The 72089-nt window shown below is 35.4% G+C and overlaps 1 protein-coding gene and 1 non-coding gene across 3 annotated transcripts; one reads left to right on the top strand and one right to left on the bottom strand.

Moving 5' to 3' along the window:
- Positions 1-35797: 35797 nt before the first annotated feature.
- Positions 35798-37892, top strand: LOC105791084 (glucan endo-1,3-beta-glucosidase). 2 transcript variants are annotated; one of them, XR_001132763.2, is made up of 4 exons: positions 35798-35945; positions 36033-37088; positions 37179-37436; positions 37558-37892. XR_001132763.2 is itself a non-coding variant. In XM_012618981.2 (3 exons), the coding sequence occupies exons 1-3, from the start codon at positions 35864-35866 to the stop codon at positions 37181-37183; spliced, it is 1143 nt and encodes a 380-aa protein (XP_012474435.1). In that variant the 5' UTR covers positions 35798-35863; the 3' UTR covers positions 37184-37892. The 2 variants fall into 2 exon arrangements, 1 of the variants encoding a protein (XP_012474435.1); XM_012618981.2 differs by having other exon boundaries at positions 37179-37892.
- Positions 37893-45140: 7248 nt separating this feature from the next.
- Positions 45141-45247, bottom strand: LOC128032342 (small nucleolar RNA R71). Its single transcript, XR_008188469.1, has one exon. It is a non-coding gene; the product is annotated as a small nucleolar RNA R71 (small nucleolar RNA).
- Between the last annotated feature and the right edge of the window lie 26842 nt (positions 45248-72089).

Genomic DNA, 72089 nt, shown 5'->3' with positions numbered 1-72089 from the left:
TCAGAGTTTTTGGTTCATCCAAATTGTACAGTTTATTCTTTAAAGTTTACCCTATTTCGCTGTCTGGCTGTCCCGACCACTCTTCACTAAAAATGAATTATCTAATTGTACAGAATTTAGATGATGTTTATGTTTATTTCATTTGAAAATATACTCATCGAGGATTATAATTATATAAAGTTTATCCCATAATTATTTTTTTAAAATTTTTAATGATTTTCCAAAGTCAGAACAGGGGAACCCGAATTCATTCTGATGTTGTCTCACATAATTTATTATATCTCATGATTTAAAATTCTATTGCTTACATCATTTCTTCTATGAGAAACTAGACTCAATAAGATTTAATTTCATGTTTTATTCATCCTCTAATTCGATTTCCAAAATATATGGTGATTTTTCAAAGTTAACCTACTGCTGCTGTCCAAAACTGTTTTAGTGCAAAATATTGATTACTAAATCTATAACACTCTTATTTTCCTTCTCTACACTATTTCTCAACACTTTCTCTTATTTTCTCTTCACTAACATATCAAGAACGTATAACCTTATATAATAAAACCCTACATTAACATCAATCTCATACTTTTTCAATAATATCAAACTCAAAAATATATTGAAATCATGATGTTCTTTCCTTGCTCAATTGACTTCAATCTTTAACTTGATTTTCTCTCTACTCCAGCCTCTATTTCTTGAATCTAACTTGATATTCTAGCTCCCCATAGTCTCCTTGTCAATTTTCTCTCTTGGTGGCTATATAAATTTCTTTGATTTCTAAGTGAAAATTGTGGATTTTGGTGAATGGACCAAATTGTAAAGAAAGTAAAACTTTCTTTCTTTTTCTCTCTTCTCACGTTGGTTGCATGGAAGAAGAAGATGATGGGTTGGTTCCTTTTTATGTTTCTTTCCACACACATATATATATACTAAATAAATTAATAATAAAATAATAAAATATCATTTAAAAATCAAATTAAAATATTAATAAACTAATATTTATTTAATTAATTAATCTAAAATATCACCAACATCATCATTGCCTTCAAGATTTCTCTCTCTTCTAATTGACCATTTTGCCCTTTATGTTCTTTTAAAATTCCATCATTGAGTCATCACTTAATTTGGTAAAATTACAATTTAGTCCCTCATAATTTCTTCATCTATTCAATTTGGTCCCAATTCATCCATCTTCCTTAGTTTCTAGATTATTCCACCCTTAAAATATTTACACTATTGGTCCTTCAGCTTTTTCATATTTACACTTAAATTTTGAGTATTTACTCTTGGGTAACAAAACTTTTCTCACTTTTGCAATTTAATCCTTTCTTGGATTAATATGTCATAATATACTTTCCAATGTTGACATAACTCATTTACCCTTTTTATCACTTTATTTCCTTATTTTACCATATCAGTATTTTCATGCAACCTTCCTATCATAATGCAACCCATGTCATAATTTTAAAATAAAATTTTCCTTGTTGGATTTGTGGTCCCAAAACCACTGTTCCATCTAGCCCCAAAATCGGGCTGTTACAGAAGGCGCTAGGGTGATCTGGTCGTTGGCGGTGGCCTGTGGGACTGGGTTCGAAACCCTAGTAGAGGAAATGAGGGAAGGGTTTCTTCCGTTTTGAAACCAGGGCTGAAATGTTTTTTATTTTACTTTCCTTTTATTTGTTTGGTTTAAATGAAGATGCAATACGACGCCGTTTGGAGGTTTATGACCCGTGCGGTGACCCGACCCAAGGGAAGGATCCGCGCGTTTTTGCTCAACGATCTATTTGCGCAATAGGCCCTTCTGTATTCGGTGTCGTTTCAATTCAGGTTTCTTCTTTTTTAAAATTTATACTGTGCATTTAATTTCGATTGCATTTAAGTCCTCTGTTAAGTGACGTCGTTTTCAGTGTTTGGACTTGAATGTCCGAACCTTTGCGTTTAATTTCTGTTTCGGTCCCTTAGATTTGACTCAATTAATAATTTAGTTCGTTTTTAAATCTAGTTGTAATTTATTTTTTATTTATTTATTGTTAGATATATTTAATTATTATTTTGACATGGTTATTTCTAACATTATTTTGATGTTTAAATTTAATATCGTTTTTAAGCTTATTATTAGTATATTTTTAAAATATAGTACTCTTATTTAAATTATTAATTATATTATTTAAAGTTATTATACATTAGTTTTTATTCACTATACATTCTTTTAAATTTTTAAATATAGTAGTATTTAATTTATCATTTATCAATACATATTTTTGTAGATCGGAGATAGCTTATATATTGTAATGTTTTTTATTTACCTTTTAATACTTTGCATATAAAACATTTATATGGCAATACTTCTTATATAATGTTTTCCTAATATGTATTGGCTACTAAATATTCTTTTTAAAAATAAGCTAATGTTGTGATATTACGTATTATTAATTTTAATGTTTTATGTATTTTCATATGTATTTTAAATATATTTTATTCCCATGTAATTTACCTCTTTTAAATTTTTTACTTATTTACATAATTCCTACCTTTTTATATATTTATATGGTTATGTTTTATACTATTTTGTAAAGTTAGTAAGTGTATATTATTTGTTATAGGTTCGTTTCAAAATGTTGCTTTATAACATTATTCATTCCATGTCATGTTATTGTGAATTCATGTATAATGTGAGTAAAATTATTGTTGTTACTTCATTTGAATTTATTTATCGCTTATTCGGCTACTTCTTAGTTTAAGTTTGAATTATTAGTGATCTTTTACATTACATGTTTCTTTTAAAATTTTTACTTTTATCATTCTATTTCATATTAAAAAAGCCTAGCGTTCATAATTCTCGAAAGAATTGTGCCCTAACTTACTGGGTTCTAATTTTTCTCGATGAATTTAGATAGCCATGTGCTTATTTTATTAAAACCGTACAATTTTATAACGAAGCATCTAGGATTTCAGAATGTTGGATCCTAACTTACTGAATGCGGCATTCTGCTATCCCAAATTTTAAAATAAAGGCAATGTTTAATGTTTAAGAACTTCGAGAAATCAAAACCTAACTTATTGGATTCTGATTTCTCATTTGACTTAAATGACTGAACAACCTTCTCAAAATGCATGATTTTTTAATTTGAAAATTAAAAGACATACCTAATTTTAACGATTGAATTGTTGCACTCTAACTCACTGAGTGTGGTAATTTATTTTTTTCAAAATAAGAACATCTTGCTATTCAATTTGGTTTATTCAAATTTAAATTTCAAAGGATTGTATCTTAAAATATTTTCCAAAATTTCGACCTTAAGACATTAAACAATCAATTCGGTACCAATTTTGGGCGTTACGAGGGTGGTAAGCCTTCCTTGTACGTAATCGACTCCCGAACTTATTTTCTCAAAATTCGTAGACCTAAAATCATTTTCAAGGTGATCCAATGACACCTCATTAAAAGATCGGCGGCGACTCCCATTTTCATTTTCAAGTCGATCCCTATTTTTGTGCTTTTAAAAAATAGCTGTCGACAATTTGGCGACTCCGCTGGGGAGATTTAGAGAGTCAAGCCGCAAAATTGATTGTTTTTTGTCTTATTATTGAAAATTGAAAAGTTGATTTGAAAAATTACGATCCTCTCTTTGCATTTGTTTGTATGATTACAGTAAATTGAGTTTTATACCTTGGCATCATATTGCATAAAGACTGTTTAGTCTTACCCTTTTAAGTGGGAGTGAGAAGCTACTCCTTCGTGAGGTTTTCACCTTCGTGCAGGATAGTGGGTCACTTTCGGAGTACATCCGTACCTATGTCTTCGTGAGATTTTCATCTCCGTGCAGCCAAAGGGAAATGTATTCCCCTGAACCGAACTTGGTCTGTATGAGCCTATAATGGGTGAAGATTGAGGAATTTGCTGGTTCAGGTACCTTGACTTTAGAGCCAAACTACATGTAGAAGACCTTAGGAACCTATCCTAGGTAGAGCCCCTCCAAATCCCTAGCGGTTACCCGACTAGGTACTTTTGTTTTCCTTGTTTGCTTCTATTTTGTACTAACCCCTCTTGTTGTGTTATGATTACATTGCATTTGCATCTTAGGAAAGAGATATTGATCCAAATCCAATAACTAAATTAGAAAGCTTGTCATGGAATACGGATTCCTTGATAAAGTGAAAAACAATATGGTTGCCTGAATATATTCTGAGAAATGCAAGAAGAGCGATGGAAGAGTTCGTGACCTTGCTTCGTGGCCTAAGGATTCAAGGCGATTGTCTAATAGACTTCGACACTCCAACTTTCTTAAAGAAGCTGACGAGCCTTGTGAAGATGGGCAGATGATGGATCGCGACCAAGATCAAGAAAAGGAACTAGCAATGGCATCTATTGGAAATTGGCGAGATTATCTCAAACATGCGGATGAAGAAAAATATCGATGTTATCTCTTGGAATATAAGGGCGAGGCCGTACATGCATCTGCTTTATGTAAGGGAATTTGCCTTCTAGTAAAGTTTTCTAAATGTAATTGAATCAGAATCAACGTCTCTTTAGGCATTAATTTCATGCATTCTCATTACATGACATCACATGCATAAAACTATTGAAAGAGTCTAATTGAGTAAATTTATTTCAGCTAATCTGGAAAACCAACCAACTAAACATCCTTACGGTACTCGTTGCAAAACTAAGGAAATGGATCAAAGATTAGAGAAATTGGAGCAAATGCAAAAGGATATGCAAGAAAAGTTACAAGTACAAATGCAAGAGCGGCTAGATAAAATCCAAGAAGACATGATGGAAAAATTGATCAAAGCTCAAAAAGATACGATGGCTAAATTGACCCATCTACTGACGGGAAGAGTAGATAAGGGAAAGGGCCCTATGAACAATCCTGGGGAAGGTAATGAGGATCCGTTATATCCTCCGGGTTTTACTCCACCAAATGTACAAGCTGAAATATACCCAAGGAGACCGTCTGTCACAATTAGGCCGCAACAATTACAAACTGGTGTCACGATCCCCATGATTTTCCAAGGAGGATAAAGTTTAAGCCCGGGAGATAATTGAATTAATCCTATCATTCCCGATTTTGATGAAGCAGCTGAAGAAGGAAAGACGAACGCGGAATTGCCAAAACAATAGGAAGATAGGTATAAATGGTTGGAGGAAAAATTCAAAGCCTTGGAAAGCGCTGATAGTAATCAGGGAATCAATGCTAAAGATCTAAGCTTAGTCCCAGACTTAGTACTTCCTCCCAAATTCAAAATTCCTGAATTTGAAAAATACAACAGAACTAGCTATCTCGAAGCCCATATCACCATGTTCTGTAGAAGGATGACTGGCTACATTAACAATGATCAGCTGCTAATACACTGCTTCCATGACAGTTTGGTAGCGGCAACGTCCAAATGGTACAATCAATTGAGCTGCACCAAGATTGGTTCATAGAGGGACCTAGCTCAAGCATTCATGAGGCAATACAGTCATGTGACAGATATGGTGCCTGATAGAATCACTTTACAAAACATGGAAAAGTAGCCAAGCGAAAGTTTCAGGCAGTATGCACAAAGATGGAGGGAAGTCGCTATCCAAGTCAAACTGCCGCTCCTAGAAAGAGAAACTACGATGCTCTTTATCAACACATTAAAGGCCCTGTTCATCACGCACATGTTGGGAAGTGCAACAAGAAGCTTTTCAGATATAGTAATGAATGGTGAAATGATTGAGAATGCCATAAGAAATGGGAAAATAGAAGCAGGAGAGTAACAAAAGGTCAGCCTCGAGAAGAAAGGAAAATGAGGTAAACAATGTGAGCACATACAACAAATCGATTACGGTGAACTAGCCAAGGAAAGTGGTTACTAGTCAACAAGGTTCATCAAAACAAGAATCTTGTGTGAAACAAGGCACTGAGAATCTCCAGTTCACGTCAATTCCCATGTCGTATAAGGAGCTGTATCAAAGCTTATTTGATGCACACATTGTTGCCCCTCTCTACTCAAAACCTCCACAGCCTCCGTACCCTAGATGGCACTACGCAAACACACAATGCGATTATCATGCGGGAATGACGGGGCATTCCATAAAAAAATTGCATTGCCTTTAAAAAAGTGATTGAAAGGCTTATTAGTATGGGCTTCGTTAAATTTGATGATTCCTCTAGTGCGGAAAATCCATTACCCAATCATAATTGATAAATGGAGTGAATGCAATGCATAAAGAAGAGTGGGAAATGTTCACGAAAAAGCAACTGAAGAAGGGACCTTGTTAGATATCCGCCCTTATAACCCTGAGAGTGTTCTAAGCAATTGTACTGCGAAAGAACTCCCTATAGCATTTAAAGCTTATTTAGAGTAATATTCAAAGCGTACTCGTTGCTTTTAGCCTAGGAGCAATGAGAACTTCTTTGTGAAATAGGCTCATGTCTGAACGTTATTATTCTAATGAAATACATCTATGCGATCATTTTTGAGTCAATGTTCTTTCATTCTTTTTGAATAATTATCATTGATTACTTCATTCTTTTGGATTTTCTTCCACATTATTCATTTATTCATAATCATATTATGCAAATAATTATTTATGAATTTATACATTCTTTTGTATATTCTTCGGTACTTATTATGGGTCCCCAGATATCAATTACGTGAATGACTCTGCTACGGACCTAGATTTTCCTTTTGAGTGGGGCATGTGTTTAGAGGGATCTCATGACTTTGAAAATGACAAAGATTGTAGCTTATCTTCGGACTTGTTGAGGATGGTTGAACAAGAGGATAGACAGATCCTACCCCACAAAGAATCATTAGAAATTGTGAGCTCGGTGAAGATTAGAATTGACCTGACTGCAAAGATGAATCAAGACCTTGTTGAGTTACCTCTAGAGTTCAAAAATGTCTTTGTATGATCATACCAGGATATGCCCGGGTTAAGCACGGGTAATAAAATCTGCACAACAGTGCGATGTCAGAGATTTGCAGTATGAACGATGCAATTCTTTACCGGGGCAATGCTTTTCTCGCTGACTCAACATAACTTTGTCCATTTGAAGTCGAGTTTCCATCCCTTCAAGATGTTGTTGGATTTTACTTTGATTAAGATCCAAATTTTTCTGTCGTAGTTGCGCCCCAAAAGGCTCTTCGAAGAAATCTGTTACCAAAGAAGGTTTTTCGCATATAAGATGAAAGTGAGAGATCTTATGTGGGAGACTTTATCAAGAAAAATATTGGTTCTGATCAAAAGGGATAACAAGGACTTGCCTAATCCTATGGGTTCAGATCCAATTCAAAAAAAAATCATCAAAATCAAGATCAAAAACTAAAAAGAGAAGAAAAAGAAAAATCAAAATCAAAGTCAAAATGAAAATGGAAAAAGGAAAAAGAAAAGGAGTGGTCAAGGTGAAAACCCGCAAAGGGCGCTTTGTGACCAAATGTGGCTTTGAGTTGAAAACCCGAAAAGGGCGACTCAAATTTTGAGCAAAATGGGGCATGGACATCACCATTATCGAAGACTTCTAATAGACATTGCTTCACTATTGAGATCATTAATTACTTCATCAAATGGATAGAGGTTACTTCATGCGTCAATGTCATCATATGCCGATGGTATTGGAAAATGCATTGAACTTGAATGATAGCACGATAGCGGAGAGCTAGAATCAATTCGAAATCAGACACCATGGTTTGTCACTGTATTACAAGACAATGAATTGCAAAAATGACTGAGACTTACAAGGACTGGCATGAGAAATCACCATTTGCCCCTCTTGCTCGCCGAACATCTCTCAAGATTTCTACCAGAGTAACTTTGTTCTCTTTGGTTTACGGGATTGAGGTAGATTTACCTATTGAAATCCCTTCTCTCCGAGTATTAGAGTTGGAAGGATCCAATCGCGATGTGATCAGTTGGACCTAGGAAAAAGGTGAAAAGCTATTCATCAGGGTCGGATGTACCAGAAACAAATGATACGAGCCCATAATAAATAGGGTCGTATCAGAGAATTCCATGAGAGGGCTGGATGTTGAAAAAGATCCTTCCTCAACAAAAGGATTATAGAGGGAAATGAATGCCAAATTGGGAATGTCCCTATGTTGTAAAGAAGACCTTTTTCAGAGGAGCACAGATCCTGAGTAAGATTGCTAATCCTATAAACTCAGATCCAGTCAAGAAATACTTCGTTTAAAGAAGAAAAAAGGACCAAGGTGAAGACCCGTAGAGGGCACTTTGAGTCAAAAAAAAAGAATGAAAAATGAAAAATGAAAAATGAAAAATAAAAAAATTAAAAATGGAAAGGCCAAGGTGAAAACCCGCAAAGGGCGCCTTGAGACCAAAGGGGATTTGAGTTGAAACCCCGAAAAGGACGGCTCAAATATTAATCAGAATGGGGCATGAAACGATCAGAGCAACTCAAATCTTCGGGCATGTGGTGATCTTGGTATACCTAAATCAACAGGAAAGGGTATGCGACATCTTGGGGCATCGACAAAGCACTGTAGATCTCCTAAACACATGCCAAACTCAGAATGGTCTTCAAAAAGTTTGTACAAAGAAGTTCAAGCTGCGATATCTGAGGCACCCAATTTTTATACTATTTATATTGAATTCGTTGTTCTTGGAATATTTCATTCTTTTCCAAGATACACATTTCCAATCAACTTCTTTGTCATCCTTCTTTACTATTTTTGATAATTTGTTCTTTCGAGCTATGCTCAGAACCAACTTTATTCTTATCCATTATTATGACCCTTTTTGCAAGCATGTTGCATTGGAATAATGATTAATGGACTAATAAAACTTTCACAAAGGAAGTTTTGCATATTACTCTGAAAAGTTTCTAAATAATACAGGAACCTGAAATAGGACTATTGTTTAGAACGCACCAAGTTTAAGGTTGGAAATTTGAGAAGGAATAGTCTAAATTTGGACTTTCTCTTTGGATTTTATTGTCAAATGCATTGATTGAACAAAATGACAAGATGTCAGATTAATGACAAAGCTTAAATAAACAAGCAAGCAATGATCACCAGACAATAGGAAGAGGTTACCTCGGAGAAGAGAGCCTTCATTTGCGCATGAGTCTTTGGTACGACACCCTAGGAATGGTGTAAGGGACTAGAAAGATTTAGATCTTGTATCCTTGAATTGTGATGGGAAAGGATTGAGGAAAAGCCACATCTTTCTACCCTTGGATTACAGCGGGGGAATGATGGTACAAATTTTGCACCCTAATAGATTAAACTTGGAGGTTCACAGTGGGGGGTAACCTGGCTAAATGTTTCTTCAGGAAAGCCATGTCAAGCGAGAAGGCGTTGTAGCACGTTAGTCACAAAGCCTTAATAAACTTCGAGTAATGACAACTTAAACAGGATCATTCTCGGAAAAATAAAATTCTGCATTCAGGCAAACACCATTCACACATGTCTAGTTAGGAGCATTTGATTCATTTTGATCATGCCATCCTAATCATTAGGCATAATTAGGTTCATTATACAAGTCATGATCCCCAGAGAACAGATCAGTGAAGATAGCAGATCTTGCCTTCCTGCATCGACAACAAAGCAGATCGAAGACACAAGCCTTGCCTCTCTCGGTTGTAGTAGAACAGGTTGAAGATAGAGGATCTTGCCTTCCTGTATCGACAGGAAAGCAGATCGAAGACACGAGCCTTACCTCCCTCAGTTGTAGTGGAGCAGGTTGAAGATAGTAGATCTTGCCTTCCTGCATCGACAGCAAACCAGATCGAAGACACAAGCCTTGCCTCCATCGGTTGTAGTAGAGCAGGTTGAAGATAGCAGATCTTGCTTTCCTGCATCGAAAGTAAAGCAGATCAAAGACACAAGCCTTGCCTCTCTCGGTTGTAGTAGAGCAGGTTGAAGATAGCGGATCTTGCCTTCCTGCATCGATAGCAAAGCAGATCGAAGACACAAGCCTTGCCTCCCTCGGTTGTAGTGGAGCAGGTTGAAGATAACGGATCTTGCCTTCCTGCATCGACAGCGGAGCAGATCGAAGACACCAGCCTTGCCTCGCTCAGTTGCAGTGGAGTAGGTTAAAGATAGCAGATCTTGCCTTCCTGCGATGACAGCGAAGCAGATCAAAGATACCAGCCTTGCCTTCCTCGGTTGCAGTGGAGCAGGTTGAAGATAGCAGATCTTGCCTTCCTGCGTCGACGACGAAGCAGATCGAAGACACAAGCCTTGCCTCCCTCGGTTGTAGTGGAGCAGGTTGAAGATAGCAAATCTTGTCTCCCTAAGCAGTAGCGGAGCAGATTAAAGACGGCGAATCTTATCTTCAAGAGTAAGGAAGCAGATTTAAGCCACAAGTCCTATCTCCCTGGTCGGCAGTGGAATAGGTTGGGATTTCAGTCCTATCTCCCTGGTCAGCAGTGGAGTAAGTCAAAAATTACAGATCTTGTCTCCCTAAGCAGTAGCGGAGCAAATCGAAGACATCGAATCTTACTTCCCAAGTGGTGCAGTGGAACAAATTAAAGCCACAACAGTGAGTCTTACTTCCCCAAAAAATTTGAGCAAAATGTAGTGTTAAATTTGAAATCTAATGAAAAATTGAGTGGTATTATATTAATTAATTGTAATGATTTTATTCTGTAGCAAACGTCCTCTCGGAGTCCTCGAGTAAAAAGGGGAAAGTCAAGGTTAACTTCAAGTAGCTCAAAATAGACGGTTTGTATTTCTATAATCCAAATTAAGTAGTAGATTGTTCATATTTAATTGTTTGCATATGGTAAGCATTGAGGTGAGTACTTTTGTACTTTGGGATTGAATTGAATTCATAGTTTATTGAAATGGATTGATTTTGTATATTATGAAATATGTTGATTATATGAATATTGAATTGACTATATGTGATAATATGTATGTATAAAATTGAGGCATTGGTTGTATTGAAAGGTGAAATGAAACCCTATTAACTATTTTAGGCAAAATTAGATATAGATGGCATGGCATAGGATATGAAGAGTTCAGGGTTTCTTCGACCTCGAGTCAATGAGGCACTGGGTGCCAATTTGCTTCGGTTCAACCGATGAGACACTGAGTGTCAATTTATATAGTGCTGGGCGTACCAATTTATATAGGTGCCAAACTGGTGTGTTGGTTGGATCTGTGTATCCATCCGAGTCTGAGTTGTGTTAATAGGGGAAATTAAATAATAAATTTATATGTTTGATATTGAAATGGAAAAGATGAAATATGAATATGGGATGCGAAATGAAATATGAATTAATGAAATGAGATGTGAATATTGAAATGAATTCAAGTATGGATCAAAAAATAATTCATGCCATTGCATGAGTTGAAATATTCAAATGCCACTGTCATGTAATAAACATGTGGAATCTAGTATATGTGAATAAGGAATGAGCAAAAATATATTATAGATTTGAAACATATGTACATAGCATTACTTGTTGCATTATTACATTTTAATTACTTATATCAAGTTTATATTGTTTGGATTATAACAATACCACTGAGTTTTACTCAGCGTGCGGTTTTATTTTTTGTGCACAGGCTAGATACTTTTCAACTTATGACTGACTTAGCATCCAATGAAAAATCCCGATATCAAGTGTGGTGATATTTTATTTTGTAATGGTATGTACCTAGGGAGTCCTTTGTTGGTGTTGTTTATAATGTGTTGATATTTTGGTTTGCTAGTGAAATGATGGTTAATGTATATATGATTGAGGCTATGCTGGTATGTTAGCCTAGTCTATAGTTTTGGTATGTGTTTAGCTTAAAATTTGGTAACCTAAGTAGCTAAATATTAGTTTAATATTTTGGTTTGCTAGTGCAATCCTACCTAATTGTAAATATGTTTGTGGTTGAGGCTATGTTGGTATGTTAGCCTAGTCTATAGTTTTGGTATGTGTTTAGCTTAAAATTTGGTAGGTAGATAAATATTAGTTCAATTATGGTAAAATTTGGCATGAAGGAAAGCTTTGAATGGTTGATTGCTTTGCTAGTGTGTTTGATGATATAAAATGTGGTACCAATGAGGGCACATCAGTTAGGCACTTAAGATGGTTGTTTTGACATGTTTTAAGCATGTTTAATTGTGTTTTGAAAATGTTAAATGAGTGGTAATTGAGTTGCTTAGTGCCCAAGTAAGTAGGAAATGGTACATTTGAGTTTTAAGGTACATTTAGGTACACACGACCTGAGATACAGTCTGCCACACGACCATGTGTCACACACTGGAAACACACACAGGTGTGTACCTTGAACGTGTAGAATAAAAACATAAGTGTAGTTTCTACATGGGTTGACACACAACCTGCGACATGGCATTGTGACCCAAGTAAGTGAGTTACACGGGAAGAGACATGGGCTAGGACACGACCGTGTGTTTCAAGTCAGTGAGTTACACGGGCAGAGACATAGTCTGGGACATGGTCGTGTGTGCTAACTTCAAAAGTCACATGGTCTGGGGCATTCCACACGGCTGGTGTCCCCTGCTTCTAGGCATTTTGAGATTTCACCCTAAACTTCTAGAATTATATCAAATTAGTTCCTACCTATTTTTAGACTATTTTTAAGGTTCCGTAAACTCATTTTAAGGACTGTAAGAGTAACTTTTACTCTGAATTGGGAGGATATAACATGATTCATTATTAAATTGTAAAAGACTTGATTATGGAAATATCTAATTAGCATACATTGATCCTGTATCATGTGATGTTAATATTTAGCTTGCACCATTGCTTGCGATGAAATTAAATGTTCTGATTGGTTAGTAATGCCCGTGACCCTAATTTGTTGATGGAGAGGTGTTAGGGGTGTTACATTTAGTTGTATTAGAGCTACAGGTTTAGCCAATTCTCGGACTAAATCGATCTCAGAATTGAGTCTAGAGGTAATGCCAAAGTTGAGTCGAGTTGAGTTGGGATTTGGATGTTGATTATAATTGTTTCTGTTTTATAATTGAAAGATGGCAAACAAATTTGATAATGAAGTTGAACAAAAGTTTTACTCTAGTGATGAGTATACTGATGATTATGAGGAAACATAATTGGTAACTCTAAATATTAACCCCATTGGTGCTCAATGACCTAATGTTGAATGAGGTTAATGATGGAGCAGTGATTCAAACCTCCTTAAAGCTATCACTAATGCACTTTAGCATGTTGCGGGAACTACATCTGCTAAGTGCCTGTACCTACTGTTCAATGGGCTCCGATAAAAGAATTACAAAAATATGGTGCGACTGAATTTTTGGGGTTGAAAGGGTTTGATCCCTCAACAGCTGAAGTTTGGACCAAATCTACTAAACCGTTTTACAACAACTTGAATGCAACCTGCGCAAAAGCATAATTTGTGTTTTTTCTCTATTGCAAGGAGAAGCGTATACCTGGTGGCAGTTAGTGACATGCCATGTACTGACCGAACGAGGCAATTGGGAGTTCTTTAAAAAAATTCTAAAAGAAATATGTCGGAGAGTTGTATCTCAAAGATAGAAGGAAAGAGTTTTTACTATTAAAGCATATTGAGATGTTAATGGCTGATTATGAACGGGAGTTCTTACTACTCAGTAAGTACGCTGCTGAATTTGTGCCATCCAAAACAGAAAGTTGTAAGTGATTTTTGCGTGGGCTGCGTGATAAACTTCGAGTACAGTTGGTATCATACCGAATCACAGAATTTGCCTATCTAATCAAACGGGCAAAGATGGTGGAGCAAGCTCTGGGTCTTGATAAAAAGGCTGAAGTTACTCGCACTACTAGAAAGCGATTTGGAGCTACTAGCTTGCATCCACAACCAAAGCAAACTAAATAATTTCATGGTAGTTGGAAGTCGACTTTCAAGGTTGACCAATCTGATAGAAATCATGATCGGAAATCGACTGTGTCTACAGGTAGTGTGTGAGGTCCGTCCAGAGATATTAACATTCCAAACTGTGAACACTGTAGGAAGAAGCATAGAGGTGAATGTTGGAAGTTAACACGAGCTTGTTTTCGCTATGGATCAATGGAGAATTTTCCTCGAGAGTGTCCTAGAAATGAGAATCTTACTCATGTTTCTTTTTAGAGGACTGTACTGCATCTAGGGGTCGTGGAACAAGTCGGGGTGGTTCTATTGGCAGAGGTAGTGCTAGGAAAGGGAGCGATGTTGTTACTTATCAGCCAGAGGCCAAAGTGCCAGCCCGAGCTTATGTTGTGCAGACACTTGAAGATGGTGATGCTAATGACGTTCTGGTAGGTATCTTTTTATTGCATTAAGAACCTATTTATGCTTTGATAGACCCAGGATCTTCACACTCGTATGTTAATGCTAAGTTTGTTAAATCGGGGAGTTTAAAATCCAAGTCGTCTAGAGTATCAATAATTATGTTAAGTCTGTTGGGGCAATATGTGTTAGTTGATCAGGTGTGTAGGCGATGTCCGTTAGAGATATAGAATATAACTTTCCCTATTGATTTGTTGATAATGCCATTTGGCAATTTTAATTTAATTTTGGTAATGGATTGACTTACTGAACAGGGAGTGATTCTAGACTGGCGTAAAAAGAAGTTTGTGGTTCAAAGTGAATATGATAATATGATTGAAGTGAATGGTGTTTGAACGAGTGGTTCAACTCGTATCATTTCAGCAAATCGAGTTAATAAAATCCTCAATCAAGGCTGTGAAGATTTTCTAGCCTATGTTATCAAATCGAATTCAGGTGATAGTCAGAGCAGTAAGATTCAAACTATTTGTGAATTCTCTGATGTGTTTCTCAAGGAATTATCAGGATTACCACCAGACCTAAAGGTTGAATTCGCAATTGAAGTGTTTCTTGGTACGACTCCAGTGTTAATGTCTTATTATCGTATAGCACTAACAGAGCTAAAAGAATTGAAGGTGCAATTGCAAAATTTATTAGATTGCGGCTTTATACGCCCTAGTATATTGCCTTAGGGATCCCCAGTGTTATTCATCAAAAAGAAAGATGGCTCGATGGGACTCTATATAGACTATCGGCAATTGAATAAGTTGACGATTAAGAATCGATACCCCCTACCTCGTATCGATAACTTATTCGATCAACTAAAAGGTGCTTTTGTCTTTTCTAAGATCGATTTGAGATCGGGTTACTATCAACTAAAATTGAAAAATAGTGACGTACCTAATACGGTGTTTTGTACGCGTTATGGCCATTATGAATTCTTGGTGATGCCTTCTGGGTTGACTAATGCTCCTGCGGCATTCATGGATCTCATGAACCGTATCTTCCAACCGTATTCTATTCGAAATCTGAATCCGAGCATGAGCAACACCTCAGAATTGTTTTACAAGTGTTACAAGAGAAACAGTTATATGGAAACCATAGCAAGTGCAAATTGTGGTTATCAGAAGTTGTGTTTTTAGGGCATGTTATCTCGACAGATGGAGTTTGGGTTGATTTGAAAAATATTGAGGCCATTGTTTAGTGGAAAGCACCGAGGAATGTGTTAAAGGTTCGCAGTTTTATTGGGTTAGCTGGTTATTACCAAAGATTCGTAAATAAATTTTCGAAGATAGCTTTTCCAATGATAAAGCTATTGCATAAGAACGTTCAGTTCATTTGGAGCAATGAATGCCAAGAAAGTTTTGAGAAATTAAAATAGAAGCTGAATGAAGTGTCAGTTCTAGCCTTACAAGAATCAGGAAAGGAATTTTTGGTTTTTAGTGATGCCTCTTTGAGCGGTCTAGGCTGTGTTTTGATGCAAGATGAGAAAGTGATAGCGTATGCGTCTCGTCAACTAAAAATGCATGAGCATAATTATCCGATGCATGATTTAGAGCTAGCTAACAATAAGTAAATGTATGCATGAAAACAGTTAAACATGTGAAACATAGTATAAAATTAGGGATGTTATGAATATGCTATATGACTGTTTGTTGCGGCATAATGACTTGTTTGCGTAGAGGTTCTTCTGAGCATTCACTAAGCTTGTTAAGCTCACCCACTCCATTTTAACCTTTACAGGGTAGTAGCGTTTCCGGTGTGAGCGGTGTGGCCTTCGAGGAAGTGATCCAAGCCATTCTTTTAGTTGCTATAGTAGGTGTAATTGGTTTACTTATTATATGGTACTTTAAGGCAATGTGGTAGACTTTATATTGGTTTGTTAAGTCATTTTTGGTCTATTTGCTTGTTGTTTATGTTTGGAAGCATTTGGACTTGAACGCAGTATTTGGGCTACTATTTTAGACATTTTGAAGCTTATTTGATTAGGTGAATGAAGCATGATGTTAGGGATTAAGTTGAATGGTTTTAATGCTTGCATATGCTGAATTTTTAAAACCTGGAGCAGACGTATCGATATTAAGGCTTTAAAAATGATAGCTCTGTATTTTTTGAAAGTGTAGAAAGACAGAATAGAGAATTGGTATCGATACCTTTGTCTGAGTATCAATAATCGGGGTAAGCTTATCGATACCTTGCGAAAGATATCGATAATTTTTTATGTTTCAAAATTTGACGAGAAATAGAATGCAAGTTTGGTCTAGATTTTCCATGTGATATCAGTACTACTTAAGGAAAATATCAAACCTCTAAGACAGTATCGAGACCTACGTACAAGTTTTGGGAATTTTGCAACTTGCCCATTTGTAGGTTTGATTGATATTTTTTGTAACAGCTCAGTTTTAGTGAAATTGAAACAGTGGTTTCGGGACCACAAATCTGAGTTCGTAAGAAAAATGATTTTAAAATTATTTTATGGTCTACTATGTGATAGGAATATCGTATAAAAATTTCGTTAAGAAAATTTTACCGATTACATGTTTAATTGATAAAAGGACCAAATTGCATGAAATGCAAATGTTGAGTTCTAGTAGCTATAAGTATCAAATAGCTATGAAATTCAAAATTTGAGGTGTTTATATGTATGACAAATGGACGATTAAGAGGAGTTAGTAGATAAGTATGATGATTCATCCTTGGAAAATTAAATAAAGAAAAAGACTAAATTGGAAATATAATATTTTAATTAAATAAGAAATATCATCATTTTATATCATCTTTCCCAAATTAAAGTCATGGAAACCCTAGTTATGGATGTTGAACTCAAGTAAGCTATTTTGGCTTAATTAGGTATGTTTTCTTGTCTCGTTTTTAATAATTTTCATATTTCCAAGATCTTAATAGCTTAATCTAGCTATCTCGGGGATTAATTTGTAAAGTTATCAAAGTGTGACGATTTTTCCATGGATGAATATAGTTGAATTATGAAATTTTATGGTAGAAAATGAAAGGTTGTTGATAGATAAACAACTTTTGTAAAGTGAATTTTGATGAAATTGTGATTTAGGGACTAAATTGTAAAGATGTAAAATTCATGGAAAAATTCTAAATTTTATGAAATACACAGGTTGTTAATGTTACATGTAAAAATTGGCTAGGCTTGGAATAAGGATTAAATTGGATGAAATTCATTTTCTGATCCTAGGGATGAAATTATAATTAAATAAAAGTATAGGGTCAAAATAGAAATTTTACCTAAGATGTGAATTGGATTGAATTGAATATGAATTGTATTAAATTGAGCTAAATTTAATCGTATAGATCTGGATAGACCAAATACGGAATTAGATCGAGGAAAAGAAAAAATATCGGATTAGTAGATTACAATTCACGAACACTTGTCAAGGTAAGTTCGTGTAACTAAATTGTATATTTGTATGTTTTGAATTGAAAATTGTTGTGCGTGTGATTTGTATAAATTGCCATGTATATTATTGATCACACATAGCCAATAAGTACTATGTCCCGTTTGAACCTAAGAAATTCGATGGATACAAATGACATTGTCATTAAGGGTTCCTGATTGGTTGTGGTCCTGCATATGTTGCGGACACACCACAGCTCGAAAGAGCGTCCCATTATTAGCTCTCATGAGCATCCTGATATATGGCCCTCTCAAGCTTCCCGTTATATGGTTCTTGCGAGCTTCCCGTTAATAGATCTTCAGAGCATCCGATTGGTCGTGATCTTGTATATGTTGCGGACACACCACAACTCTTATGAACGTCTCGTTATATGGCTCTTTGGAGCTTCCCGATTAAAGGCTCTTTGTGAGCTTCCTGATTAATGGCTCTCCAGAGCTTTCTGATATGGCTCGCTTGAACTTCCCGATATCTGGCTTTCCGGATCTTCTTGATTATGGCTCTTATGAGCTTCCCGTTATATAGCCCGGATAAACTTCCCGTTACATGGCTCACATGAGTTTCCCGTTACATGGATCGAGAGAGAGCTTCCCGTTTAAGTGCTTGTATCAGCATTCCCGCATATTAATTGACAGATTACAGATTTGTACACTTCGTGTGTTCTACCCATGTATCCATCGATATTTTAAATGATTCAACGAGTAAAGTTCTGACATGAGTTTACATGGGATTGGTATAAGAACATAAGATGTAAAGTTTATGAACATGAAAATTTAATATATGTTGAGCTCTTACATGTTTCTCAAAATTCTTGTGAAATACATGACTAACATGTTAATGAGGGTATGTGTATAGTCTATTGGCCAAGTTACTTTGGATGTATTTTGTATACTTACCTTAAATGTAAATGAATGGTGAGTTAATTTCCCGTTATACGAACTTACTAAGCAATAAATGCTTACAATGTTTTATTTCTTCTATTTTATAGTATTGGAAGCTCGTAAAGGTGGGAAGTTGGTCGAAGCTACATCACAATATCCATCGGCCCAATTTGGTATAAATAGTAAATTACTTTTGGTTATAATGGCATGTATAGGTTAACTAGCCAATGTTAATATGAAAATGATTGTGGTTGTAACTAGCCATTGGAATGGCTTGTGATGAACACATTTTGATATGTATGTAAATGACTTTACCATGTTTACTGTGTGCTACTATGGTTGAATGATGGATAATTTATAAACATGTTGATGGTTGGTTTGAAATTGGTAAATTAGGTACAAATGAGTTTATATATGTAAATGGTCAAGTTGGTAAGTAAAGATTCTTGAATGGATGTGGTAAGATGTTAGGTATAAAGCTTGATTTTGGTTGGATTTGAATGTCTTGTATTGGCTTGAGAACATATTTAAGTGTTTATGTAGGTGGAAGGCAAATTTGGGTGATAAATATGGCTTGGAAATGGCCTTATTTCGTCCACACGAGCATGTGTCTCAGCCGTGTGTGACACACGGCCTAGCACATGGGCGTGTGTTTCGGTCGTGTGTCCCCTGCATCTTTAAAATTCAAAACAGAATGCTCAAGATTTTTCACACGGCCCTGCACACGGGCGTGTGCCTTGGCCTTGTGACCCTGCATCTATACATGGCCTAGCACACGGGCATGCGACTTGGCCGTGTGACCTAAGTGAAAGAGTTACATGGGTGTGGACACGGGATGGGACACGACCGTGTGCCCTATTTCGAATGCCCACACGGCCTGGCCACACGGGCGTGTGTCCCTTGTACTTAGGAAAAATTTTGAAATTTCACGAAAAATTTTCTGAGTACCCGGTTTAGTCCCGACTTGTTTCTAATGTATATTTTGGGCCTCGAGGGCTAATTTAATGGACAATATGATTCATTATCAATGATTTCTAATATGAATGTTAAATATTATGAAATATTTGTATTTGATCTGTAAATTCTGGTAATACTCCATAACCTTGTTCCGACGTCGGATACAGGTTAGGGATGTTACATTTTTAATACTCTTAGTATATGAATGGCATGCTTTAACGAAAATAAGTGGTTATACGACAATAATTCATACGTGTGATTAAATAAAGATGACGACTGGTTACTTGTGAAACTGTTTGCTAAATAAATGATGTGTGATGGTGGTGTAGCGTCCTTGTATTCGGGCTCGTTGACCAGGCTGAGTATAGTGTGTTACACATAGCATTTCCATTTCAACTTACTAAGCATTCTTAATGCTTACTTTAGTTGTTTTCTTCCTTTGTAGATCATTGCCTTAAGGAATATACTGTGCCAAATCAATGCGAAGCACACACACTATCAAAAGATGGTAGAATTATGTTCTTTGTGTCCAAATTTTGTGGCATGTATATAGGGGCACCTTAGGGTGCAAATGGTCATTTTGAGATAGTTGGTATATGAAAATTGTGGCATTGTGAATCTTGAGTAATATGATTTCCTTATGACTTGGTAATTGTATGGCATTGATCATGTTTCATGCTTGTATGAGTGCTCACATAAACTTGTAACACCCCATACCCTACTCGATTGTCGAGTTCGAGTTACAATGTGCCACATTCATTGTCGAAGCAAATTCGATCAAGTTAATGTTCAGTTTATAACATAACCATCCTAATATAAGTTAAACATGTATATAAAATGATTTGCATTAATTTTCGAGTCTTATGCGAGCTTACAAAAGCTTTAATGCTAACTCGAGGTCGAATTAAGACTAAACTGTAATGTTTCCAAAATTTTAGGTTAACGTTGCGACGTTAGGGGGTTCTTCGTTGTTCTTTCCAATTACATTGATCCCATAGAATTTTAGGTAACCATTATAATTGATGGATCCCATGGAATTAGGTCTAATTGGAGTATCCAATTACAGTTTCCAATTCTTAGAGAGAAGTTGGAAATTGGAGTAATTACACACGTAATTTATCCTAAAACTAATTTAAATTTTTATACAAATTATGAAAAAATTATAACATGAACATGTATAAGTTTTAGGATGGTTATGAAATAAAATTCTTATATTATAACTCCTAAAATATTGTATTATAAAAATAATTTATGTAATTAAGTAAAATTATACAAAAAATTATATTATTTAAATTCTAAAATTATGGCTAAAAACTTTAGTATACAAAATTAAATTACATATTATAGAAGTATTAAAATATAATTATTTAAAATTTATGGCCAAGAAGTATGAATATAACTTATTTATGTGTCAACATTATACATTATAAAAATAACATAGGTATTCATAAAAAATGTTATAGTTTTTTTATCATAACTTATTTATAAAAATAAATTTCTAAGGTTATGGAAAAAATTATATTATTTATAAGAAGTGTTATGAAAATTACTAGATAATTTAAAATTTTCTATAAAGGTTATATATTACAAAATTTATATTATTTTTAATTTAATTTACGTATTATAAAAGGAATATAACCTAGCATAAGTCTTTCTGCAATTAAGTTTATATAATTTTTATAATTAACGTTACAATCTATTTGGACAGTAAACTCAAATATTATAAGGTTTATGCTAATTATGAAAATACAAAATGTTTTCTTATACCATATCATGAGGTATGATACCATTTAAGAGAATGATACCAAACATAAGCACTATAGGCAACTTGCGAACTCTTAATTTGAGACATTCAAGATTTCGAAATGTGGTTGAGAAGACAATTGCTATTCTAAAAAAATATTTTGCATATTAACATCATCTTAGTATAGCATAAAAAGATAAGGTTGGATCATACTAACATGTTGCGTATTTCATAACATGAATCATAGGTGGAATTGAGATGATCCATTCTTCGAAAAGTATATTGAAGAAGGAGATATTGATATTCATAATGATGTAGATTCAAATTCAGGTAATGAACTTATTCAATAAGCGTAGATGATGATAATGAGAGTATGTTAAATATTAAAGAGGAATAACTCAATAAATATGCACTAGAATAATTAGATAAAATTGCATATGATGTGTATTTTTCTTGTTATTTTTATTAATAATTTTATTATCAACTACGATTTTAGACTAACATAATACATATGATTATTTGATTTTAATTTTTGTTAATTGTTTAGAAATTATTTTTATCATACTAGTCATTTTATAATAATTAATATTTTTTAAAATATAAATTATATAAATGTGTAATTACTACCCTTGTAATTATATTTTCATTCAATTACTCTATGTCATCCAAACATATCCATTATAGAAATAATTTGTGTATTTTATAGAATTATAAAAAATAGTATTTAAATTCTAAAAAATTTTTAAAGTTATGGTTAAAAAGTTTATTATAAAAATAATTTTCATGTTATAAAAGTACTATAACATATTTATTTATAAAATTTATGGTCAAAAAGTATGAACTAATTTATATATGTGCCTATGATATATATTATAAAGACAATATGCTTATTCATAAAAATATATTATAGTTTTTTATCATAATTTATTTAGAAAAACAACATTCTAAAATTATGATAAAATTATATTATTTATAAGAGGTGTTATTAAAGTTATTAGTCAATTTATAAAACCCTATTTATATATGTTATATATTATAAATTTTATATTATTTTTACTTAATTTTATTATAAAAAGGGATAAAACATAAGTTTTTCTCCAAATTAAGTTTATATAAGTTTTTATAATTAAGGCTATGAATTATTTAGACTGTGAATCCAAATATTATAAGGTCAATGGTAATTTATGCGAACCTGTGCCCGGAGTTGATTACAAGTTGCGTATGTTCTCAATCGTAAATTAAGAAGTTGCGTAATTGAAGGCTAATTTTGAAATGGTTTCAAGATGGTTGGTTTTCAAAGGGGATGTTGGATTGATAATTTGGCTAAGTTGAGTTTAAATTAAGGTTGAAGAATGAACCAATATTATAGATGAATATTGACCCGGTTCTTATGTCAACACTTAATAAGGGATTGTTTAGAAGATGTCAAACCGTGACCCACAATCTAATTTAGATAGGAACCAAGTGGTATAGAGGTCGAACGCCACACTTGTTGGAAGTGTTAAGTTCAGAATGAATCGGGTTGACGCCACTAGACTTAGCTAGATAAGTCAATCGAGTCACAAAAGAACAAAGGGAGTTGAATAACTCACAATGAGCTAAATATTCATAAAATATTCAAAGTTCAGTAACCTTCAAAACAAATGACAATGAGCTATTTATAAGCTATTTTGTTCCAGCCGAATGGACACTAAGTAAATACAAATTAAGTTAGCTGCAATTCAAGTTAATTTCAGCTGAATGAACCTTGAAGGAATTTAATGTAACAATGTGGCATTTGAGGTCCCCGAAAAGCCTTGGAGCTGACTTTAATTAGTTGAGCTGAAGTAGAAATATTCTTGATGCACCGAATAGATAAATCAACTAAGGGATGTATCTAAGCATAGGAGACGCCAATAGACATGGCCTTTGCATTCCTCGAATGATCAGTTAAATGAACTTGGAGGTGGGCTGAATCAAGCAAGCATCTGATCAGCTAAGATGTATAAATATGAATTAATCCTCTTTGGGCAGCCGAACAAGCATCTTTGAATTAATGCTGGTTTTGGCGCACGAACAACCACCAGGTGTGAACAGTCGGCAATGGGTGGACACTTTGGTGTGAACTGGAGTAAGCAGCTGATTAGTCAAGTGAAGAAACATTTGATCCATTGAATCCCATGAAAAGGTGCTTGGAAGGAAGCAATTAGCAGCTCCAAGTGCATGTACGTCCACGTACACGTTCCTCCTTAAATACCGTCAAATGAACCTATTGATGAGCAGTCAATTCATCCAACCTACAAGACAAAATTAAGGCTTGGTTTAATGCAAACATAAACTTAATTTTAGACACATTTTAATTTGTCTAAAGAATAGACAAAATAAAAGTGTCTGAACTAAGACCAATGAAACACATAATAAAGCTGTACGAAATAAGACACTATTAATGAAGTTAAGACACATTTAAAATGTTCAGATTATGACACATTTAAAACTCAAATTATTGAAGTTTAAACCATGACAAAATTATGAACCTTAGACTAATTTAATTAACTAACTATAATAACTAAAACTAATTAATTCTTTATTCCAGCATTTGAACTCTTAAGCTAAAGGAAAGTAGAATTGAGCTGAAATTGAGCTTGGAGTAAGTTGCATGGCATGCTCGAATTGCAAGTCCATGATTTTTCAATAAATCCAACAATGGTTTCACCCCAAACTCGATCGATAAGACCTGTAACAGCCTCTTTGAACCTCTTAGCTCGAGCACGAGTGATCGGTACCATTGGTAGCTCCATGGGTTCTTCGGTAGCCTTAGTCGAGTCTTGAGCCATGATTGTATCATCCTTTCCCCCTTCGAAGTGACTTGTCCCCAAATCGTCACCTATATCATAAGGAGACAGGTCAAATACATTAAAACCAACAGTTATGTCGTACTGACCTACAAGGTCGAGTGTATATGAATTATCGTTGATTCTTTCCAAGACTTGAAAAGGACCATTGCCCCTTGGAAGCAGCTTAGACCTTCATTGGGCTGGAAACCTTTTTTTTTCTTATATGCCCCCACACCCAATCTCCAGGCTCAAATATGACTCATTTTCTTCCCCTATTGGCTTTGTGTGCATATTGTTTGGTTCTCTCTTCGATGTTCTTCCTCACTTTTTGGTGTAGTTGCTTCACGTAGTCAGCCTTTCGTTTAGCATCTGCATGCACAAGTTGTTCGTTAGGCAAAGGAATCAAGTCAAGAGGTGTCAAAGGGTTAAAACCATAAATAATTTCAAAAGGAGAATGTTTAGTTGCCGAATGGATAGTTCGGTTATAGGTAAATTCAATGTGCGGCAAGCACTCTTCCCATGTTTTGAGATTCTTGCGTATGATGGCTCTTAACAAGGTTGACAAAACTCGATTAACCACTTCTGTTTGTCTATCCATTTGTGGATGGCACGCCGTAGAAAATAGAAGTTTTGTACCAAGCTTCCCCCATAGTGTTCTCCAAAAATGGCTAAGGAACTTCGCATCTCGATCAGACACTATAGTCCTCAGAACGTCATGTAATCGTACGACTTCTTTGAAAAACAAATTGATAACATGTAAAGCGTCATCAGTTTTATTACAAGAAATAAAATATGCCATTTTAGAAAATCGATCAACCACTAAAAATATCGAATCCTTTCCATTTCTAGTCTTAGAAAGACCTAAAATGAAGTTTATTGAAATGTCAACCCAAGGCTTCTCAGGAATGGGCAAGGGTGTGTACAATCCATGTGGTTTGATCCTCGATTTGGCTTTTTGATGTGAGCATACCCAGGGCAACCCAACGTTCACTTTTCCATCCTCTCAATCCTCCTAAAGGCCTGAATATTCAATCTCAAGCTAAGCAAATGCAAGAGGACGTGGCAGCGTTAACAAGTCAGTTTTGGCGTGAATTCCATCCCAAAGATGAAGGACCAGCTCAAGCCCAAACTTTGAGCAATCTGTGCACCTTAGTGCAAGCTGAATTTAACTTAGTTCAGCTCACTCGAGCTCAAGTCAGCTCATTTGAGCTCAATTCAGCTCAATCTTAACCCAATGAGCTTATTTTTAGCTTTCTTTAGCTTGCATTTATTTTGCTGAAATAAACCATTTAATTTGTCTTTAGTTAAATTAGTTGTTTATTTTAAGTTAATTAATTTGTAAAAATCTGGACAAATAATTAATTAAGTGTTTTAATTATATCTAAATTAAATACTTAATTAATTGTGTTGTTTTAAATATGTCTGAAATTGTTAATATGTATGGTCGAATTTAATGTGCAAATTAATGAGTTCATATGCTACTAATTTAATGTGTCTGAAATGCATTTAACTTGCTGATTTTATTTGCTGCAGGTTCATGAATGGCTTGGTGCAATGTATGGGAGTGTGCATGCACAATTGAGGTTCAATGGAAGGCATTTCAGGAAGCACAAGTACTTGGGACGTTCATGCAAGAGGGGGCTGCTGAATGTTCATGCATTTGCACATTCATGGAAAAAATTTAATGAAGAACATATCTTGGGATGTTTTAGGCATGTTCCATGTATTTTCAAGATGATCATTCAAGTTTTTAAGGCACTTTAAAGCTCCATTCAACCAAAGGAGATGTAAGAACATTAAAGGGCTGCACATTCATGGAATTAAGGCTATTCTTGAAGGCTAAGTATGCATGAATGCATCAAGTGAAGCAACATGAAGGTTCGGCCAATTCATGCACCATCTTCAAGCATGAACTGAAATTTTAATGATTTAGTGTGAACATTTTTATTAATTGTGTGAACACATAGATGCCGAATTTGAGTAGTCATCTTTGTGTCTATAAATAGTTTATCTTTTCTTTGAAAAAGGATCTTTGAACTTTTGACAAATTATTAATAAAACTTTTCTTCTTGTAAGGTTTCTTCCTCTCTTATTTCTTTTGAGTCTCGAAGTGACTTATCTAGCTTGCTAGTGGTGTCAACCCGAACTCATTGAACTTATCACCAATTTGGTGTGGCGTTCATTTATCTTTTTATTCCTTTGGTTCTTACTTCTATATAGGTACCGGGTCAAGGTCCATCTTCGACTCTTCATTTAATCCACCCCTTAAGCAATATAAGTCCCAGGGCAATACTTCATATAGTATTGAATCGTTCTTGACGCTTGAGTTCGTATTTCCATTCCATTTTATCTATCAACTTATAAAGTATTTCTTTATTAAACCGAACCTATCAACCATCAAACCAAGCCCATCTTTTGAACCCATTTTGTTTACTACTGCTTATAAATCAACCTAACTCCATCAATCTACAAAATTGAATGACACTTCTCGTCGACGATTGGGCAATCAAGTGAATCGACTCAATCAACCGAGCCGGATCGCATCACTTTCATACAAGTGATGCATCGATTGCACATTCTCTCCACGTCTCGTTTCATTCTTGGCCAAAAGAAATGTTCGTGCAACGTGGCCAACATCTTTGTGACTCCAAAATGTCCCATGAGGCCTCCGCTATGTGCCTTGTTCACCAACACATCCCAAATAGAACCTTGTAGAATGCAAAGTTTACCTTCTCGAAAAAGGTAGTCATCATGTCTATAAAATTTCTCAAAGGCTACATGTTCATAGACTTTTTACAATTCAGCAAAGTCAGAATCATTTACATAGAGTTCTTTCAAATATGAAAAACCAAGTAATTTTGAATCCAAATGGTTAAGAAGGGCATACCTCCTCGACAACGCATCTGCTACAACATTTTCTTTACCTTTCTTATACTTGATTACGTACGGAAATGATTCGAGGAATTTAATCCAATTGGCATGCCTTTTGTTTAACTTCTTTTGGTCCTTGAGGTGTTTCAACACTTCATGGTCGATATGAATGACAAATTCTTTGGGCCACAAGTAATGCTGCCACATCACTAATGCCCAAATCAATGCGTACATTTCCTTATTGTAGGTGGGATAGTTGAGTGTTGCATCGTTTAACTTTTCACTAAAATAAGCTATTGGACACCCATCATGAGTCAACATAGCCCCGATACCTATATCTGAAGCATCACACTCAGTCTCAAACGTTTTATTGAAATCAGGTAAGGAAAGTAAAGGAGCATTAGTCAAACAATCTTTAATTAAGTTAAAAGATTTCTCCTGTTCCTCACTCCAATAGAAAGTAGAGTGTTTCTTGATAATATCAGTTAATGGAGCAGCCAGCGTGCTAAAGTTGGGAACAAACTGTCTATAAAAACTCGCCAAGCCATGGAAGCTTCGTACTTGGTTGATGCTCGTAGGTCGTGGCCCCTTTCGAATCGCCTTTGCTTTGTCTTGATCAACTTCGAGTCCTTCCGATCTGACCACAAATCCTACGAAAATAACTTGACTAGTACAAAATGTACATTTCTTAAAGTTTCCATACAATGTTTCCTTATGTAAGACTTCCAGAACAGATCTCAACTGAAGCAAGTGTTCTTCTAATGACTTGCTATAGACTAGGATGTCATCAAAATATACAACACAAAATTTACTAATATAAGCACGCAAGACATGGTTCATCAATCACATAAAAGTGCTGGGTGCATTATTTAAGTCGAAAGGCATAACCAACCACTCATACAAACTATGCTTTGTCTTAAATGCCGTTTTCCACTCATCTCCTTCTCGCATTCGGATTTGGTGATATTCGCTCTTAAGATCTATTTTGGACAAGAGTTGGGCACCACTTAATTCATCGAGCAAGTCATCAAGGTGCAGAATTGGAAGCCTATACTTGATGGTAATTTTGTTGACTGCTCGACAATCCATACACATGCGCCAAGTTCCATCCTTTTTGGGCACCAAAAGTACAGGTACGGCGCAAGGACTTAAACTCTCTCGTATGTACCCCTTTTCCATCAATTCAACTACTTGTCTTTGTAGTTACTTAGTCTCTTCGGGGTTACTACGATATGCTGGACGATTTGGAATTGTAGCTCCGGAAATGAAATCAATTTGGTACTTGATCCCATTATGGGCGGTAACCCACTAGGGATGTCCTCTGGAAATACATCTTCAAAATCCTACAGCAAAGACACAATCGAAGATGGAAGATTGGCATCTAATTCTTTAGTGTTAAGAAAATTTTCCTTGTACATAAGCACTATCATCAGCTATTTTAGCAACAAGGTCTTTCGAATCTCTCGCTCTTTTGCATACAAGCTCAATTTTTCAATCTCTTTTTCATCTTTTCTTTCTTTTTCTGCCTTCATTTTTATTTCACATTCTCTATTCTTTTCTCTCGATTTTACCTCTTGTTTTCCCACTTTTCTTTTCCTTTTCTTTTTCTATCTTTTCTTTTTGCTCTTTTGCTCTCACTTGTTCAACGGAGTCTTTCAATTTCAACTGGTCCTCGTACACTTTCTTAGGAGTCAATGGCGCCAATGTCACATTCTTTCCTAAGAGCTTGAAAGTGTACCAGTTGTTATAATCATCATGAATCGCTCTTCGATCGAACTGCCAAGGCCTTCCTAAAAGTAGATGGCTAGCATGCATCGGCACCACACCGCATACGACTTCATCGCTCTACTTGCCGATTGAAAAGGTAACAACGGCTTGTTTGGTGACTTTCAACTCGCCTCCATCAATCAACCCTTGTAACTTGTATGGATGAGGATGTTTGGTCGTTGGTAGCCCAAGTTTCTCTACTAGCATGCTGCTAGCAACATTTGTACAGCTTCCTCCGTCGATAATCACACTACACACTTTACTTTGAACATGGCATCGTGTGTGGAAAATATTCTCGCATTACTATTTATTTCCCGCATTTTGAATACTCAAGCTCCGCTTAACAACGAGAATTTCTCCTTCAACAGCATACTCGAGATCATCTTCGGTGAGTGATTCGAAATCATCTTCTTTGCCATTTTCAGACTCGATCTCACCATTGGGTCTCACAACCATTGTTCTTCGATTTGGGCACTGACTCGCGATATGGCCTCTTCTAAGGCACTTGAAGCATTTGATATCTCGGGTGGGATTGCGCATGGCTTCATTTGTGCCTTTACTCGTCTCTCTACTCGGCTTGTTGGCCTTTGTTGCTACAGAAGGCTCATTTGCTTGATTAAAAGTATCTTTTTTGCTAGTTCCTTGGCCCTATTTTGTTGTGGTAGTGGAGTTGGGATAGGCTCGAACAACCCATTTTCTTTTGAGTTGTTTCTCCACTTTAATGGCCATGTGCACCATATCTTCAACTTCAACGTAGTGTTGTAGTTCTATTACGTTGGTAATATCTCTATTCAATCTGACTAGATATCTGGCCATGGTGGCCTCCCGATCCTCCTCAATGTCGGCTCGGATCATGGCAATCTCCATTTCCTTGTAATAATCTTCAACGCTATGACTACCTTGTGTAAGGTGTTGTAGCTTTAGGAATAGCTCATGGCGGTAGTATACAGGGATAAATCTTTTCCTCATGACGGCTTTCATCTCGACCTATATGGAAACGAGTCATTCACTGTTTCTCCTATGGCTAACAGTTAATTGGTTCCACATATGACGGTATAATCAGAAAACTCGATGGCCGCAAGTTTGACTTTCTTACTCTATGAGTAGTTATGGCACTCGAAGACAAGCTCTATATTTTTCCCACTCTAGATACGCTTCTAGATCAGTCTTCCCTTGGAATGGAGGAATAACCATTTTAATATTCTTGAGGTCATCATCGACTCGTTCACGTTCTCTAAGCCTTCGGTTTCTATAGCCTCACGTTCTTTCGCTTTGGTTGGAGGCTTGGTCGCTCTCCATATAGCTAGCCTCGTAGAGATCATTATCATGTTGCCACCATCGACCTCTTTCTCTTATAGGGTTTGGAGGCTTGTTTTCTCTCTGAGTTCTTTCCTCCATTTGATCCATGTGCTCTTGGATTGAAACAAATTGGGGTTGGAATAGTCAAGATATTTCTCTTATGATGGCTTGTACTTGTAGATCAGGAACTCCTCTTCCGGCTACGTTCCGTATAGGCCACATGCCACCACTCCTGGCAGCATTGGATGCGCCACCACCCGCCGTATTATGTTTAGGACTTCTTGACATTATGTATTAGAAAACCTCACCACAAACCTCACTTAATTCTCTCGTAAGAAAAATAAAATTTGACACTCGGCACTTGTGTTTGCACTCAAATATAGGCTTTTTTTGTCACTATAATGTGCTCACACTCTCTTACCTTTTTCCACTCGAATTTGCCTCCCTAAGTTCGTAGGTAGTGCCTTTGCCTTAACTGTAAATCTTGGTGGAGTCGACTTCGAAGATGGATGTGAAGGTGGGAGAGATGTTGGGTAGTAAGGTGGGCTAAAAAGAAACAAATTAGAAGTGTGGCTGAATAGGTTTTAGGTAATAAAATTTGTTCTCGGGAAAATAACACTTTCGAGCTAACTTTCTATTCTCTCTTTTTTTACACCAATCAGGTCTCTTTTTTTTTGTATTTTCAGACTTTGTAATTGCAATCACTCTCCTTTTCTTTAATCGATTTTTTATTTCTTTTTTTTCATATTTCGATCTCGGGAGCTTCAAAAATGTAATACTTACTTAATTTGGCTAGCTCTGATACGAAATGATGCGAACCCGTGCTCGGAGTTGATTACGAGTTGCGTATGTTCCCGATCGTAAATTAAGAAGTATCGTAATTGAAGGCTAATTTTGAAATGGTTTCAAGCTGGTCGGTTTTCAAAGGGGATGTTGAATGGATAATTTGGCTAAGTTAAGTTTAAATTATGTTTGAAGAATGAACCAATATTATAGATGAATATTGACCCGATTCTTATGTCAACACTTAATAAGGGATTGTTTAGAAGATGTCAAACCGTGACCCACTATCTAATTTAGATAGGAACTAAATGGTATAGAGGTTGAACGCCACACTTGCTGGAAGTGATAAGTTCGGAATGAATCGGGTTGACGCCACTAGACTTAGCTAGATAAGTCAATCGAGTCACAAAAGAACAAAGGGAGTTGAATAACTCGCAATGAGCTTAATAGTCAGAAAAGATTCAAAGTTCAGTAACCTTCAAAACAAATGACAATGAGCTATTTATAAGCTATTTTGTTCCAGCCGAATGGACACTAAGTAAATACAAATTAAGTTAGCTGGAATTCAAGTTAATTTCAGCTGAATGAACCTTGAAGGAATTTAATGTAACAATGTGGCATTTAAGGTCCCCGAAAAGCCTTGGAGCTGACTTTAATTAGTTGAGCTGAAGTAGAAATATTCTTGATGCACCGAATAGATGAATCAGCTAAGGGATGTATCTAAGCATAGGAGACGCCAATAGACATGGCCTTTACATTCCCCGAATGATCAGTTAAATGAACTTGGAGGTGGGCTGAATCAAGCAAGCATCTGATCAGCTAAGATGTATAAATATGAATTAATCCTCCTTGGGCAGCCGAGCAAGCATATTTGAATTAATGCTAGTTCTGATGCACGAACAACCACTAGATGTGAATAGTCGACAATGGGTGGATACTTAGGTGTGAACTGGTGTAAGCAGCTGATTAGTCAAGTGAAGAAACATTTGATCCATTGAATCCCATGAAAATGTGCTTGGAAGGAAGCAATCAGTAGCTCCTAGTGCATGCACGTCCAGGTACATGATACGAACTAAGACTTAGCCGAAGAAAGAACCCAGACTAAAGAGTCAGACCCGTTTCTTATGTTGGCAAGGATTGCAAAGAAATGGGAAAGAGGGGGGGTAGTGGTGTTAAGGAACGTGACCCGTTACCTATGGAAGGTAAGAACCAACGTTATCAAGATGGAAGTGGACTTGGAAGACGCCACAAGCTAGCTTGATAAGTCTCACAAAGCCAGAATAAGAACAAAGGAAGAACTTTAATTCTCACAAAATATAAATTGTTCATTAACCTTAAACAATCCAAATGGCCGAAAATATATAGGCCAAGATGAGTACATGAATGGTCAAACGTCTTAAAGATGATACATGGATAGCTTGGACATTAATGGCTTCTAGAAGGACCTTTGATGAACCCAAGAAGACAACTTGAAGCTTGATGTTCATCCATGCACCTTGGAGTAGCTTAATGGCCAAAAGACTTGATTTTAATGCCTTGGACGGATGGATGCTTTGTATGGCCGAATGGTCACAATTCCAAAGGTCAAATTCGGCCATGAAAGACTTTGTATCATGAATGGTCACCTAGAAACTCGAATGGGCTCATAGGATTCATGGAATGTAATTATGGAAGAACATGCACCACCTTGAATGTTCCTTGAGTACTTTGTATGATTCGGCCCTTGTGCTGTCCACTTGAATGGTCATCTTGGAAATGCATGAATGGGTGATTATGATGGTGGCCGAAAGGTCACATACTCCCCCCTTGCAACCGTCCACTTTAAAGCTTTCCTAGGACACATTAAAACCCAAATTAGTTCACAATCTAGGATAAATTAAACACACGAAATCTATGTAATAGTGAAGGCATATTAACACCTTATTAAATATATAATGAAAACACATTTAAAACATACTATAAAATATGTAATAACCTAAACATGCTTATGACTTAATTTAAAATATAGAAACACTAAATACTTTAATTAATTAGGCCCAAAACAATCAACCAAAAAAAACGAATTTAAATAGGCCCAAAATACCAAAACGGATTTAAGTTTTAATTATCACTAAGAATAAATTATATGGGCTTAAAACTTCTTCTCCTTGGGCCTTTGCTTCACATTCGGCCCAAGCTTGTGAAAGAAGTATTGCCAAGGCCTGCTTGAGTTTTTGGGCTCTAGAACGGGTTATTGGACCCGTAGGAAGAGGGAAGATGGCTTGGACATCATCTTGGGCTTGCGAGCTCTCAAAGGCCTCCCTTGGGCTTGGGTTCGTATCAATACATGTGCCTCCTTAAATGCCATCCAATGAACCTATTGATGAGCAACCGATTCATCTAACCTACAAGACAAAATTAAGGCTCAGTTTAATGCAAACATAAACTTAATTTTAGACACACTTTAATTTTTCTAAACAATAGACACAATTTTAGTGTTTGAACTAAGACCAATAAACACATAATAAAGCTGTACGAAATAAGACAAAATTAATGAACTTAAGACAGATTTAAAATGTTCAGATTATGACACATTTAAAACTCAAATTATTGATGTTTAAACCATGACATAATTATGAACCTTAGACTAATTTAATTAACTAACTATAATAACTAAAACCAATTAAATATTTATTCCAACATTTGAACTCTTAAGCTAAAGGAAAGTGGAATTGAGCTAAAATTGAGCTTGGAGTAAGTTGCATGGCATGCTCGAATTGCAAGTCCATGATTGTTCGATAAATCCAGCAACGGTTTCACCCCAATCTCGATCGATAAGACCCTCAACAACCTCATTGAACCTCTTAGCTCGAGCACGAGTGACCGGTCTCTTTGGTAGCTCCGTGGGTTCTTCAGCAGCCTTAGTCGAGTCTTGAGCCATCATCGTATCAGTAATTATGTAAATACGAAAAATTTTCTTGCACCATATCATAAGGTATGGTACCATTTAAAAGAGCGGTGTTAGACACAAGCACCACAGATAGCTAGTGAACTCTTTAGTTTGAGACATTTTAGATTTTGAAATGTGGTTGAGAAGACATTTGTTGTTCAATATTGTTTGAACTAGACCAAATCAGTCGGGGTACTAGTTCAGAGAGTGGCTTTGAACCGGTTATAGCAAGAATTGGTATGAACAGACTAAAAATTGATTGAACCAATTTTTTTTTAGTTCTTTGAAGTTTAATAATTTTTAATCAGATCAACGAACTGGTGGCCTGACTGGTTTGACCACTGCTCCAGTTTAAACAACATTGTTCTTGTTCTAAATATTATTTGTCATATTAACATCACATTAGTATAGCATAAACAAACAAAGTTGAATCACATTAGCATGTTGCATATTTCATAACTTCAACTATAGGTGAAATTGAGATGACATATGCTTCGAGAAGTATATAGAAGAATGAGATCTTAATAATTTTAATGATACAGAGTCAAATTTAGATGATGATAAACTCAGTCAATGACCAACTAATGATTATAATGAGCATATGTTAAATATTAAAAAGAATAACCCAACAAACGCACACTAGAATACTTTGATTTTAATTTTTATTACATGTTTAGAAATTATTTTTATCATACTAATAAATTATTTATAGTAATTAGTAAATTTTAAAATATAAATTATGTAACTATATAATTACAACATGTATTACCAAACATAACATAGATAATTACGATGTAATTCAAAAACATCTTGAAAATTACAATTATTTCTAATTATAAGAGAGTTAGAATTTGATTACTATGCTGTCCAATAAGACCCTGAATATAGGATCAGATTCAATTGGTGCTGTATCTTGGTGTTCGAACATTGACTCAAGGCCTTGGGAACTTTGGGAGGTTTTCGCTAAATTTGATCACTTGTGTTCAGATGTCCCCGAATTAGAAATTAACATCTTTAGAGAGGCAAACAGCATGGCTGATGCCCTTGCCAAAACTAGAGTTGATAGAGAAATTCTCTTCCAAGCTTGGCTATCTTAGTTTGATGCGGAAAGAATGTAGGTTGGGGTATATTTTGTGATACTTAGATATATTTGAGTTCGATTACTCTTTTGACGCAGGCGTGAAGGGAGCTTATCATTCAGCATTTTCTCTGGCGTTGACTAGGTTGAAAATATTTTTTGTAATTGTTTTGCTATTAAAGGCAGTGCACTGTCTTGTTCTGATAGCTTAAGTATCTGTTGGGTGTACTGCTGGTTGTTCTAATGAATAAATATATTTTTGTTGAGAAAACAAAAATCTCAGGGTTATCTATTAGGAGCTAAAAAATATGTTTTTTTATGCTTTTGTTAGATAAATCTGAAACAAGTTCCTTCTAATTTAAGCTAAAAAGAGACTCAAGGCTGACCCTTCAATAATACCTTCTCCAGGATGCAAGTAAACTTTTTTTTTACTTGATAATTGTTGCAAGAAAACATTATACCCTGCGTATATGAACTAAAGTTTGATTAGTTGTCTCAATCGCACTTTCACTTCAGAAGAAGAACACGACTTAATAACAGGGAACAGAGTTGCTTGCAAAGGACATGGGAGAAAGTGGTGAAAAAGATTCAGAGGAAAATATATAATCCTTAGACCTAAAGTTTAAGTATTTAACTAAAAAAGGTTAAAAAGGTTAAGTGGGTAGATTTCAGATGAATATGAAATCATAGAAAATTTCAAGTTTAGCATTGTAGAATAAAACAATTTTTAAGAGAAGATACAAGTTTGAATATTAGAGACGATATTGTTGAGAAGAACAATTATGAATGTTATCAAGTATAAAACATACTTATAGAATAGGAATGAAAAACATAAAAATAAAAAGCTACATATACTTTGTGCTTCATATCTAACCATAAATCATTTTCCAATAGATGAAAGGTAATAATTGAATATCAAATATGTCAAAGGCATGATAGATGTGGAATAACATCACTTCAACAGTCGCAAGCAACAAAGAATTCTTGCTAATATGCGTCATGCCTCAGCATCCAAGTCTCCCTCATTCACAAAGAAAAGAATCTCCATATCCACTTCTTGAGGCACAGTTGCCCCTAATGCATCATCATTCAGCATCTTCTCTAGCCCACAAAAGCCATGTCTAAAGAACTCATCTCTATGCTTTCCTCCAGATTGGTCGCGGTAATTTCGTTTTTTCTGGCACTAACACTCGTGAAAGGTATGAAAATTGAGACTATTCCACGCGCAAAAATTTTGCATCAACGTACATGTATAAACTAATTTGGTATAGTTATCTTTTATCTAGGATTTGAAGGAACAATCGGGGTCAACTATGGCACCGTCGCAAACAACCTGCCCCCACCAGCTCAGGTGGCACATTTCCTTTTAGAGTCCACTGTTATCAACCGCGTAAGGCTTTTTGATGCAAATCCTGAAATTCTAAGAGCTTTTGCCCACACCGGGGTTGCTGTCACAATAAGTGTTCCAAATGACCAAATTCCTGACCTTACAAAGCTAAATTTCGCTCAACAATGGGTAGAAGACTATATCCAACCTCACACACCAGCCACCAATATAGTCCGTATTTTAGTAGGCAACGAGGTAATATCTACAGCAAACAAGTTGTTAATAGTAAGTCTTGTTACAGCCATGGAAACCCTCCAAACAGCCCTTGTTGCAGCTTCATTAGACCGGCGAATCCAAGTTTCGACGCCTCACTCTCTAGGCATTTTATCGAATTCAAGCCCACCATCCACAGGAAAATTTCGACAAGGGTATGACACACATGTAATCAAGCCATTGCTTAGCTTCCTAAGAGATTCCAATTCACCGTTTATGGTAAACCCCTATCCATTTTTTGACTGCTCACCAGATACCCTTGATTATGCCCTGTTCCAGCCAAATGCTGGAGTGTTCGATGAAAACACACAGCTTTTTTACACAAATATGTTGGATGCTCAGTTGGATGCGGTCTTTTCAGCTATGAAACTCCTTGGATTTGATGATCTTGAGATTGTCATAGCTGAAACAGGTTGGCCATCCATGGGGGATGCAACCCAATTTGGTGTTGATGCAAAGAGTGCAGCTGAATATAATGGCAATCTCATGCGGCATGTAACATCCGGTGTGGGAACACCCCTAATGCCAAACCGAACTTTTGAGACCTACATTTTTGCGCTTTTCAATGAAGATCTTAAGCCAGGGCCAACATGTGAGAGGTACTTCGGGCTCTTCCGACCAGATATGACACCAGTCTATGATATTGGGATCCTAAGGCCAACAGTAGCTGCTGCCGCCAATATACAGCATGCTACATGTTTGTTAATCATTACAGTCGGCCTTCTAATAATTAAAAATCATGGTGAAAATTTAATCCTATGAATTGCTACATGATAACTATTTATAATACAGATTAATGGAATTTTTTTATTCTTGTGGTTTGATTTGGCAGGCTAGAGATCATACATTGCTAATACGTAACAACCCAATCCCAGTACCTATGCCCAGACCAATTGCATCAGATGCCAAAGTATAAGGGAAAACAATGGTGGTGTGTTCCCAAGACTAGTGCCTATGAAAGTGGTTTGCAAAGGAATATGAAGTGTACTGCATGTACCATGCATTAACATGAATGCATTCTATAAACCAGCCAGAAGTGATTAAGCTCGTGATTTTGAGCGAACTGGAGTCATCACAATCATTTTTCCAAGTACATGAGATCAAAATACCCTTTCTTAGTTCCCTGTTCTAATCAATTCACCCTTATTTCTTTCTGATCATCTTCATCAGAATTTCCTTTAATCTATCTTTCGTTCTTTTCTTTGTTGCAGGCTGTGAAACGTGCCATTAATACTGACTCTTGATTTGAAAAAACAACCAGGACCTGCAACTAAAAATGATTTCTTATTCGGTTTTGTTTTTATATATTCTTTACAGGCAAAGAAGCATAAGAACTGGGGGGAACCAAGGATGTAATATGATGTCTAGGCCTAGACAGCATGGTTACATTGGCGATGCTATTCATGGCATATTACATTTCAAGATATATAAACTACTTTTCTTGCTGACTTAAAAGATAATATATAAACAATATCATGGGATATGTATGTCATGTGATTCTTTCGTGCATGAATATGTTTTTTCATTTCAATCATTTGTTTCTTTCTTTTCCATCGCATAGAATATGTTCTTGCTTGTGCTTTATTCAAGAATAGAAAGGTTAACCAATTGAGTAGAACGGGGAGAACATAAAGAGTTTGTTGTTTCAAATTTGGAATCCACAAAAAAAGTGGGTTGAAAGTTGAAACTTGACACAGGGAGACATGTATTCTTCATAAATATACTTTTTGCTTTAAAATTTTGTGGCGATTAGTTAGTGTTAACAGGATTAATAAGTTAATTTCTTTTGTCTAAAAAAAATTTCATTCAAACTAAAATGGTCAACATTCAGTACATCGGATAAGTAGACCAATGAAAGAAAACCAACACATTCATTGAAACTATATAATAGTGTTGCTACCTAGAGTTGATGTTTAATGAATAACTCAATTTTTAAATAAAGTGCTTGACTATAGTGGTCACTTTAGCGTGGCATTGTAAAAATCGTGTAAACAAAAACGCAAAGAGCACCAAGGTTTATTTATGCAGTTTGATTTCCCTACATTGTTGAGTGTACCTCAGCGAGTAATTCCACAAATTTTAATCCACAATAACAAATGAATCACATTTTATCACTCCTCAAGTATAAAGATCTCACATTTGTACCTAAATACTAGAACACGTACCTCCAAATCCTTTCCTTGAGAACTTGAACAGTAAATACTTGATGTTTACAGATCAATTTTCACTCTCATACAAAACAATTCCTCAATGAATGAAAAATGCTCCCAATATGCTCTCATACATAACCTAGACAAGCCTTATAGCATATATCAATTACGGTTTGCTAACATAAAGTTTAAATGTATACAAAGAAACTCCTTAAATATAGTAATTACATTACATTTAATCAAAGCATAATCTGATGAAGATATGGCCTTCCATACTCAGCATTGCAACCCCGACCAAATCTACACAAAACAAGGGTTATCTTGATTTATTTGAATTCAATCCAATCTTCACTAACCATGGATTGGTCTCCATAAATAGAGTCTAGTATCTTCAAAAATTGGCACAATAACTAGTACAAAGATTTTTGTAACACCCCTAATCCAGCGGGTCGATAGGTGAACGGTGGTGTTACTAAAAGACTGAAATCATCACACTAATTAAGGCATTTAAAACATAATAGCAATTAGTTTTAAAAGCCCCTTGGCTGATTATGATTTTATGGCACATACCAAAGTAATAATAAGACCATGCCAAATCATACACAATATAAAAGTTTGAATATTTGGCGAAGTGTCATTAATGATCAGTCTTTACAAATATTGTATGTATACAAACCGAATTTACTTTATACAATGTTTAAGAAAAAAGGTTGGGAACAACAAGCTACCCCAATATACTCATGTTATAAAATTAAACAAACAAATGGCTCACAAATGAGTCCGCAATTTGGCTGGGTCCCTGTAATAAACTACAATGCCCTAAAAATACCTAAAAAGGGGATAAAGGAAGCTACGTAAGTTCAAAAAGAACTTAGTGAGTTTCGAAAATAAATAATAACCTTTCAACCATGGTTTCTAGAAATCATAAGAATTTCTAGACATCTCAGGCATAGAAAGTCACATTAAACCATATAAACCTGCTTTAATACATTTTCTTACCCAAGTCCGCCCACATGGTATGTCGGAGGATGTTAAAATGAATATCCATCCTTGGGAGGAATAAACAACTCGGATGCAGATGCAAGTCAAAAAGCAAGTATGACTCCTTGGAGGATACTAACCACATCTAAATACAATTCACAATCTAACACATTATTATGACTAAGTTATGTAATGGCAGATACTATCTGCATCTAAGTACAATTTCCAAATAAGTATAGTTCATTGTTGGATATTGTTACATCCAAGTACAATTTAGTGCAGTATTCTTATAGACATTTATACACTCTTCCTTGTGCTAGCTTTGAATCCTTTCAATGCTCTAAGAAGCTAATATTCCATTTCTACAATATTGCTATGTAGAGCCAGTGTTCCATCTGAACCTCCGCAAATCCTCCTTCTTAATTTGAACACATACGTGTTTCGCTGCAAGGCTGGGGTCTTTCGCCAATCTTGGTTTACATTCACATGCCCTATTGGAGGAAAAATGTATAACATATTATATTCTCCATTTGCTTCTCCATCACAACAACACTTTAACAAATCTCCATTACCCCCTTACTACCTTTCCAGATATTGAACTTGGGCACCAAGGAAGGAGTATCCATTTCAATTAATTATGCAGATTTATTTAAGTTTTTTATTTTCAGTTTTTTATCACAAGAATACTCATGCAAATTCTAAAGATATAACTAACCTTACCTAAAAATATAGCATTAACTTTAAGCTAGTTCGTTATTTATCAAAAACAAAAGTGAAAGGAACTCACCAGAAATTTCTAGGAAAGTTTTATCTACTTAACAAGTTCTTTTCCCTTCTTACTGGGGACCTCTATCACATCCTTAGCTAAATGCAATAAAACATCTCAATTAAATACAAATACAACCGAGACTATTACGAAAAATTAATAATCGACAACATGCAACAATTAATTAGATGAAAATTTCCTTCCTTCCAAAACTTCCAGTAAAAACTTATATATATACGATTTTAACTACTATTTTATTTCCTAATATTTGAACTAGAGGAGGACTTAAGAAGTTACCAGCACTTGACTCGAAAGGCAGTTTCTAAATAGGATAAAATTGCGAGTTCTTCCTTTAAGCAAAGAAGAACACTTCTAATTTTCATCAGAGATAACAAAGAAAAACTTAATTAGGAATATTAAAGTCTTTTCTCTTTTATACCTCTATTTTTAATATAAACTCAACTCTTCCCACTCTAAGCAGAATTCGTAATTAAATTACATGCACATGCGATTCCACCAATCAAGCACAACCATCGAGACTCTCTAAGTGTCATGCATAGTGACATGTTCTTTTCCTAAGGTTTGGCACGTAACTAGTATGTGTCCCACTTACCGCGGGTTAGTAATCAAACAATTAAGTTCGCAACAATTGAACCCGCCATTAACGTGTTTGCAAACGGAAGAGCTCACCAAAATGCAAGAGTTCGCCACACATGGTATGAGAGTCCGCAAGATGGCAGAGCACAACAAAATATTTCTTTAGAGGATTGACATTTAATTTCAATTTTTTTTGCGAGCACCTGACCGCCTCCGAACGTACCAATGTCCAGAGTGTGAATACTACTACAAAATATATGGAATCTGAGGCGGTGTCCGCATGTATACGGGTCAGGTTGTAATATACATTGTTTACAAGGAAACACTTCGTAAGTATTTTGTGGATCGTACCCAAGGGAGGCTAGTACTAAATTAATTCTAACCTAAACGCCAATAAATCTAATTAGTACTTTAAATAAACTATATTACGAATAAACATAAATAAAGGGTTTTTGGTTTTTATAAGTAAAGAAGTAAAAATAACATAAATAAAAGGAGTCTTCGAAAAACTAGATTATAAACTGGATCAAATGTAGACACGGGTGGTTAGCTTGTTTTGGTAGTCATAATCAACTGTCACTTCAGGTTTCTCATCAATCAACTATTCGCTATCCTAGCAGGATATTTTGATCTTCCACTCAAGTGAAGAATCAGCAAGGACTACTTATCTTCTGACCTCACAGTCTAGACTGGCTTGGGGTGAAGGTGTTTACGAATAGAACACACCAATTTTGGGTTAATTCCCACATTAATGACTTTTTTTTGCTTCATTTGAACTGATCTGTTGTAAATACAACAAGAACAATGTTAATTATGACTCCTATTTCAGTCAAATTTGAGAAACAATCTTCTAGTTAAACTCTGTTTATTTGTTTCAATCAAACAACCTTACATAATACATTTATTAGATATTACAACTCATAACACATTTAGAGAATTTTGTGTTTACGTTTTGAGGGTTCTTTGTTTTAGGGTTTTCGGGGTTTAGTTTTTATCTCCATATTTTGTGCTCTTCGTTTCTTTTGCCATTATAGTAAAATTATCTTTGCCCGTGGTTTTTTATCCTCTTTGGAGGAGTTTTTCCACGTTAAATTTGTGTGTTCAATTTCTCAATTTCTTATACTATTTTTACCTATTCCTTGCTTAATCGGGTTGATCTCTAACAAACAACATTCCAAAGTCCAAATTTACAGCGTCCAATAATGTAACATTTTTTACAATTGAAAATTGACGTTTGACATCAAATCTAATGCTCACCACCAAGCTTTAAACATGTCTCCGCGATTTATACCTGCTATCACCAAGGTTGAATTCATCTTATTTCCTTTCTTTTCTGCCATCGAAAATACAACACAACCTACCTTGATGACTTCATAGGATTGTCATGCCTAGGGTTTAGGTTTTTCCTTTCCCAAACAATTGATCCGTTGAGTAACCTTAGAAAATAGTTAACAGATTATACCTACACTTGCTAATCCCCCATAAGAGGATTAATTCATCATGGAATCAATAAACATCATAAACTTGGTATTGAATATATGCATAAATAATAAAACAAGAATAGAGTTTAGAGAATCTTGTTTGTAATTGATATATGAAGTGTTGAAATTCTAAAATGTTTGATTTCGTCTACAAATCAAGTTAATAAAAAAAATTAAGTCAGGCCATATTAAACTGAAAATATGAAGATGAGATGCAATCTTGTCTCCCGGCATAGAAAACAATAATTTAATAGTAAAGGGAAGGGTAGGAAAAAGTAGCCGAAAGCAGCTATCCACATCCATTTCACAATGCAAAAAGTAAACAACTGAATGCAAGGGGCTATCTGCGGTTGCTCTTTGCGGCTTCCCATGATGGCTTTCCTTCTCATCTTTAAGTTAAATTCACCTAAACATCTTCAAGTCAGATTTGCATAAATTTTTCGAACTAACTCACTTTTGAATTTAATGCTTTAGCTATTTTCTAAACTTTTTCTATGAAGTTAATGTGACTTCTTTCTCCCAAATTAAATCTTTTTTCCAGAAGCATTTGTTGTTTCTTGAAAATAGATTCATATCTCGCCTTATCTTCTATGGAATGGAACTTGTTTTGTGGTTCTTCAAGTTGAATAGTGGATTATGTTCTTTTCCGAGACGTGTTGACAGCTTGAGATTTGACATAAGATGACAACAAGTAATAATTACCCAAAATCTAGTCAGAAATAATTTGACATTAACAATTCATGTATAAAATAGATAAGCAAATTAAATCTAGTTAAAATTTTTAGGTGTTTGCGAATCGAGGACTACCATTGGAGCATCTGCGAACTTTAGGTGGTAGGGAATTTAGTGGTTGATAAGTTATAAATGTAACATATTTTAATCTCATTCTTAATCCTTTCAATTCATGTTTTTATACTTAGGAGAGCATTTGGGAGCGGAAGGAGAAAAACAGAGCCAAAATTAGAAAATAGAGCTATTTTCTAGAGCCACTTTGCCTGGGCATTTCCACACGGGCTGGGCACACGCCAGTGTGAGCCACCCGGGCTAGACACACGCCTATGTGCTAGCCTGTGTCGATTTTGCATGCTACTTCCCAAATATGTGGAAAAACCCAATTTTTAGGCTTTCTGAGCATTGTAAAGTCTATAAATACCAATTAGAAGAATACATAAAGGGTTAATAAGAGAAGATCGAAGAAAACACTCAAAGAACACCATCAAAATCAACTCAAAAGAGGATCTCCATCAAGATCGAAGATCTCCTTTTAATTTCTTTCGAAGTTTTATTGAGCTTCTTTATGTCTTGTGGTTATTCTGACTTTGAGATGTTTCTATTTAGGAGTATGAACTAATTCCCTAGATACCTAGGGAGGATGAAACCTATGATGAACCCTTTTATTTAATTTCTATTTTTACGCGATAAATACTTGATTCTTGCTCTCAATTATGTATGCTTATTTCTTGTTTTAATAATTCTCGGATATTAATTCACGTTTAATATGTATGTGTTATTTCTTGTTTTAATATTTCTAGGATATTAATTCATGTTTAATGTGCTTAATTCAGTGGAGCAAAAGTCACTGTTTAAGAGTAGATCTAGCATAATTGTGTGGAGTTGCATGCAATCTTAGAAATAGAATGACTTAAATCTACCGAATTAGAGTCAAATCTAATAGGGGAATCCATAGATCCAGTTAATGCGACAATAGGGGTTTTGATTAGAAAGATATTTCAATTAATCAACTTAGAGTCAGCTATTTTTACTCTCGAAAGAGATATTAACATATTTTAGGGATTTCTATGGATCAAGACACAATAAAGCGTTTAATTCAAATTCATAATAAAAGGTGAAGTCTAGGTGGATTCTTTCCTAGGTACTGTCTATCTCTTTGGTTAATATTCGATTATTTCTTTGATTCTTTCTCTGTTGCATTCTTAGTTAAATTAGTTTAGTAAATTTAGATTAAAACACATCACTCCCAATTGTCAGCTAAATAATAGAAAATCGATAATTACTGATACTTTTAGTCCTTGCGGATACAAAATTATCTACTCACCAAAGCTATAATATTGTTCGATAGGTGCGCTTGCCTTTGTCGTATTTATAGTTAGTTCAGTGACCATTAAAATTTTGGCGCTGTTGTGGGGGACTAAAATATTAGGAACAATTTATTTTTATTATAATTTTTGTTTTTAGTTTAATTTTTACTTTCTAATTTTTCTTCTATTTGCTTCTAGCAGGTTTCTTTAGTTTATGACTAGAAGAAACCTGTCGAGACCAATACTATTTGATAGTGAAATTGAAAGTACAGCTCGTAGAAACCGTAGAGAAGCAAGGCAGAGTCGAGAAAATTTAGTTGACGAATAAGAGGACATTGTTATTACTGAGGAGATGGGTGATAAGCAGAATAATCAACTACCTCTTGTAGTTGTTACAGATCTAGATCCTGTTCCTCGTACTATGTATGATTATCCAAGCCCACTCTAACTGGGGCTGAATCGAGTATTGTGAGACCCACCATTGCTACAAATAATTTTGAACTGAAGCCAAACACAATTCAGATGATACAATAGTTTTTTCAGTTCGATGGTTTGCAAGACGAATATCCAAATACCCATTTAGCCAATTTTTTGGAAATCTACAAGACTTTCAAGATTAACGGTGTCATTGATGATGCCATTCGCTTACGGTTATTTCCTTTCTTGTTGAGGAAAAAAACTAAACAATGGTTGAACTCTTTACCAAAAGGTTTTATCACTATATGGGCTCAAATGACCGAGAATTTCCTTCTAAAGTACTTCCCACTGGCTAAGACAACCAAGTTGAGGAATGATATCTCTTTCTTTGTCCAGATTGATTTAGAGACTCTATATGATGCATGGGAGAGGTACAAGGATTTATTGAGAATGTGCCCCCACCATGGGTTACACTTACGGTTACGGGTTCAAACCTTTTACAATGGTTTGAATCCCTCAACAAGGCAGTTAATTGATGCAGCAGCTGGTGGTACACTTAACAATAAAACACCCGAAGCGGCTTATGAATTTATTGCGGAGATGTCACTAAATAATTATCAGTGGCAAGTCATTAGGACGAAGCTGATGAAAGCAGCCGGTGTTTTCAACTTAGATGTAGTCACCATGTTATCAAACCAGGTAGAACTTTTATATAAACAAATTGATGGTTTATATGTTTCTACCTAGGTACATCCAGTGATGCAACACGATACAAATGGAGGAGGAATGAATAATCCAAAACGTTACCCTTCTTTCCTAGCACAGAGAACAAACAAATCAATTATATGGGTAATAATTCTAGGTCACAAAATAACTCTTATATTAATTACTATAATACAGGTAGGAGGAACCATCCCAATTTCTCTTGGGGTGGTCAAGGAAATCAAAGAGCACAACCCCTTCTGGGTTTCCAACAACAACCTTACTAGTAAGAGAAAAAGCTGGATCTTGAGGAGATGTTGACAAAGTTTATCTTGGTGTTAGAAACCCGCTTTCAAAACACTGAAGCTGCACTTAAAAATCAACAAGCGCCAATTCAAGGGCTCGAGAACCAAATAGGTTAGCTTGCTAAGTTATTTTCAGAAAGACCACAAGCTAGTTTGCCTAGCAACACCAAAACTAATCCAAGGGAGCAGCTTCATGCAATTACTATGCCAGATGAAGAAGGGTTAGTTGAATCTAAATCAGAACAAGGTAAGAAATTACGGTAAATAATGATAAGGTTGAGGTAAGCCAGAAAGAGCAAAAGGAGATTGCCAAATAATATAAACCTCGAGTGCCATATCCTAATGCGACGAAGAGAGACCACATGAACGGACAATTTGTTAAATTTCCCAAACTCTTAAAGAAATTACATATTAACTTACCGTTTGTTAAAGCTCTTTCGCAGATGCCCAATTATGTCAAATTTTTAAAGGAGCTTTTGGCAATCAAAAGGAAGTTAGATGATTCATCGACTATGGAGCTAAATGTAGTTTGCTCAGCCATATTGCAAAATAAACTACCCAGCAAACTGAAAGATCTAGGGAGTTTTACTATTCCTTGTTTAATTGGTAGTTTGAATATTGATAATTCTTTGGCTGACTTAGGGGCTAGTATTAATGTCATACCCTATAAAATGTTTAAGGTATTAGGTCTTGGGAAACCCACACAAACTAGGATCAATATTCAATTAGCGGATAGAACAATTAGATATCCTTAATCTTAGGTCGCCCGTTTTTAGCAACTGCTAGAACTATAACAGATGTTGGTACAGGTGAATTAGTACTTCGTGTAGGTGATGAGTCGATTACTCTTCAAGATCGTGATTCTGTTAGAACATCTAATAATCGAGATGATTTTAAATCTTCTATTAATGTTAGTGACCATGTGGTTCAACCTTCTTTGCAGGAAACCCCTTGAAAAAATATAATGGAGCCATGTTCCAGTTAATATGATAGAAACAGAACGATTCACGATGAACAAATGTTACAAATCAATGAGCTAGATGAATGATAGACATATGTCAAGAAACCAAAAAAGCACGATGAAAAGCCAGAGCGACGCCATGATAAGCATATGAGTGTGATGAACCAATTTAAGGTTGGGAATAAGGTACTACTGGACAAAACAAATCCATGAATTGCCCATTCAGAGATTGATGCAAACGGATCAAACCCATTTACAGTACTGAACATCTTCCCATATGGTACAGTTGAGATAACTCATTCTGAATTTGACACATTTAAGGTAAATAGTACTCGACTCAAACCTTATTTTGATAATAGAATTGATAATTAGAAACAAGAGCCTCGGCTCCGCGAACCACTGTGACCGTGTGAATACAAGGTAAGTCGAGCTTAGACTCTAAATAAGCGCTTCTCGAGAGGCAACCTGAGTGTTAACACTATGCTAATTCTTTTAATTTTATTTCATGTTATTTTAAAATCTTAAATATTTAAAAAAATCTTTTTGACCCACACGGCCTGGACACATGGGTCGTGTGCATAAGGGAGCAATCGATAGTGAGATACACAGCCTGACGACATAGCCATATGATCCATACGGCTTGGACACACGGGCGTGTCCTTGGCCTTGTAGATCTTGGGACTTAATTTTTCAAAAATTTGAAGGTTACACGGCCAAAAATAGTCAACACGACAGTGCGACATGGGCGTGCCCTAGGCCGTGTGAGTCCTGGAGTTAATTTTTTCAATTTTATTTCAGGTCAGAGAGTTACATGGGTAAGAGACACGGCTGTGTGCGAGACACGGTCGAGCTACATGGGTGTAGGAGAAGCAAAGGAAAACACACACAGCCTGGCACACGGCTGTGTGTGCTACACGGCCTGGACACATAAGCGTGTCTAAGGTTGTGTGAAGACTGGGTTGATATTTTTAATTGTACACAGCCTGAAGAAGGTCCACACAGGTGTGTGACACGGCCGTGTGGCCCAACACGGGCCTTCACATGACAATGTCACTCTCTTTTAACCCCCCAAACCTTAAAACTTTGTTTCACTTTGTCTTCTTCTTTTCTTTTCACCCTAGTCGTTCCTCCCCCTTCCCTCACCTTTTTCGGCGACTGTCCAGATAGCCCCATCACCACTAACGTCCCAAGCCTAGCCACTACTCCATCCCCCCACTCCCTCAGTCCTTTCCTTCACTCGTTCCACCTCGACACCCTTTTCTTCTTTTCCCTTCCCTTTCTCCCCATTACCGCCCCTAGCCACAACTTCTTCCCTCACCTCGTCAACCCCCACATCTTGCACCACAACACCCATCGACCACCCCCTCGTAGCACAACCCACCTCTTTTTCCCCTTTGCCAGTCACCATTGTCCCGACCTCCTCGCTGTTCGTTCTTCCCCCGTCGATCACCCTCACGTCCACCACCGTACCACTATCGGTCTTTCCCTTTTTTTCTTATTATTTTTATTAGTTTATTATTATTATTTTATTTCATTATTTTAATTTATTTATTCATATGTTTATTTATTTTATTCTTTTGCTTTTATTTTTTATTTTATTTATGATATTTAGTTATTGTATTGTATTTTATTCTTTGGTCTTATTTTACATTTGGTTTTCTTGTTTCTATGACTATTACTTTTATTTTTAGTTAATCTGTTTAAAGTAATTTTTATTTTAATTATCTTTACACTATCCTTTCTTGTTATGAAATTTATTAGTTTCGTTTGATTCTTCCAATCATTTTATTATTTTTCGTACTATTTATTCGTGATTGTTTAATATTACATCCTGTTTCTTTTGGTATTCTTTTAGGATTATTATATTTTCTTCGTTGTCGATTTATTTTCTTTCATCTAATTATCGATTTTAACTTCGATTATTGCATGAATTATTGGTTTGCCCCTACTATATGATTCGTCCACTTACTTCTTGTGATGTTGATATTTGGTTATTTCGTTGCAGATTTCAATATGACGAACATTAGAAGCAAATCTAAGGTCACCATTCGTGTTTCGAAAAAACAAAAGATTCTGGACGCAACCTCCTCATCGGGCCCTTCTGCCGAGGCCCTCCATCCATACCTCAACTTTTCACCGGGTCCTTAGGAGGACTTATGTCAGCTTCTCCGACTGCAGCCACTCAGCTTAGGGCAATGTATTGATTGGGCCACTTTGGAGCACGACGAGTTAGCTGATCATGTTCACGCCATCGTTGCTACAGCCCTATGGACCAATTTTTCTCTATCGTGGAGCCCACATAGATGGTGCTAAATTTGGAGTTATGTTCTATATTTATCTTTCAACAGGTGATGATGACCCATAACGAGCCGGGCACCATCACTTTCAGACTCAGTGCCATGGCGTGACGTATGAGTGTCCTAGAGTTCGGAGCAGCATTGGGCCTCTACACTATAGAGCTCATGAGTGCGGAGAGCTTTCTCTGCTTACACTGGCACATCCACTACTGACCATCTCTTTGTTGGGTAGACCTCACGGCGAGTACGAGACCTTATGATGCAAGTCACTTGAAGGTAACTTCCTTTCTCTGGCCTTATGGTATATTCATGCCCTATTGGCTCACATATTGAGTGGTAGAAGAGAGAGCACTGGAGTCGTCGGTACCACCGATGCATATTTTTTATGGAGCATGGCCACATGACATATTTTTGATTTAGCCTATTTCATCGCTCTCGCTTTTTGCCATTAGACAAAATGTGACAGGAAGGGTCCTATCTGTTTAGGCCCTTATGTGACTTGACTCGCTCGACACTTCAGTCTCCTCGACACACCGAAGTAGTCCTCCTCAGTTACACTAATAGGCCAGATGTCCCTGCAAGGATTATCGAGCATGACCCATATGAGGATGATCGAGCGACTTCGTGCAGTGGATCTTCCTCAATGCCGACTATCTCATTTTGACCATCAGAATGAGCCCGAAGAGTTCGCTGGTGATGTCGCCTTCCATCACGAGGATCCACCTCGTCCTCTACCTTCGAGTCACTGTCTTACTTCTTCTGCTGCTACCTTAGAGGACCTCTCTGAGCGATTCACTTGTTTTAAGCAGCATTGCTTTTAGAGGTTTGACAGTATTGACGCAACTTTACAGTAGATTTGCCAAGATCTCCAATCTCCTCTTCAGCGCGGACGACTCACGACACCGACGCCTCTAACATTGAGGACCACTGAGTATATTTGTTTTCATTTTAGTTTTATTTTTATTTTTACTTTATTTTCATTTTATGCTTATGTTTATTTTTATTTTTAGTTCTCTTTCTTGTTATTTTCTTATATTTATTTCATTTCTTATCTTTTGAACTATATTTTAATTTTAATTTTTATGGTTGTTTTTAATCGAGTTAGTAACCTTTTAATCTTATTCACTATTTGTGTTTATTTTCTTATTAGTTTGCTCGAAATCATGCACTACATTTAGATTTGCCTACAATTTCACTTTTCACAATTTTGTCAATTTCATCCAATATTCAGGGCACTTTTAGTTTTCTCCCTCTCTTATGATATTGTGCTTATACTGTGATTATATCTGTTTGTTCATTGAGGACAATGTACATCTTAAGTGTGGGGATGTTGTTTATATAATTATTAGAAAATCCGTCAATTATGTCTTGCATTTAAGTAATTTTCTCATACTTCTATTAGAATGAATTTTTGTCAATTTGGAATTTTTGTTGATGTGTTTGAGATTAATTTGTAGATATTTGTGTATTTGTTGATTTAAACTTGAAGATTTGAGAGAATCAAGCATGATAAGTTATATTTTAGAAATTAAAATTTTTAGGTTGTTTCCCTAAATTGAAGTATTACCTTAAAGTTTGAGATTGGCAAGTTTGACATCAAAAACCATAATTTTTTGTGAGATTTTGGGCCTTTAGAGCATATATTTTTCTTTCTCATTTTATTATTGGTTTTTAGTGGGTCAACCTATTTTGTTATTCTAGAACTTGCTTTGATTATACATGTTGAGACCACACCTTTGATTTGATATATTGAGATGATAAAGGCACCTAGGTTTTAACCCACTTATCCCATAAAAAGCCTACCTTCGTAATTAACCCTTAGTGAACCCCGTTGAGCCTGACACATCATTTCTTGATTTACCCATTAATGTTAACCTATAACTCAATTTTTTGTTGAGACTTTTTCCCATTTTATTGACTCCTTTTTTATTGAGGTTTGATTTGGTTAGTTGCTTAACTATGCTCTTCTATTTAATTTGCTTAATTATTTTTGATTGTTCTAGATAAATAAAAAAAATAAGAGAAAAAATAAATATTGATTATTACTTAGTTCTATGTTGATTGAGCTTGAACAGTTAAATTCATATTTTGAGAAAAAAGCTTGTTTTTATTCTTGAATACTTCTTCATTTATGTTTGTTTTTAATTCAGCATTTTTTTAATTTTTACTACTTTGGTAATTTATCAATTCAATCTCGATTATAACAAACTTTTTTGGCCTTTATCCGCACCCTTAACCTAAGCCCCATTACAACCTCTTAAAGACCTTTTGATTTGTGTATCATCTCATTTTATAGTGGTGAAGATTTGATCTTCATGTAAGCCTATCGTAATGACCTTTCTTGTTTGACTATTGAGTGCTTATTTGTAAACCTTAAACACTTTGAGTGATTTGAGTGAATCATTAGTGAGGATGTCGATTCTTGTCAATTTTGAATTCAATGTAATTACTTAGATAAGGGGAGACACCTATATTTTCGTGTTTAAAAATGCTAGCTTGGATTGTTTGAAACTTTAGTGATATTTTAGTTGAATTGCCAATGCATGATTATTTGTGAATTATTTTGAGACATTATTGATGGGAATTACAAGTTGAGAATTATTAATTTTAATGTGAGTTAAGGATTTTGCTTGAGGACAAGCGAACGCTTAAGTTAGTGGTTGATAAGCTATAAAAGTAACATATTTTAATCTCATTCTTAATGTGTTTTTGGATTATTAATTATGAAAATTAGTGAATTTGATGATCCTAATCCTTTAAATTCATGTTTATATACTTAGGAGAGCATTTGGGAGTGAAAGGAGCGAAAAATAAGTCAAAATCAGACAAATAGAGTTGTTTTGAGGAGCCACGCGGCCTGGACATTTCCACACGGCTGGGCACATGCCCGTATGAGCCACACGGGCTGGACACACGCCCATGTGCCAGCCCATTTTGATTTCATATCATACTTCCCAAATATGCGGAAAAACACAATTTTTAGGCTTTTTGAGCATTCTAAAGTCTATAAATACCAATTAGAGGAAGACATAAGGGGGAAATCAGAGAGGATCGGAGAAAACACTCGAAGAACACCATCGGAATAAACTCAGAAGCGGATCACCATCAAGATCGAAGATCTCCTTTTAATTTATTTTGAAGTTTTATTGAGTTTCTTTATGTCTTGTGGTTATTCTAACTTTGATATGTTTCTATTCAGGATTATGAGCTAATTCCCTAGATACCTAGGGAGGATGAAACCTATGATGAATCATTTTATTAATTTATATTTTTACGCGATAAATACTTGATTCTTATTCTCAATTATGTATACTTATTTCTTGTTTTAATATTTTTGAGATATTAATTCATGTTTAATGTGCTCAATTTAGTGGAGCAAAAGTCCCTGTTGAAGAGTAGATCTAGCATAATTGTGTGGAGTTGCATGTAATCCTAGAAATAGGACGACATAAATCTACCAGATTAGAGTCAAATCTAATAGGAGAATCCATAAATTGAGTTAATGAGACGATATGAGTTTTAATTAGAAAGAGATTTCAATTAATCAACCTAGAGTCAATTGTTTTTACTTTCGAAAGAGATATTAACATAATTTAGGGATTTTTACAGATCAAGACACAAGTGAATAAATCGTTTAATTCAAATTTATAATAAAAGGTGAAGTCTAGGTGGAATCTTGCCTGGGTATTGTCTATGTCTTTGGTTAATATTCGATTATTTCTTTGATTCTTTATCTGTTGCGTTCTTAGTTAAATTAGTTTAATAAATTTAGATTAAAACACATTGATACGAGTCTCAAAGGCCCAATTCAAGCTCAAGGACGTGATGGGCTCAAATTACCATAAGGCCCAATAACGAGGTCAAAGGCCAGGCAAATGCGTATGAAACTAAATGGAATCATTCGAGACTTCATTAGCAAGGCCTTAGAAGCGTATACAAAGGAAAAAGAAAATCCAGATTCACTTTCTTGTTTTCAAGAAAATCAAGAAACCGAATCTTGATCCAATTTTGCTGTTTTGAGCGATTTCAAGAATCAAGAAAATCAAGATTTCAAATCTTGGAAATCTTGGTCCAAGAAACCGAATCTTGAAGCTAAGGCGCATTGTATCTCAGTTACGAGCATCAACGAACCAATTTCAGGAGAGAACAGATTGCAAGCCCAAGTTCTTGAAGACACGACCCAATAAGATGTTCCAAGCCCAATCAAGAAGTTCAAACTAGACTTAGTTGAAAATCAGGCCAAATTGTCAACGTGACCCAATTTGTTAAGTTTTAATTTTTTAAATACTTAGTTTAAGTTTTAGACTTTATGAATTCTCTCTTGAGTTTTCTTTAGAAGTAGTTTTAAAAATCTTTTTGATTGTGGGAGCCATCTTCAACCTTCTTCTTGCCGTGTTTTTACATTGGAGGGAAGATTAGAGCCGTTTGAAGGGAGTTGTGAAATCTTTCTTGATTTCAAGGCTTCTTAGGACTTTATCCATCTTTTTTGCTATTTTTTTAATTATTTTTGTTAGTGTCGAATTGTTGATTAACTTGGTTTAATTGTTCTTGTTGCATTTCCAGCCATTCCAAGCTTCAAGGATCTATTTTGCAACATTCTTTGCATCAAGAAACGTTCTTTATTCATCCTTTCTTGCCACCCAAGTATCATTCTATTTCAATTTGGTTTTCTTGGTCTTTTAAGTTTAATTTTCTATTTTCTGTTTTCGTTTTAGATCCAAGTATCGATAGTTTTCGTAAGACTTTTCCCGTGACTTTTCAACTCGATCTTGGTCCCCGTGTGACCCTCTATCATTTGGTATCAGATTTTGTGTGTTTTGGGTGTTCTTGGTTGATTTCTAAACTGATCTCCTTTTAAAAACAACATATAGCAGTTTTTACCCAAAAAAGATTTTGAAAAATAAATTCATTTGAGTGGGTAAACATTGTCCGATTGGTCTGAAATTTTATATGCATATTTGTGGCACTGTGATAAAATATTAAAAAATATTTCCCACAAAAAAATCAGTAGAAAAAGTTAAAAAATTGAAAAATACGAAATCAAATAAAAATTAAAAACAATATTCAATGGGTTGAGTTTAGTGCCAAACCTTTCCAGATCAAAAATAAAATATTTAAGGACATTCCAGTTTAAATTTCGTGATTTTTGGAGATCGGGAACACCTCGAACGAAGTTGTCAAGTTACTCCACAGTTTTATCGGGTTTTCGGGTATCAGCAATTTTTATTGATTCTTAGCTGTAGGATTTCATTTGTTTTGCATTTATTCTTCCTTTACACTATCTAACACCTTCTTGTTTCTTGTGTTAGTAGGATTTAAAAGTGTGCACAATTCTTCCTCGGTGCAACACAAATTAATTGGTGTCTCGTCACTTTTTGGATTCCTAGTGCAATTAGGATTCTTTGGTAGTTACGGTTCATACACTTTCTAATTGATTGATATAGACTCTACTAAAGAACTCACAAGACTGAATTCTACCTCCTTGAGAATTTGATTTTTCTTTTTGAGTGATTAATGGTGAGGTTTGTTAGTTTTTTTTTTTGGAGTGTTGAGTGTTTGTTTTTCAGGAATTCCAAAAGGAAAAAAATAAGATGCATAGACTGGGTCAAGTTGATGATGAGAATAATGACCATAATGTGGTCCATGATAAATTTATAGAGTTCCAACAATAGTTAGACGAACAAACTGCTGCACTCAAAGAAACAAATGCCATACTTCAAACATTGAGTGCTACTATCAATGAGATGCGATTGGACCAAGTGGAGAAAAGAGCCCAACGAGGACAACTTAATTCAAGTGAAAGGGAAAAATTGAGAGTGCCAAGAAGACAAACATCCAACGAATATTTGAGAAGAGATTGATATCATGATTCCTATTCAATGAGAAATCCAAGACGATACAAAGCAAGTTTCGAGTGTGAAATTTTCCAAGGTGACGAACAAGAAATCACAAGTAATCCTTCGTATGCCCCAAGGAACTCGTCCATTGAGAATCAATTTCAAAAAGGTGATCATTGTTCGTATGCAAGTCATTTCGTACATACCCAACGAGAGTCTTTTCGTTCTAATTCATTTGTAACATCTCTATCTTGTAATGAAAGGAAGACAGAAAAACAAATCAAAAAAGAAAAAGAGAATGAAAAAGAGAAAAAAGAGATTGAGAGTGAAAATGAATGTGAAACAGACAAGAAAATTGAAAAAGAAATTGAAGAAAGAAGAGAAAATGAGTTAGAAAAAGAAACAAAAGAAAAAGACGAGGAACGGGTAGTGAGGAATGTTTCCACTAACCAAGATATGAATTTTTGTTGTGTTGCTACTTTTCAGGTTCCCGAAAGACCGAAAGATAACTTTCAACTTCAATACCTTCCCGATGAAAGACGCTTTCGTACGATCAACATAGACAGGGTTGAATATGAAATCACACTACATGAGCCCGAAGGTAAGCGAGGTAAGGAAATTTATCAACCAAGTCCCGTACAGATTTGAAAATTGTTGATAAAACTTTTGGTGACTTAGTTCTGAAAAGATCCCCTCATTTTGATCCGATTAATTATTATTCTTTGATTGTGGTTGATAAAGTCATTACGAAAGGAAGCGTGAGTTGTTATTCTCTTGATTTGCCTTGTGTAAAATCCACGAATTTGTGCAAATCTATTTTGGAGAATAAATTTTTTTTAATGTATGTTGGTATGTATGCGAAAATCTTCATGTTTAACTTGATTGGTTTAACGAAACCTTTGTTACACTTTGGCATGGCTAATCAAAATCAAGTTTTTAAACCTGGAATCTGTTTTAGTATATTTTGTTAGAAAATCAAGCATCATCTATTGTGTGCAAATACTTTCTATTGTTTTGATACTTGGTTTTTGAAAAAGGTAACGAAATTTTCCAAATTTTTTTTCAATTTATATTCGTGCCTTAAACAGTTTCTGTGGTTGTACATGAAGTTTGAGTTCCATTTGACAAAGGTTAACTCAACAACGGAGCTTCGACTACACTATGCCCCCGATGAGCGAAGGTTTGTGTTAAATGGAAAAGGTAAAATCGACCCTTATTCTTCTGCTTATAAAGGTAAGATGCTTGAAACTTTTGAAACACTTTTGTACTCCTCGGATAGTGACAAAGATCGTGTTGATGATTTAATTCTTGTAAAACACTTAGATCAAAACATGCTTGACTGTCCTATTTTATTTATTGATGATCTATCTATTTTCATGGTTGATAAAAAGATTATTGTTTTTGATAATTTTTATGATGCATGTGTGAGTGAATCTATAGTCCGTCGATTAATGCATGGTATGATTGTGCAACTCTGTGAACTGTGTGAACCTTTTCAAATACCTACTTGTGACGATTACTTTTACCATTTGATTTATTACTCACAATTTATTCATGGTTTGTGGAAACAATTTAAGATGATTGAATGCCTTAAAACATGTCCATCTTTGTTTCAAATATTTGACGAGGCATTAGCAAGTAAATTAGCTTGTTTGCATGGTAATCTAAATATGTCCATTCACATGCGTTATACTTGTTTTGTTATGCTTATGATTGGACATCAAGTTTGTTTGCGTTACTATTTACTAACTCATGGCTATTATTTTCAGTGGACTCAATTGCCATTAGTCCCGTTCAATCGAGGAAAGTCGAGTAAGAGGAGCTATGTTTGAGTGAACCAACGCATCGGCTTGAGAACAAGTCGCTTCGAAGAAGGGGGGATGATACGACCCTGCCCCGAAAATGCCCTTGGTTCAATTCATCAAGCGCCATTAGAAAACTTTCGCAACCTGAATTAACTTGTTCCAGCTCCATGGACTTCAATTCGAGCTGATTCTAGCTCGTTGAGCTTAATTCGCTTTTATTTAATTTGATGCATTTTTAATTTGCTGGAATAAATTAAATGAGTAAGTTTATTAAATTTGGTTCAGCTCAAATAAGTGTTAGAATTAATTTTAGTTCAACTTAAATAAGTGTTAGTAATTAATTTGTTTAAATCTGGACAAATTTAATTATTTGTGTTTAATGTGTTTCATGCATGCTTTTAATATGTTTTAGTTATTACATAGCATAAATAAGCCTGTTTCATTACATCTAATTAATGTGTCTTGCTTTTGATTTAATATGTCTAAATTCAGCCGAATTTTACTTTGTCTTGCTGCTGAATTCATTATTCTTGAGCTCATTCAATTTGCTGAAAGACCAAGTTGGATCCAAGAGGCGATCGACCTTTCCAAGTACTCGAGCGGATCAATGGTAATGCATACAAAATTGACCTACACGGTGAGTACAATGTAAGTTCTACTTTCAATGTGGCTGACTTATCTCCATCTAATTTTTCAGATTCGAGGACGAATCTTTTTGAGGAAGGGGGAATGATACGAGTCACAAAGGCCCAATTCAAGCTCAAGGACGTGATGGGCTCAAATTACCACAAGGCTTAATAACGAGGTCAAAGGCCAGGAAAATGCGTATGAAACTAAATGGAATCATTCAAGACTTCTTTAGCAAGGCCTTATTTACATATACAAAGGAAAAAGAAAATCAAGATTCACTTTCTTGTTTTAAAGAAAATCAAGAAACCGAATCTTGATTAAATTTTGCTGTTTTGAGCGATTTTAAGAATTAAGAAAATCAAGATTTCAAATCTTGGAAATCTTGGTCCAAGAAACCGAATCTTGCAGCTAAGGCGCATTGGATCTCATTTACGAGCATCAACGAACCAATCTCGAGAGAGAACGGATCACAAGCCCAAGTTCTTGAAGACACGACCCAATAAGATGTTCCAAGCCCAATCAAGAAGTTCAAACTTGTCTTAGTTGAAAATCAAGCCAAATTGTCAAAGTGGCCCAATTTGTTAAGTTTTAATTCTTTAAATACTTAGTTTAATTTTTAGACTTTATGAATTAAATTCTATGTAAACATTCAGTCCAAGAGGCCCATTTAAAGGCCTTGGCCGAATTTTCCTTTAAAACTCAAACAATTAGGTTTTTTCTTAGTTTTCCTAATAGGGTTAGGAAAGTAGTAGTAGGCCTATATGTGTAAGGCTTCGCCGGCCACCCACACCACACAACACATTGAAATCAGATTTTTTATTGAGTGAAAAATTCTCTTTGAGTTTTCTCCAAGAATTCTCTCTTGAGTTTTTTTTAGAAGTAGTTTTAACAATCTTTTTGATTATGGGAGCCATCTTCAGCCTTCTTCTAGTCGTTGTTCTACATCAGAGGGGAGATTCGAGCCGTTTGAAGGGAGTTGTGAAATCTTTCTTGATTTCAAGGCTTCTTAGGACTTTATTATCTTTCTTGCTATTCTTTCTTCTTTAGTTGTTTCTGTTTATGCAGATTGGTTGATTAACTTGATTTAATTTCTCTTGTTGCGTTTTCAGCCATTCCAATCTTCAAGAATCTGTTGGGAACCATTCTTGGCATTAAAGAAACGTCCCTTAGTCATACTCTTCAATAGATCTTGCCGCCCAAGCCTCCTAATTCTGATTCAATTTGGTTTGCTGGGTCTTGAGTTTATTTCTCTGTTTTGTGTTCTCCTTTGCAGATTCGGCTTGGGGGAGTCTTCTCTTGAAACTAAATTTTTGTTTCTTTGTTTCCAATTAATACTATTAATAAGTGTTTCGATTCTTGGCTGATTCTTTCTTGTTTTGGGTGTTTCATTTTAGATCTGTTAGTTCTAAGTTTAATTTTCTATTTTGTTTCAAAACTGAGTGTCTAGCATTTTCATAGGAGTTTTTCGTGACTTGGCAACTCGATCTTGGTCCGCGCGCAACCCCTCTACCACATATCACTCCAAATTGTCGACTAAATAATAGAAAAATGGTAATTACTAATACTTTTAGTCCTTGTGGATACGATATTCTTTACTTACCATATTTATACTATTGTTCGATAGGTACGTTTTCCTTTGTTCGATAGGTACGTTTTCCTTTGTCGTATTTATAGTTAGTTTAGTGACCACCAGTGGTATCTGTGGAGATGTTCCTACTAAGTCTAAGTAGATTTCCTGTTCTGATCAGGAAAAGTTGGGATACACTGTGTCCTTGATCATCGATGAAGCACATCGTTGGTGGAGTACTTTAAAGCATGGTACTATTGTAAGGAAACTAACATGGGAATTTTTCTTAAGAACCTTCAAAAAATATTTATGGGCTACCAGTATTTGGAGGCTCGCAAGCAAGGGAGTTCATCAACCTGAAGCAAGGTTTACTGTTAGTAGTGGAGTATGACGTTGAGTTTGTTTGACTGAGCCAGTACATTGAAGAGATCGTCTTGCAGGAGAAGAACCGATGTCAAAGGTTTCATTTTGAACTGCATCATGACATCCAATTCTACCTGGTGACTCATGATGCTGTGAACTTCGATGAGTTGGTAGACAAAGCCAAATCCATTGAAGACATTAAGGTTCCGTGAATCAAAAAGCTAGTGTCTAAGAGGGACAATAATTCATGAAACTCCAGTAGAAATGTCAAGCGAGCTTTCAGGACATATCATTCGCATTCGAAGATGGACACCCAAGATAAGAACGAGGGTGTTTAAAGTGTAGATCGAAGTACCACTTTGTTAGAGAATGTCCAGAACAATAAGAGGGTTCGCGAGCTCAAGACGCGACCCCCACTCAAGTGCGAGTTGGTGGTCATGGTTAAGGAAGAAGTAGAGGTGGCGAGACAAGGCCAATTAGGCAGCGAACTCTGGCCCATACTATTGCGACTCAAGAGGCCTCGCACAAGTCTATGCTGTGTGGGAGCTACATGAGTAAGGTACTACCGATGTTATTACGTGCCTTCACTTTACAAACTATTCCTTTAGTTTCCTTGATTGATTCTAGTTCAACACACTCAAATGTTGTGAGTGAACTAGCTAGTAAGTTAGGAATAGCAGTAGAGACCATAGGAAAAGGTCTGACTATTACTAGTTCATTTGGGGATAGTATGTTAGTCAATAAAGTGTAGCATTGGTGTCCACTGGAGGTACAAGGTCAAATCTTCTATATGAACTTGTTGAAGTTACCGTTCTATGGGTTCGATGTGATTTTGGGAATGGACTGGCTGACTGAGCATAAAGCCAAAATTGATTTCAAGTTAAAGGAAGCCATTCTGCAAAGTAGTGAAGGAAAAGAAGTGGTGGTAGGTGAGCAGGTTCGAGCAATTTCTAATATAGTCTCAGCATTGAAAATAGAGAAAATATTAGGTAAGGGTTGCGAAGCCTAAGTCACATTCGTGATAGGTTTGTAGGATATGAAAAAAGGTGTTCATAAGATGCGGACTGTCCAAGATTTCCCAAATGTGTTCTATGATGAGCTACCTAGACTACATCTAAACTGGAAGGTGGAGTTCACCATTGAGTTGTACCTTAGTAGTTCGCTAGTTCCTATCACATTGTATCGCATGGCACCTGATCTGTCGTAATTTGGTGAAGTAGATTAAATTAGTTTTTGTACTTCATGAGCTTGAATACAAGCATTTTCATCATATTTGAGTTATGTTTTCTTAGTTTAGTTTAAATCCAATAAAAAGTGTATTTTGAGTCTTTTATTGACCTTAGGGGCTGAATGAGGCCTAAAGGTGAGCTAATATACAGAGTGTTCAAGAGATCATTCAAAGGTGTAGAAACTCCATACTGATCACTGTGTTGCAACACGTGAAGTTTGATGTCCCAACATAGAGGGAAGAATACAAGAATCTTAAGATTGCCTTTGGTGTCGCGACACAACCAAGGGATGTCGCGAAACACCTTTGAGGTTACCCTAAACCCGAGCATACTACCTTCGATGTCATGACATAAAAACTAGGGTGTTGCGACATCGTACTTATACGGGAAACACTTACGAGCCAAGGGTGTTTTGGTTTGTACTCTAAAAAGTTAACACAAGAACGACAACTAACCTAAGGTTGAGGACGATAAAAGCCCTGACTCTATAAATAGGCTCTTAAAACACTTGTTAAGGATGACTTTCAGACTTTGAGATTTTTTTTTGTAAATTTAGTTTTAAGATTTTTCCTTTCTTTTAGGCTTTAGGTTTATTTTCTAGTTCTTTTTATTTGTGTTCTTTGGAGAACTTAATTTGTAGACCATATCAACTTTTGAGGATTTTCTACACTTCAATTATCAAATACAAAAACATGATTCCCTAAACTCTATTCTTGTCTTATTCTTTATGCATATCTTCTATATCAAGTTTACGATGTTTATTGATTCCATAAGGAACTAATTCTCTTATCGGGGATTAGCGAGTGGAGGTGTGATGAACTGATTACTATGTAAGGTTTTCTTAGCGTATCAGCTGTTTGGGAGAGGGAGAACTTAAACCTTAGGCTTGATGACCCCATGAAGTCATTTAGGTGGGAATGAACTCAAAATTGGTATGGTCTATCCATGAACACCTTAGCCCCAAAATGGTCTAGAATGTGAGGCCGAGAGATAAGTAGTTGTTGCAAACTCATTATTTTAGTGGAAGATTGAGAGATCCTGCTAGGGTAATGACTAGTTGATTGAGTAGAAACCCGAAATAGGAATTCATTATGATCATCGAAGCAAGCTAATCACTCATGCTTAGATTTGATTAAGTTAGAATTCATTCATCTAAAGTTCACTTTATTTCTGTTTTTGTTATTTTCATTATTATAAAAATTCAAAAATCTTTCCCTTAAGTTTGGTCATAATATAATTTATTTAAAGTGCTAATTAGATTTATTTGCATTTATGTTTACATTAATTTAGTGCTTGCCTCCCTTGGCTACGATCCTCAGAGTACTAACCTACTTCGTTGTAAAATCTATATTATAACTTAACCCGTATACTTGTAGGCACCACCTTAGTTTCATATCTATACTAGTATTCACACTCTGGATGTTGGTACATCTAGAGGCAGTCAAGTTGTTGGCGTCGTTGTCGGGGAGGCAATACTACTAAGTTAATTTTAATTTTTTCATTTTATAGAATAATTAGGAAATTAATAAATTATATATATGATTTTTATTTTTATTTTTACCAACAACTTTTCTTCTATTCTCTTGTTGATTCCAGTATAGGCCTCAGAGGAGAGGAACACATGTTGGTTTAATGATGAGATGGTCTATCATTGACCCATAGAGACTAACCCAATAAAATCATTTGAATATGGATGAAATTGATTTACATGTGGTTTAACGATGATATGGTCTTTGATGAAGAAATATACAATGAGAGTGTATATGAAGAATGAGAGATCATGGAAAATAAAAAAATTTGTTCATGATAGAGTTGAATCAACACAGAAATAAAACCTCAATGTACCAGTGGAGTAATGATCAAGGTACTGATATAGTCGAAAATCCCCATGAGTTCACTGGTAATTTGTGTGAGGCAGTTCAAGAAGATCATGATATGCCAAAAAATTCAGACAAGCCTCCTTGTGATTTGTGTGAGATGCCTTAATGTGAAACCAACAGGATGCTCAACTCTAAAGTCTTATCAAATATGTTAGACATAATGGTACAAATGATGAAAGAAATATCTGAACGGTTCCTCTAAGGAAAGAGGACATGTCTGATGTTCACAACTCAGATCATGAGAACCCCGGTAGTATCACTGACCATAATGAGATTCATGGTGAGATTCAACCTAAGCTTGTAACTGAAGATCATGGGGATGAGTTCAACACAGTTGAAACAATCTCTGATTCAATTGACATAGGAGTAGAAGTAACCATAAAGGTGAAAGTGGAAGATGAACTAACCACTAACATGGAGTTTAAATTGATATTGAATAAAAGTGTAAAAGATCCAATACATTTTCTGGCCATAGTAGAGAAGGTGTCAACCGAAGAGGTGGGCGAGTTTGATTCATTCTCATTTGGCAACAATAATAAGGCTCAAGAAACCAGAGTCTCACGCAGTAGGGAGAGGAGGAAAATCGAGACAATAATACCCCAAAAAATAATTTGGGGTTGACTCAGATTTGGTACTAAATGGCTCACAATGTGGATGTCACGTCAGTCGAAAATAAGGCAAAATCATTGGAATCAACCAAAGTGGCTGGTTCATATACAATGACAGAAAAAAAGTCAGATCAAGGTGTCGAGAACCAGCTAAAGGTTCTTTTATGGTGACAACACCGATCGTCCCAACTTTTAAAGAACTTCTCTTTCTTGTTTTAAATTTGTTTACCTCTTTTATTACTTTAGTTGTTTATTTTATATTATCTATGAATTTTTTTCCTTTATATTTTATCACATATTTCATATTTTGGGTCATAGTATTTTCTTGTACGTACTTTCTATCTACTTGGAGTAAACAAATCTCGATGCCAATACAACAACAACAATTTGGGCTTCTCAGGGAAGTTTTGTTGTTTGCGCTTTTGACCACCTCTAGATGTACCAACCTCCAGAGTAAAAATCTTGCACAAAATATGTTCAAAAGGCGGTATCTACAAGTATACGGGTGAAGTTGTAATATAGTTATAACGGAGTAGGTGAGTACTCTGAGGATCGTACCCAAGGGAGGCAAGCACTAAATTAATACTAACCTAAGCACAAATGGAACTAATTAGTACTTGAAATAAATTATATTATGACTAAACATAAAAATAGAGTTTTTAATAACTTAAAGAAATAAAATAATATAAATAGCAAAACTTAGAAGATTGGCTTTATGGAAACTTAGTCAGATCTGAGCATAGTTGGTTAGCTTGCTTCGGTAATCCTAATTAACTGTATCTTTGGGTTCCTTGTTTAATCATGTAGTTGATACCCTTGTAGGATCTTTTGATTTCCCACTAACTAGTCCGCATGAACTACTTTTCTCTTGATCTCACAGGCAAGACCGGTTTGGGGCTAAGGTGTTCATGGATAACCCATACCAATTTTGGGTTAGTTCCACCTGAATGACTTCCTAAGGTCATCAAGCCTAGGGTTTATGTTCTTCCTCTCCCAAACAGCTAATCTGTTAAGAGAACCCTACAAAATAGTTAATTAATCATACATCCACTCGCTAGTTCCCCATAAGAAGATTAGTTCCTCATGGATCTCATAAACATGATAAAATTATATATAAAATAGACATAAATAGCGAATCAATAGAATAAGGTTTAGGAGAAGCCTAAATTTGTATTAAAGATAATTTCGAATCCACACAGAGTTTGATTGAGTTGCACAGATCAGATCTTCCCATAAAAGCAAAATAATGAAACTGACAATAATCCTAAGGCCTAAGAAAAGAGAAAACTAAAAACTAAAACTATGAAGAAAATTATACAAAACGAAAATTTGTCTATAACATGTGTTAAATAAGTCTATTTATAGAATTAAACTGGTCGTCGTCCTTCACCGTAGGTCAGTTGTTGCCCTCGTGCCTACTGTTTGATTGTGTAGACCAAAATGCCCTTAGCTCGTAATTATTTCTCATATAGAGTTGGTGTCGTAACACACCAGGTCTTGTGTCGCGACACCAAAGGTAGTCTTGAAATTATTCTGTTTTGCTCCCTATGTTGCGACATCCAACTCTTGATGTTGCAGCACAGCAACCAATATTGAGTTAGCACACCTTCGGCCCCTAAGGTCAATAAAAGACTCAAATTACATAATTTATTGAATTTAAATAAAGTAATAAAAACTTAACTAAAATCTAACTAAAGTGCTTATATTCAAGCTCTTTAAATGCGAAAGCTAGTTTAATCTGCTACACTGAATTACGACAGATCAAACTCTTCCATACTTAAGTCATTGCTTGTCCTCAAGCAATGCAAACAAAAGTAGTAAATGAAAAGATGACCCTTGAGCAAGTATGATTCAAATATTAGCTTTGGGGCACATAACTAAGCATTTCATGTTCACACATAATCTTGGCATGATATATAGCTGACTTACCACTTTTAGTATCAAACACATAAGTTTAGTATATTACAAAACATACAAGCATTAAGGGTTTCAAATGTAGGGATCCATCAATAAGTTATACAGTAATTTGATTATCCTAGCATAATACAAACAGTTGTAAATGCAATTATTAAGTATGATGTCAATTCGTAAATAAGTCCACCTAAATCACATAGGGCTTTTCGATTTGAAATTGTAATGCCCCGAAATTTGAATGTTCTTTGTTAATTTCTATCAATAACTAAGTATTTGCTTCAGTGGGTTATAGCCTTAATTGTGTGTTTGAAATCCAGGGTTTAAATTCCATTTCTGGAAAACTTTGCTATTTGTTTTGAACCAACCCTTATTCTGAACCTTTGACTTAAGTTTATTTCTGCGTCAACTTGTGTCAACGATGAGCCTAGTGGTTCAATGGTTAAGCTTCTGTATAGCCTTTGGTCTCGTGTTTGAGTCTCTGCATAAGCGAAGAGGGAATATATATTTTTTGTAATATCCCTAAACTGGGTCTATTAATTTTGAGTATATTTTTCAGGTTCCGAGCGTGAATTTAGAAATTTATCGGGTTAATAGTAATTTTAAATTTAATTTAGAATGTCGGTTTCATCTAAAATCAATTAAATAATAATCCAAAAAATAAAAATATTTTTGGAAAATTAATTTTAAAGTAATTAAATAATTATTAGCGAAAATAATTAATATGGGTTGAAAAAAAATTCAAAATAAATTTTATTAGGGATTAATTTGAGTTAAATTTAAATATTATTTAAATTTGATTTCATTGTAAAATAAGGGAAATTTTGGAGTATTTTTTTGGGAAATAAACCTTTAAATTCATAATTTTGGGGGGAAAGGATCAATTGGTAAAGTAAAGGAAATGTGGGAGTGGGCATTTGGCAAATTTTCCAATTTTTGAATTTCTGGTGGGTGGTTTCAATTTTAAACACAATGCATCTAGCCTATTTTTCACACCATTTACATCAGATTAGGTGCTTTAATTGTGGATCTTGAATTTTGAGAGGAAATCTACAAATCAATGTATGTTCCAACTCAAAATGGACTATTAGAAGGTTTTTGATCTTATTTATCAAGATTAAACTATTTTATAAGGTAATTTAAAGAAATTTGAATCTCATCATCTACATAAACCGATTTTCTGGATTTTTGTGAAATTGATTTAAATGTGAAATTGATGCTTAGTATATGTTTATATGGTTTAGTATTGATGTTTGGAAGTGATTAGGAGGGTTGGAGCAATCAATTTTCTGAGGAATCGAGTTTTCGACTTGATGATACAAATCTAGTAAGGTAACTTGCAGTGAGAATTTCGTGTAGCCTAGTTGATGAAAATTTGTGTTTATTATATATTTTGATTGGTGGTTGTAACAGGCCAAATTCGTTCGGCCCAAACCCAGACAAAACAAAAACCAAAAATTCAGATAAACAAAAAATAAATAAAAACAAACAAGTCCATTAATTAAAAAAGAGTCCATTTTACAAGCCCAAACCAAATCTCAAATACAACTACTAACCAAAAAAAAAAACCTTAATTACCTAAGCCCAATACCAAACCCCTAAAACTAATAGAAACCTTAATCTCCATAAGCCATCAGCATTGCTGTCCCTTTGCCACATTAGCGGGCACACCTAATTGCCACCACCACTTGTAAAAAATAGAGAAACAGAAGGAGAGAAGCAGAGAAAAAAAAGAAAAAAAATATAGTGTAATATTTTTCGACTATTAAAATTGAAAACCGATTGTAACAAAAAAAAAAGAGATCAATAGAATACAGAAAAAAATTCTTATAAAGGATGTTCCTTTATTATTTTTATTTTCGTAGCAAACATCAAAAAAAAAAGAAACAAACAAAAGGATTTATTTTTTTACCTGTTAAGCACCATCGTAGAACCCCTTTCTCCGACTTGAGAACCCTCAGAATCCCATAAGGTTCCGTCAAGTGCCTCATTAGAAAAGGGTGAAATCAAAAGGTTTCTCTTCTTTCGACCGAACCTTGACTAAATTTCTAGGGATTTAAACCCAAATCTGTGTTCTACTTGAAAAAGGGGTCAAAAAGGCCTATTCTGGGGAACTCCATCCACCGAAGGTGGCGGTCTTTATTGCCGATGACCGATGGCCATGGCAGAGACTCATTGGCACCAGGGCCAGATTGGGAAGGGGCTTCAGAGAAAAAAGAGAGAGAAAATAAGTTTTTTTAAAACAGTTTAGAAATGAGTTTTTTTATATATTTTTAAATTAAATAGGGCCACCTAAACGACGCCATTTCACCGTGGCCATAAAATGCCCCAAAATGATGTCATTTTGGGGCCGACCCAATGACTCGACCTAGATCCATCCAAGATCCGCGCGTTTTGAAGGGGAGAGTCTAATTGTTGTTTTGGTCACTTCATTTTTTTCTCTTTCTTAATTTTGTCTTGTATCTTTTTATTTATTTTATATTTTACCCCTTTAATTTTAATTTTCTTACAAATAAGTCCCTTGACCCACTGTTGACCCACTAAGGGAATGACACGTGTGCTGGGGTGGGGAAAATAACATCTTGGGTCCCTATAATTTTCTATTTCATTTTAATTTAGTCCTTTATTTGATTCTTTTTTTTCTGCAATTTGTAGTTTAAATTTTGTTTAAACTTCAATTTAGTCCTTTATTTATTTTATTCAGCACCTTTATTTTTCCTTAATTCCCTGCACTTTTAATTTTTGTTATTTATATTTCTTCCCTTAAGATCACACAATTTGTTATTTTGTCCTTAATTATTATAAATTATTATAGCACTAATTGACATTATTTTACAATATTGTTATTTTTGTTATGATATATATTTTATGATGTCATACAACACGTTTACACATACTCGTGTATCTCATATAATGTATCATGTTCGAATAAATCTATAGTATGTCAAATTAGAAGCTATATTCATTTTAATCCAACGTATATTTAGCAATTTGAACCGAGGCGATTTACATTAATTAGGGGATTCGAGAAATTGTACCCCTATCTTACGGGGTACGGTTTTCTCCTTGAAGCGAAATAATAGAACGTCCTTTTAAAATTAAAAACATATAGGATTTAGGTAATAATTAAACAATGAGCATTCTTATTTTTGAGAACTTGAGATCTTGTGCCTCAACTTACAGGACATAACTTTTCATCTCGATTGACGCGAAATAAGAAAGCCTCCTCCATAAAACTTAATTTAGATAGTGATATTTTCAATGCCATCAAATAACATCATGTAAAAGGGGATCGCATTTTAAATTCTATTCAAAGTCTTAGTTTTTGACGCTAAGACATCAAATAATCAACTAGGTACCAATTTTGGGCGTTATGAGGGTGCTAATCCTTCCTCATACGTAATTGACTCCCGAACCCACTTCCCAAATTTTATAGACCGAAAATTATAATTTTATTAAATTTAACATTTTTATTAAAATAATTAAGTTTCGAGGTGATCCAATCACACCTAATAAAAAGGTTGGTGGTGACTCTATCTTCTTTTTTAAAATAAAAAGTTGAGTTCTAAAAAGGTTTCAACAGCTTGGCGACTCCACTGGGGACATAAGAGAGTCAAGCCACGAGTTGATTACCTTTTGGTCTTTTTTCTGAAAATCGAGAATTTGGTTTAAATTGGCGATCCTTTTCTTTCATTTCATCTTTCATGTCTGTTTTGGTGTTAAAATTTATGAATATCTTTATTAATAATCACGAGTTACATAGTGATTTAGACATATGGTCTTATTTTTTTGTTAAGGTTTAAGAATTCTTCTTTATGTTTTCACATATTACATGATATAATCGTTCTCTTTGGCCCTTTTTAAGTGGGAGTGAGAAGCTATTCCTTCGTGAGGTTTTCACCTTTGTGTACGATAGTGGATCGCTTTTGGGATAGATCCGTACCTATGTTTTCGTAAGTTCTTCACCTCTGTGCAGCCGTAGGGAAATGTATTCCTCAGAACCAAACTTAGTCCGTATGAGGCTATAATGGGTGAGGACTGAGGAAATTGTTGGTTCTAGTACCTTTACTTTAGAACCAAATCACATGTAGCAAGCCCTAAGAGCCTACCCTAGGTGGAACCATGTCAAACCTTTAACGGTTACCCGTATAGATTACAAAGAGGAAACATTTTAATTTTTATTCTTTGCTTTGTATTCAAGCTTTATACAAAATGTACTAACTTGTTTCGTTTTGTTTTGGGTATGGTTGTATTGCATTTCATCTTAAAGGAAAAAGGTGTTGATTCGTGCTCAATTGCTAAATAGAGAGCTTGTCATGGAAAAGGGGTTTCTTGATAAAGTGGAAGACAATGCGGTCATGCAAATATGGTCCGTGAAAAGGAAACAAGAGAAAGGTAATAGCCTGTCAGAGGGGTATATGTTAGAGTTATGGGATTTCACTTGGATCAATGTGACTCAAAATAATTTTCAATAGCTGAAAGAGATATTGGATCAATGGGATGATGAAATAAAGAAACTATTCTACCGTGAATATGGTGTTGTGCCTTACCTACTCGATGTCAAAGTGGATAAGAATTTATTATGAGCTCTCGCACAGTATTAGAATCTCGCTTACAATTGCTTCATTTTTGGAGGAGTAGACATAGTGCCCATTGTAGAAGAGTACACCACTTTACTTTGTTGCCCGAGGATTTAGGGTGATAAATCCTACTCTAGAGTTGCCAATGTCCCGACCTTTTTAAAAAGACTGATGAACATAATTGGGATGAGTGAGTAATGGGTTGCAGCCCGGAATAAACAAAAAAGGGATAATAAATGTATCACTTGGAAGAGCCTGCGGGACTTAATCTTGGTACATCTAGACATAAGGAAAAAGGTCGACATCTTTGCCTTAAGTATTTATGGGTTAGTCATCTTCCCTAAGTCATTAAGGCATATAGAGGATGCAGTTTAAGATTTATTCGACCAACTTGAAAAAAGGGTCACTCCTGTCCCAACATTTTTGGCTGAAACCTTTAGGTCCTTGAATGCTTGTCAAAGAGAGGGCAGAGGGAGATTTATTGGTTGTGCATAGCTCTTGCTAGATTGGCTCTATAGCCACTTCTAGAAGATATAAAAAGTCTCCTATCGAGTGTTCTCTAAAGACTATTCTCCATTGAAGAAATTTGTGGCTACTAAAAGATAGGAAAACATCTCTGAAGAAAAGTGGATGGCAATTTTCTAAAATCTCCGAGAGGAAGATGTTGAATGACAGGCCCCTTGGATGATTCTCGATGAAATTCTATGTCGATATGGAGACTTTGACTGGGTCTCTTTGCTTCGGATACGGGGAGCTGTTGGATATGCCTCTTTACATGTATTAAGGTAGTACAGATCAAGGCAGTTTATTCCAGCAACACAAGGGTTGGCCCAATATGAGTTCGTAGACAAAGGAGACAATTAGAAAAAAAGTCCGCAAAATCTCGAATGCAAGGAACCAAACTCATAAGATGAAGAAATTTGTTGCTAATCCTATGACAACCCCAGAATGCGCTTGGTTGTGGAGTAAAAGAATCAACGATAACATCCCTTCGCCAAGTCAAGAAAATGTTCGGCAAATAAAAGAGCACTTGCGAATAATCCAGTCAGAATTAGACATTGTAAAGCAAGACTTCGAAAATAAATTTTTAGAACTAGGAGAGGAAATTCCAAGATGCTCGAGTCCAATAAGTTGGAAGAGGAGAAAATTTAGATTGGATTAGACATCGATGTCAAAAATATTAGAAGCTGAAAAGATGAGAAAGGGAAAGAATAAGGTTGAAGAGGACTTGGGCAGCTTAAAAAAGGGCTACAAGAAACTTCACATGTCAATAAAGACTACTGGGTTGTCCAAAATGTTGGGACAATGGTGACAGGAAATCCATGAAGAGAATATTAGAGCCAATCAGTGGGAGAGGAAATTCCAAGATGCTCGAGTCCGAGAGGATGCTCTAAAAAGGGAATTATTAGGAAGCCAAGATGAAAAGGTTGGATTGGAAGCCCAGATAGTGAAGTCGAAAAGGTCTCTGCATCAACATTGTAGTCTTAACTCTGTGACTGAGTTGAAAGCAAGCCAGGCTAAGGTTAAGGAGTTGAAAAGAAAGATAGAAGAACTCGAGACTGCACTATAAAATTGTGAATTACGAATTAAGCTTCTCGAAGAAAATAGGGAAAAATCGTGAATACTAGAAAGAGCAACTCCAATGCTCTTGGGGTAGGTCAAAGATAGGGACCATGTTATGAGCGAAGCTTTGGCCCAAGTACGAGATGTGACTGATGACTTGCAAACCGTAGCCATTCAAGTTGTCATTCTGAGCTTGAAATATGAATTAGACTCGGATCGGGGCCGAGAATCAACTTGGCTTCTTAGGAAAATTAAGGTTTTGAGTGTTAAGGCGAGGCCATATGTGTGAAATGTATTCATTTTATGTAAAGAAACTCATTTTATAGTAAAGTTTTTCTAATGGAATTGAACTAGAATCAATGCATTTTTGTTTGCATTTTTTTCATTCATTAGCATTACATTTCATTACATGCATTAAACTTCATGAAATTCCCCTAATTAATCAAAAATATGACAGTTACCAAATGCAAGACAGGAGAGGAAGGAACTGGAAAAGAAGCAAGAGAGAATGCAAACACGACTAAGTGGCAAAGAGATCAAGTGGGAACCAATTATCTTTCCCCATATATATGAAACATTAATCAAGACTGCGAGAGGAATGTTGGACAAAGAGAACCTATTAATCAAGACTGCGAGAGGAATGTTGGGAATCTTAAGCATCAACGCCATATCCAAAGAGGGAACTGAAGAAGAGAACCTATCAAGAATTTGTCCCTACACCCTTAGAAGTATTCTAAACAACTGAAATATGAAGGAGATCCCTATAGCATATATAACTATTTCAGAGTAATGTTTAGAACATACGTATTGCTCTAAGCCTAGGAGCAATAGGGATCCTTTTGTGAAAAGGCGCATGTCAATTATTTTTTATTTTAATGAAAACAATGCATCTCCGTGTCCCGCTTGGAAAATATTCTACTTTCTTATTCATTCATACTCACACCACACAGTTAATCATTCTTAAACTCATTTGTTCTCTGGGCCTTGTTTTATTCCTATAACAAGTCTCAAGATACCAATGATACGAGTGAAGATACTGCTGACTTAGTCTCTTTTTGAATAGGATATGTGTCT

Source organism: Gossypium raimondii, chromosome 8 (assembly GCF_025698545.1).
Source record: "Gossypium raimondii isolate GPD5lz chromosome 8, ASM2569854v1, whole genome shotgun sequence".
Lineage (NCBI taxonomy): Eukaryota > Viridiplantae > Streptophyta > Magnoliopsida > Malvales > Malvaceae > Gossypium > Gossypium raimondii.
This window is presented reverse-complemented; position numbering and strand designations above follow the sequence as displayed.

Bases quoted from the DNA above. Each gene is read 5' to 3' on its own strand.
- LOC105791084 (XM_012618981.2), top strand. From the start codon at position 35,864: ATGTCTAAAGAACTCATCTCTATGCTTTCCTCCAGATTGGTCGCGGTA. The intron at 35,946-36,032 runs GTATGAAAATTG...TCTTTTATCTAG, and splicing joins GGCACTAACACTCGTGAAAG to GATTTGAAGGAACAATCGGG.